The 72,089-nt window shown below is 42.0% G+C and overlaps 1 protein-coding gene across 1 annotated transcript; it reads left to right on the top strand.

The window, feature by feature from the left end:
• The first annotated feature begins 29,858 nt into the window (after nt 1–29,858).
• LOC140371950 (GRB2-associated-binding protein 1-like) lies at nt 29,859–52,707 on the top strand. The gene is made up of 13 exons (XM_072459188.1): nt 29,859–29,997; nt 37,794–37,922; nt 40,010–40,175; nt 41,298–41,478; nt 42,614–42,817; nt 45,135–45,526; nt 46,823–46,899; nt 47,042–47,151; nt 47,842–48,098; nt 49,398–49,497; nt 49,952–50,078; nt 50,167–50,301; nt 52,132–52,707. Exons 1-13 carry the CDS (start codon nt 29,923–29,925, stop codon nt 52,315–52,317), a joined length of 2,139 nt encoding a protein of 712 aa, XP_072315289.1. The 5' UTR covers nt 29,859–29,922; the 3' UTR covers nt 52,318–52,707.
• Nucleotides 52,708–72,089: the final 19,382 nt, after the last annotated feature.

Below are 72,089 nucleotides of genomic sequence, written 5' to 3'. Positions count from 1 at the left end.
ATGTACTTTTGTCAGTATTGATTAGTGTCTGCGTATGGATTTTTTTGCTGTAAACGTTCAGTCAGTCTCTATTTAAATCCACGCATTTCCTCACAGCAGGATATTATTCATACCTGACCTGCAGTTTGCCCTTATGTGATTGTACAATTGAAGTAGCTGCTCGTTGCTTTGACTGGGATCTGGTCTGGTCTGAGTGAATCCAGGGCCCGGTTTTGAGCGAGTCCAGAGTCCATACCACGCTCCGCAAATGCCACTCTGTTTCCATAATAAGAACTGGCTCAAGACTTCTGCATTTGTCTGATTTGACTCTGCAAGTCCAAAGTTTCACGACTATAAAGAAACTCTAGTAATACTCGAGTCGTCGTTTACTGACAAACGACATATGTGTTGATGGAGAGAAATTTGTGAATAAAGTGTTTTCTTTATTCTACTACAAAGTAACCGGCATTTTAAAATGCAAAAATACAAATAACAGAACAGCACATTCTACAACATAAACTATATTCACATGTATAATCTAAGATTGTTATGTAAAAATGAATACAAAATCTTTGAATTATACTATTTATTTGATTTAATGTTTTATCACGTTTTATGTTTTTAAATGTATATTATATAATTTAAAGTTGTTGTTTTTTAAGGTTAAGGTGTCAAAGTGTTGTTTGTAAAGCCTTATGCCTCATGCACAAATTCAGACCTTAAAATATAATGGATTTTTTTTAAACTATAACTAGATATTTGCTTGAACAGTAAAGTTGAATGAACGGTGAGCTTATCCTTTGTCTCCATCTGCTGGTGAGACTTTGAAAAACAGCTGCTTAAATAATGAAAACCAACTTTGTTCAGGAACGAAATTTCACATTAATTTTTGGGAGTGTCTACAGAGCCGCGGCGCGCGGCCGAAACTGCCATGTTATTTTGGGGCGGCCGCGCGCCGCGGCTCCTGAAACTGCTGCGCTATTTGACCGCCGTTTTAGACTGCGCCGGGTTAGGGTTAGGGTCAGGGTCAGGGTTAGGGTTAAGGTTAAGGTTAAGGTTGGGGTTAAGGTTAGGGTTGGGGTAAGCCATGAGGCTATAAGGGAACTGCCGCGGTCCCTGAAACTGCGCGGCCATTTGACCGCGCCGCGGCTCTGCAGCCACAGCCTTATTTTTTAGTGGGGAAAACATTATAGTGTGAAAGCTTGCACGTTACTAAACACCACTAAACTTGTAATATTATTGAGTGTGTATTTCTGAAACATATAAACCGTTAAATTACACAAACATTTCACTGAAGCAGAACGGTCCACAGTTCCGATGTCTGAACCTAAAAAGTCCTCACTGTATTCTGGAGGGGCATCCGTTACCTCATAGCTGCTTAGTATTTTAAATCTTCCAAAGGTATAAGTCTGCAAAAGTGTATGGAAAATGTACTCTCAGGACCTATAAGTGTGCACAAAAATAAGACATTTTATACGTACCATTCATTTTCATATAATCAAACATTAATAATATCACATAATTTTATATCTGTCCTTTCCATCAGGTTATTATGGGTTAAAGTCTTACATTTTGTCATTTCAGAAGACGAGATACACAAACAATGGCAACAGCAACGTGAAATTTATGCCTGAACACCAAATCTATTTTAGACTAGACACAAACTACTTAAACATTTTTATTTTTTTTTGGGGCCCACAGGCTTTATTTGGCAAGAAAGTGGGAATGAGACTTGGGAATGACATGCAACATCACACGTAAACCAGGGACACTCATTCCAGTCAAAGTGTATGCAGAATTTACACAATGCAACAACTTTTTTGACTCTCTAGAAGCTTTCATATATATTATGTCAAATTGATAACGCTAAATCTCCGCGGTCGTGTTTGAAACGCTAAAGATGAGATTACTAAAAGTCACCGTGCCCTCGAGTGTCGAAAAGTGGAGACAGGTTCAACGTGACCTGACATGAGGAGATGGAAATAAAACACATTTAAAGGCATTTGTTCTGAACCTTGAGCGATATAATGGGACGTGCTCACGCTCTGCAGGAGACTAGAGTAAAACACGAAGGATTAACTCTGCTGCCACAACAATATTCCTATCATTTGAATAATCTCTCTTTGTCCGTTCTTGCATGAATGTGAATGTCCTGCTGACGAGAAACAAAACAAGCAAAAGAGTGCGCTGGAATTAAAAGTACCTTATTTCCGGACTATAAGTCGCACCAGCCAAAAAATGCATAACTCCTTGCTCCGGAGTATAAGTATATAAGTATAAATATAAGCCGCACCCTGGCCAAAACTATGAAAAAAGGTGCATGGCGGACGCAGACATCCGCTTAGTTTAGATCAGGAATGTCCAAACTAGGGCCCGGGAGCCAAATGCGGCCTTCAAACCAATTTTTGTTGGCCCTCCAGCTTCCTGCTATGTCGGCCCAAACAACAAAAAGTAGTACTTTTTACTGTGAAATTGGGAAAATTCAGGCATATTGATGTTATACCAACCTAATATTAATGTTCTAGGTCTAATTAAAGGTGTGGAGGCTCATCGCAATTAGGTCAAATGCAAAATTTCAAATGATTCACTTTGTCATTCAACAAATTCGACATTGTCAAGTTGTTTGTGGCCCTCTGCCCCGATTAAGTTTCAAAATGCGACCCTTGGTGAAAAAAGTTTGGACACCCCTGGTTTAGATGATGACACATTTATTTATTATTTATTTATTTTTATCTTTTTATTTCAATTTCATTTATTTTTCAATTTTAATATATTATTATTATTATTATTTTTCTCTATTCCCTATTAAGAATATGAGAGGTTCTGTACATAAGAGTTTTGTTTATAAGAGTTTTTTTTCTATTAAAGGTGGTATGGACGATTTTTTTCAGCAATTTTTTATCATATTTCCTCGTGGCGTGGATAAATCGTTTGTCCTGCCACGTATCAATCATAAAACGCACCTATCGCCTCACCTGCAGCCGCGTCAGGCTCGTCCCCACGTTTCCGCGTGCCTAAGCGCATGGATCTATCATAATATAGTTCCCTCAGTGTACGGGCAAAATGAAGACGGAGAAAGACAGTTCGAGCTGACGCAGAAGTGGACAGAAATCTACGGGAGACGAGAGATGCGATGCGCTCCGTTGCGCTAATAAACAAACGCACGTGTGTGTTGTATCAGTCCGCACGGGGGAGTGCGCATGCGCACTTCCGCCTGCGTTCTCAACTCGCCGAAAAATCGTCCATACCACCTTTAAGAATGTTATCTGTTCCTTTCTTCTGTATCTACTTGTGTTGCAGCACCGAAATTTCCCCATGTATGGACAAATAAAGGCTTATCTTATCTAATCTTATCTTACATAGAAGTACTATTTGCTTCTAACTCATGTCCTTCGAGTCGGTCGCTGCCCTCTTTTTGCCCGGTGCAGGAACAGCAGCGGCAGCACCAGGCTGCTGGGAGCCTCAAACCACCAGGTGGCCAGTTTGAATAAACACATCGCGTCTGGGTGCAGAACGTCAGCTTTTTGCAACGCGATCCTGACGATGTACTCGCCCAGCCAGAGCAGGAGCGCCGAGAGGATTAAAAGGATGGTACTGAAGGCCTTCTGTTTGGATCGGCCCACCCCGCCCCCTTCACCGGGCCGGGGGTTCCTCAACGCGCACAGAACTTGAACGCCGCAGAAGAAGATGATGCAAGTGGCCGTCACCATCCACGCCAGAAGTGGAAACTGCATGTTCTGCGGCCCTTCGAGGATCCACGCGCACAGCCAAACGGCGCAAAGCCCCCAAACCATGGCGACGGAACCTTTTCTCAACCGAAACCCCCGCTCCCCCCTCAAACTCAGGTACACTACCGGGTAACCCACGGCCAGGTATCGCTCGACGCAGACGATCGATACCGGGTAAAGCGAAAGAGACGATGTTCAACCCGCACCAAACCAACGTAGCCACGGAGCGGAGGGAGCCGACGCTAAGCATGACACAACCGCAGTACCGGATCACCTCCAAGAAGAGCTCGTTGTACGTGAAGAAGTCTGTGTGGCTGACGGTCGAGCGCTTGTGGTCGCGCCATCTTCCGAGGGCTTCGTGCGAAACGAGGAAGCAGAGGGGGAAGAGGAGGAAGGACCAGACCACGGTGAAGGAAGACAGGATGTAGCTGCTGTCGCTGGAGACGAAGCAGTAGTGGCTCGTGTTGACGGGAGGATTCAGCGAGATGTTTTGGGAGAACATTGCTGTGAACAAAAACGACATTGAACATAATTGATGATTTAACCAAAAGGGCAGGTTGTAAAAGACTTTAGTTGCCTCCTCGGTTGCTTAGAGCGAGCGGATCCGGAGGAGGAACAGGACCAGAGGCAGTTTATACAGTTCTGGTGAAAACACAAGCGTTTACATTTGAACCAAAAATAGTTTATATTTCTAGTTTTAACACAGAAATACTGTTGTTAAAGTTTTGTTGTAAAATTAGACATGATATTTTGTAGAATATCAAATATATTGATTATCGCGTGCAAGGCAATATTGTGATAATATCGTATCGTGAACTACGTGATTCCCAGTTCTGTCGACAAGAAACTATGGCCTAGACCAAGGGTGGGCAAACTATATATATATATATATATATATATATATATATATATATATATATATATATATATATATATATATATAATTTTTTTTTGGCGTAAGGCTTTATTAGACTGTAGATGGAATGAGAAAGAAAGAAGGACATGCAGCAAATGTCGGAGTTGGGATTCGAATTCACGATACTGTGGCTGGCCGTTCATTTTACCTTTCACCTGTAATGCCCACCTTTCCCCAAGAGATGGCACTGTTTCCTCTAAACTGCGCGCCTGCGCAATTGCGCACTGCTCGCGCATAGTGCACTGCACATAGTGCACTGCTCGCACATAGTGCACTGCTCGCACATAGTGCACTGCACATAGTGCACTGCACATAGTGCACTGCTCGCACATAGTGCACTGCACATAGTGCACTGCACATAGTGCACTGCACATAGCGCACTGCTCCACACAGTGCACTGCTCGCACATAGTGCGCGCACACAAGAACATCTAAGAAAATAAAATTCACCACAAACGGCCACCGGGGGCAATCAAGCAGAAAGCGCCAGAGTTTGACACACTGTAGAAGACTCTTGTGGACAGTAGAAGACTCTTGTGGACAGTAGAAGCACTGTCCAGGGGACACGTCGTGTTCTCTATATTTTTAGTTTCAAAACGCTGTGTGTTTTGTTACAATCAGAATCATAATCACTGAGAAATTAGTCTTATTAGTCCCGCAGCACAGAGCGGACCGCGGCACGTTCAATAGACACTGGCGTGTCACTATTGTGTAAATGAGACTTTCTTGGCCAGACCTGACTCACGAGTCAAAAGACACATGTGCATCGTTATCTGGATCATTTTCTGTGTAAATATCTCATGTCACAGTAACACTCACTCGATGAGTAAGAGCTCAGGAGCAGATGATCCAGATGTGAAGACACAGGTAAATCAGCCACACAGAGTCTTCAAGGACAGAGGGGACACTAGAGACAGCTGTGATTTGTTCTAAAGCGGGTCTAAAGCAGGACTAAAGCGGACAATTTGTACATTGAGCCTTGCATTTGTTTGCTTTGTCACAAGTTACAGGTCAAATCTTGCGTGTAATTTATAGTAATTAGTTCACACAAACAAACCATATTTTCCTGGCCCGGCCCCCCGGTCAAATTTTAGAACCCGATGTGGCCCTCGAGTCAAAAACTTTGCCCACCCCTGGCCTAGACGCAGGGAGAACATGCAAACGCAATCAGTTGGAGGACATTAAACATGTAATCAAACCACATATAATGTCACAAATAATAGTGTTATGAAGACGACCACCTTTAGAGCTTTAAGGAATAACATTCTATATAGGCATGGTTTATATATATCAGATTTCTTTTTAAACACCAACCTCTCTTCTCCAGACTTCTTAAGAAGAGCTCCAAAAGTCTTTGTAATGGTCTTGACCTGTGCAATAGTTGGTAAAGACTGATGTGGGCGTGGCTAAATGTTTATGAAAATCTATATGTGGGACCAACTAAAAACCACAGTCAAATGATTGTCGTGCGAGTGCTCTGCAAATGGAGGTGTTTATGTCATGTTTAGGTCGACACGAGCCATAGAATAAAAAATGGACACAAGGCTATTATGACCGCCACGCCCGCTTTGGAAAACACAGCCAAATATTTGTGTGGCAAAGTCAACAATGCACTGCACATAAACTCATTTTTCATTTTATTAACTAAAATGTACATCTTTTCTCTTAAGAAACATTGAAAATGACTTATAACAAAGGCTTTTCAACATATTATCATACATTATAAACGACAGTCAAATCTGCATGAACAAACGCAAAGTATTTTATTGTGAAATCCAGGGACACAAACACATCCAGAAATCCAAAAGTCAATCAAACGTTGACAACAAAGTCTGAGGAATAAGCGTGGTGGTAATGCAACACTTGGATGCCAACCGCTATAAAACAACAACAACAACAATCAGACGTTTGTCGATAATTCACTGCAAACAAAGCTTTAAAAGTGTTTTCAAACCATTTCATTTCAAACCAGTAAGAATAGTGAAATTGTTAAAAATTGACGATTCCTGAAAGAAAACTATGGATTATATCGCAGCAGTACTCAAACAATGCACACTCCAGACATGGTTTGGAATTAGATTAACGAACCACGATATTACTATTAATTTGAGATTTAATTATTCATTTGTTTTTTATCAGCAAGAGTATTTGTAAGCATGGAAAACCCCCCATCTCTGTTTGAAACTGGGAGAACTTGGGCCCAGTTGAGACTAGCATAGCTTCCCACCACCAAATGAGCGAATGAATAATGCGCAGACTTGTAAAGCTTCTCACTGGGACTTTACTATCTTAATCTCTACTTTATTTAATGACTTGTGCCTTGTTTGTTTTGAAGCAGGGAAGTTTTCCATTGCGGTGCAGAAAAAGCAGCGGTAACACGAGGGTGCTCGGCAGACTCAACCAGATCACTGAAAAATACAACCCGCAGGATCTATCCCAATCATTATAGGGCATCGTCAAAAAGAAATTGATTGAACAGAGCAAATCTCCCCCAAACTTGAACAGGAGCGCTCCCGTGATGGCCGTGATCATGTACAGTGTCTTCTGCTTGGATTTGCTGCCCGCGGCGCCATCTCCTGGCCCTGGACGCATCAGCACGCAGACAATGCGAAGATTGCAAAACGTGACAGAGAAAACACTGAATGACAAAAAAATAAAAGACAAACGGAGAGATCTATAAAGTTCGGTTGTACTTATGAAGATTGAATAAATGGTGCAGTGCACCCAAAAATAAGCACAGCAAAGATTTCTGATGAGGACCCAAGTTTGTGATTTCAAACTGAGATAAGTGACAGGGTGAACTACAGCCACGTAGCGCTCGAGGCAAGTGATGATCTGAAACATTACAATGGAAGACCAATTGATCAAAATCATGTAGAGGCCAATTGTTGTAACCGTGCTATTGCTGAACAACTGATTCCCGGTTAAAAGACAAGACCCCAAGATGCCGATGAGCTGAATCGTCACAAAGTTGTAGGTGAAGAAGTCGGTGTGGCTGATGGTGGTTCTCCTCCTCCAGCGCTGCGCTCCCAGGTAGAGGATGTAGAGGCACAACGGCAGCACGAAGGGGACATTGACCAGGGTGAAGGAGAATGACAGGTGCTTAGTGGTGGGCAGGTTGAAGCAGATGTGAAAAATGTCAATGAAGGTGAAGTTGAAGCTCATTTCTGTGGTTTGGAAGAGCAATGGCAGGACAAAGATATCACTGTAGAAAAATGTATATATATATATATATATATATATATATATATATATATATATATATATATATATGTATATTAAAACATAACAGACTTAAAGAACTTTATCATCTGAAACTCATCTTTTTTTTGTCTCTTGACACCTTTGAAATAAAAACACATTACTTGCAACCTTTTGACAAGCTGTTGGAACCCCTCATTATAAAAATGTCACTGATTTGTTACTGATACTGAACCCTAAATTATTTCATTTTACGCTAAGAATCAGAATTGCTTTTTATTTTTTCCCAAAGTAAAATTCTTCTCCTTACATTCTACAATCTAAGTTTCTTACCTGTGGCTGGTTGTGTCTAGCTCCGCGCCGTACGGTAACTGCCCTCGGTTTAAGTTCACGGACAAACCTTTGTGCAAAGCTTTGGAATTTGCATCTGTCATTTATCAAACTGGAATGAATCGGGAGACATTGAGTTCATTATTGACTCGTGTATGACCATATCAGTCAAATTAGAGGTCAAACATGCAAAACGAGGAGGACAACACCTTAGCCCGGGATTGTGTTTTGTTTCCAGTGGCCTCGGAACCTGGGTCAGCTGTTCACATTTACAGAAGCCAGAGCTGCCATATACATCCAGTGAGCCAACCCACAGCGCTGATTGTCCACATTACAGCTTTAATCATAAATTAAATGTATAATTATAGTGACACAATACTTCCCCACAACAACGCTTTAGTCCCAGATATGTGCCACTATTAACTGGCTGAAGGTTGACATATCTACTGGTGGTGAGAAGGGATGGGAATTGAGAACTATTTATATTTCTTTTCATCTTTATTATTGAGAATTGTATCTTTTATCTTTGCACGCTCTTTTTTTGTGTCACTGCGTCTTTAAATAGTGTAAACATCTTCCACGAGGAGCGCTTTCTAGTTTACCGTTTGCCAACAAAAGGATCTGATCTGTTGGGACGCTTTTACACATGTGACGAAGAAGAACCAAAACTATGAGGCCGCGATCACTGCGGAGCGAAGATAAGGGGCAGACGGAAGCAAACGAGGGATTCGTAACAAGATGTTTGATCCGCAGGGAGGATAGGCCGACTTGTTTGATGTGGCCGCTGCCCGAGTGTATTTGTCCTGTTAATGCAGTTAAATAACATAGTAAAACAGCATTGTTTAAGACTCAACACATCCTTTTTAAACGATACACTGAGACATATCAACATTTTATTCATTTTTGTTCATCAGGGAACAATAAAAGAACAGTTGAGTAGCCATATCGACGAGTGGAAGTATTGATATTGTTAAGATTTGATCAATAACATCCCTTTTATCCCTTTTGTTCTTCGATCTTTCCAGCGCCTTCAACACCATCCAGCCGCTGCTCCTGAGGGACAAGCTGGAGACGGCTGGTGTGGAGTATGACCTGGCAGAGTGGATCCTGGACTACCTCACAGACCGACCCCAGTTTGTGAGAGCACGGGACTGTGTGTCTGATACTCGGACCTGCAGTGTGGGGGCGCCCCAGGGCACTGTCCTCCCGCCCTTTCTCTTCACCCTTTACACTGCAGACTTCAGACATGACACGGACAGCTGTGTCCTGCAGAAGTTTTCAATCACGGACGACGATGACGCGGAGTACAGAGGACTGGCGCAGGACTTTGTGGACTGGTGTCAGCGGAACCACCTCCTCATCAACGCGGGAAAGACCAAGGAGATGGTGGTGGACTTCCGCAGACGCCACCCCACTGCCCCCTCACCAGTGAACATCCAGGGACGGGACATTGAGAGAGTGGACTCATACAAGTACCTGATGTTCATCTGAACCACAAACTGGACTGGACTCATAACACAGACGCACTGTACAGGAAGAGCCAGAGTCGGCTCTACCTCCTGAGGAGACTCAGGTCTTTTGGAGTGACAGGGCCACTCCTGAAGACCTTCTACGACTCTGTGGTGGCATCAGCTCCTGTAGGTGTGGCTTGCTGGAGCAGCAGCATCACAGAGAGGGAGAGGAAGAGGCTGGACAGAGTCATCAAGAAGTCCAGCTCCGTCCTGGGCTGTGCTCTGGACTCGTGCAGGAGGTGGGGGACAGGAGGGTCCTGGCTAGATTCACATCTATGCTGGACCATGAGTGTCACCCCCTGCAGGACACTCTGTCCGCTCTGGAGAGCAGCTTCAGTGAGAGACTGATCCACCCTTGCTGTGTGAAGGAAAGGTTTCGCAGGTCTTTCCTTCCTGCTGCTGTCAGACTTTATAACAAACACTGTTAGTCCTGAACACTCGCAATACTGACCTAACCTAATACTGATGTGCAATTCCGTCATATGTGCAATCTATGTGCCGTCGTGACACATATTCATGTGCAATTACTTTCGTGATCACATGCAATGGTATTTATGTATTTATTTATTTATTTGTCTATGGGAGTTTTTGTTTATAGGAGATCTTCTACTGAAAGTGTTTTTCAGACTTCTTATAAGTGATCTGTTCTTCTGTATCTACCTCTGTATCTTCTTGCATTGCACCAATGAAATTTCCCCATGTGGGACAATAAAGGAATATCTTATCTTATCTTATCTTTAGGCATGTTAGCCAGTGTTGTAATTAGCCTCAACAGCAGACGACCGGCATGATTCAAATCGGCCGATGCTTAAAAAAAACTGGAAATATTCAAAACAGCAGTCGGGCCACAACACCTGTTCATTTGCACGGAGTGGAAAACCAAGTCAAATGATTGAAAAGATTTATTCAAGCCAAGAACCACAATGTTAATATTTCCATTTACAGAGACATACAATTACATAGATATCCTTGACAACACAAAGTCAATGCATGTGGTGGCACAAATAACACAATAAAAGTACATTTATAGTGGAACACAGCTTTAAAACAAAATAACTATCAGCATTATTATAAACCACTGTGTGACATGACTATCTATAATGCATTTGGCCGATTACAGGTGTTTTATTGCTCAAACTACCTCGATAAACATATATTCTTATCGTAGGTGGGGTTTGTTCTACGCAGATCTGCCCTGTAGCTTGACCTGGTGATGTACAACCATGACTATGTTCTAATCCGAAATACCAAACATGTCTTTTTTCAAGGACACATATTATGCAAAATGTAGTTGTTTTGAGCTTTTAACCATGTTCTAACATTGTTCCCTCATCAAAACTATACCTGGAGTAGCATTTAGCTCCATTCACACTAGTTTAGAAAGTCCTCTCCCCTCCAAGTGTCAAAAACACACCGTTCTGAATCTTTTCGGCAACTGGCGTTTTCTCTGAGAAGCTGTTTTTTAAGTCATTGCCAGACTCAGAGGAATTTCTCCCGTCTAATTGCAATCAGTGCAACTCAGACCCGAAAGTGAGAGGCCAGCTTCAAATGCATTGAACTTAAACTTTGCGCAATTCTCCCTGCAGCCAGTAGATGGACAAAACAAACTAAAGGGAAACAACAAAGATCCAAATGTAAAGATACATATTTTTTAGTTCTAAAACATCAGATGCCAAACCAAAGGTTCTCAAGAGCATGTTCAAAAACTGATAAAAATACAAACAATGCATCATATTTGTCCTTTAAGTAAATATAATAAGTAGTATACCGAATGTTACGGAGTATAAGTCGCACCAGCCAAAAAATGCATAATAGAGAAGAAAAAAACACATATAAGTCGCTCCGGAGTATAAGTCATAAGTATAAATATAAGTATGAGTCGCACCCTGGCCAAAACTATGAAAAAAGGTGTAACTTATAGTCCGGAGAATACGGTATCTCAAAAGAAGTCGGTGTTGACTCCCAAAGAGCTCAGGTCTAAATAGTTACGTCTCAAAAGGGCATTTTCCCGGCCCGATGCAGGAACAGCAGTGGTAACACGAGCGTGGTGGGAAGTTGCACCAAACACATCGATATCCGGAGCAGGCACAGAAAATCGGGCTCGACTACATTAATTTTTTCCAAAACATAGCAAAAGATTGCTGCTGACAGCCAAAACGTGAGAACGGACAGAATCGATAAGATTGTATAGAAGGCCCTTTGTTTTGACCTGCCGACTCCTTGTCCTTCACCTGGACCTGGAGTTTTCAAAGTGCGCAAGACTTCGATGCTACAGAAGGCTATGACACCAATCGCTGTCCCCAATAAAGTTAGAATTGGAATGTGTTGCCATTGCGGCGCTACGAAATGCATCAAAATCACCCACAGGGCAGATTAACCAAATAACCAAAACGATCAAATGTCTAGCGCGAATCCACTGCTGCGTTCTCAAGTTCAAATAAACTACGGGATGGACCACAGCTAAATAACGCTCGATGCAAGTAAAAACGTGGGGCGACATCACTCCAGGAGACGCAAAAGTTAAGATTTTGACCCCACACACAAAGAGATGATAGTCAGACTGGAGGTTAGCGCAGGAATAAACAACGTAACCAATGTAGAGAAGGAGTTCGAAGAAAATGCTGTGGTAGGTGAAGAAGTCGGTGTCGCTAGTGTAGCGCCTGTTTTGCCGCCATCTTTGAAAGCCGATGCGCAGGACGAGGAAGTAGAGAGGGAGGAGGAGAACCGTCCAGACCACGGTGTAGGAAAAGGTGATGTAGAGGCCTTTTGTGGAAAACACGCATGAGTTGTTGAGTAACGGCAGATCTGAACTGTTTCGGGACGTCATTGCTGTTTAAAGAAGTCACAGATATCAATAAATATTCAAAACGTCGTAAATGTAAATAGCATGTAAATAAAAACAATGCAAAAGGAACTGATTAAATAAAGTAGGCTTTGTGGTGGCCCAATCAAATGTCAAATACTGTGATCAGTAATTCTGTGAACTTTTGACCTCCAAAACATTAAAATTATCGCTTTTTTCTGCCTCTGTTGAATTCTATGACTTTTTATGCCACCTCTGTTGCACTCATTAAGTTATAGACATTTTAACACCAACATTTCAAGACATAAATAACTATTTCACGCATTCTAACTCTTAATTAAAAAAAAAAAAAGTTTTGTAACCAGCTTTATGGCAGTGGATAAAACCTCTGCCATACCTAACCTTTGATTAATACATCTGATGTTCCATTTGTTCTAATATTTACTATATGTCTTACCTGAGTCTGCTTGGTTGAGTCTAGGACAGTGCCGTTGGTGACTGTTCTGTGTTGAGTTTAAAGCCACACTTTGGCTGGGTCAGAATCAAACCCACACGGAAACTACATGACACATGATGTTTATTAATACCTTTTCCATGTAAAATACTATATGGTCCCTCTGAGGACACGCCCTCTGCCTACTATAGAGCATTTAACCCATCCTTCAATGCAGCTACTACAGTAAAAGTAGGGTCTCTGAGAACCCATCCAGACCTTGAAGTTCCAGAGTATCTAGATAGTTGATTTTGGCGCAGGAGTGGTCCATGGTAGACAAGGTTTCGTTTTGAATTGAGACGATTCGACAGCCGTCCGGAAGTTAAGGCAGAACTAATCTAACTCAGGGCTGTATAAAATTCTTTAGATTAAAAATTACTTCAGTGTGGCAGATTTCAAAAACTTTAATCAGATGATCGTTAAAACCTTTTCTAGCAGATAAGAGAGAGATCAGATACAACATTGTACCAAATATGGCTTTATTGGTTCTGGAAAACATCTTTGAAGCATGACCCATTAGTTGTCTTCTGAAGAGTAGAGGTAAAAAAACACAGAGGTTTGGAGTTTTATTAGAGTTTTAATGGTTTTATTTGGAGTTTTAACAAATTAAACTAAATGTGCCTTAATATGTGTGATCAACATGACTCAAAACAGATGCAGCTGAGAAGTGGAAATATTCAAAACTCCAGAGTGACCAAAACGCCTGCTCATTTGCAAAGCCGAGTCAAATGATTGTTTTGCTAAATCAACAGTTTATTAAAAGAAAAATCACAGGGGTGGTATTTACATAATAATATCAGTACAGTTTTAAAGGTTCATCAAGCCTAAGGAGAAAGATAAGTTAGGTTTACATTTGTAAGACTCTAACATTGTTCTGTCTAGGTTGCTAATTTGTTTGACTAAAGCACAGCAGTTTTTTATTGCGATGTAAGAACAGCAGCGGCAAAACCAGGGTGCTCGGCAGAGTGAACCAAATACTTGACATATACAGCGCACAAGATCTGTTCATGTCATAGTCATTTGAAACAATAGTCATCAAATAACTCAGTAAACCGAGCACATCCCCGGCAGACTTAACCAGAAGCGCTCCGGTGATGGCCGTGATCGTGCACAGCGCCCTCTGTTTGGACGCGTTCCCTTTGGCGCCATCTCCCGGTCCCGGGCGCAGCAGCGCGCGCAGAACGCAGAGGTTGCAAAACGACGTAACGACGAGGCTGAACAGAAAACCTAGGAAAGAATAAATCAAAAATACCGTCACGCTATCCACTCTCATCAAGCCGATCGACTGAACGACGCACTGCAGCCAAACGAACGAGCAGCTGAGGTTCCGGATGAGAGCCCAAGTTTGCGACTTCAAACTGAGATACGCGACGGGGTGAACCACGGCCACGTAGCGCTCAAGGCAAGTGAGGATCTGAAACACTAAGGTGGCCGAAGCGTTGATTAAAAACCCATATATACAAATGACTAAAATCAGCTGGATGTTTAGGATCCAGTTGATCGCTAGAGGAACGGATCCCAAGGAGGCGACGGTTTGGAGGACCACCATGTTGTAGGTGAAGACGTCGGTGTGGCTGATCTTGGCTCGGCTCCGCCACTGCCGCGCTCCGAGGTAGAGGATGTAGAGCAGCAGGGGAAGGACGAAGGGGACGTTGAGCAGCATGTAGGCGACGATGTGGTGGTAGGTGGAAGGTACGGTAAAACATCGCTGGACGTATGAGAAGATGGAAGCGGAGGAGGCGTTCCACATGTCGGGAGGGAGTCGAAAGTCTGCAAGAAACGCGTAGTTAAAGCTAAAAAGGACAGACGGAAAGCTATTGGATTCAGTTTGAACTCCAAAACTCAAACTAAACACACATCTTGAACACAGTAATGACCCAAAGAAAGGTATTATTAGCGTCAGCAATTATTGGCAGTGCAATGTCTTCTTCAGCTCAAGTCAGGATTTAGATTGACTGTAAATTGGAATATACACACACCAAAATAACCTAATGTTGATACTATATTAAAAGAAAATGACAAATTGATCATACATCTGCTAATTCCAAATGTCACCAACACATAAAAAATAACATAAAGTTTGAGTTTGGTGCCCCTTCTTTAGTATGATTATTTACAGTACTTAACTTCTGCCCTTTTCTATTTTATAACGACACAAAAATAATAACAGAATCATATAACTACCTGTGGCTGTGTTCAGATGCAGACAGTTCAGTGACTCCTCCGTGTTTGTCTGCCGGCAAACATTCATGCAGCGCCGCAGTGTCGTAAATTTGCATATTTTCACGTCAACATACACTCAACGTAGACATAAAAAAAAGTTGCCACAGGAAAAAGGGACACACGCTCTAGTATTTGATAGAGCCGTCTTTTAGCTTTGATCACAGCACACGTTGACTCTGGCATAGTATCAATGAGCTTCTGCAATATTACAAGATTCATTTAATTTCAGTGTCATTGTTCCTCACACAGATTTTCAGAGTGTCATTATTCCTCATATAGATTTTCAGAGTGTCATTATTCCTCACACAGATTTTCAGAGTGTCATTATTCCTCATATAGATTTTCAGAGTGTCATTATTCCTCACACAGATTTTCAGAGTGTCATTATTCCTCATATAGATTTTCAGAGTATCATTATTCCTCACACAGATTTTCAGAGTGTCATTATTCCTCACACAGATCTTCAGAGTGTCATTATTCCTCACACAGATCTTCAGAGTGTCATTATTCCTCACACAGATCTTCAGAGTGTCATTATTCCTCACACAGATCTTCAGAGTGTCATTATTCCTCACACAGATTTTCAGAGTGTCATTATTCCTTACACAGCTCTTCAGAGAGTCATTGTTCCTCATATAGATTTTCAGAGTGTCATTATTCCTCACACAGATTTTCAGAGTGTCATTATTCCTCACACAGATCTTCAGAGTGTCATTATTCCTCACACAGATCTTCAGAGTGTCATTATTCCTCACACAGATCTTCAGAGTGTCATTGTTCCTCACACAGATTTTCAGAGTGTTATTATTCCTCACACAGATCTTCAGAGTGTCATTATTCCTCACACAGATCTTCAGAGTGTCATTATTCCTCACACAGATTTTCAGTGTCATTGTTCCTCACACATATTTTCAGAGTGTCATTATTCCTTACACAGATCTTCAGAGAGTCATTGTTCCTCACACAGATTTTCAGAGTGTCATTATTCCTCATATAGATTTTCAGAGTGTCATTATTCCTCACACAGATTTTCAGAGTGTCATTATTCCTCATATAGATTTTCAGAGTGTCATTATTCCTCACACAGATTTTCAGTGTCATTATTCCTCACACATATCTTCAGAGTGTCATTATTCCTCACACAGATCTTCAGAGTGTCATTATTCCTCACACAGATCTTCAGAGTGTCATTATTCCTCACACAGATCTTCAGAGTGTCATTATTCCTCACACAGATTTTCAGTGTCATTGTTCCTCACACATATTTTCAGAGTGTCATTATTCCTTACACAGATCTTCAGAGAGTCATTGTTCCTCACACAGATCTTCAGTGTGTCATTGTTCCTCACACAGATTTTCAGAGTGTCATTGTTCCTCACACGGATTTTGAGAGTGTCATTATTCCTCACACAGATCTTCAGAGTGTCATTTTTCCTCACACAGATTTTCAGAGTGTCATTATTCCTCACACAGATTTTCAGAGTGACATTCCTTACACAGATCTTCAGAGTGTCATTATTCCTCACAGATTTTCAGTGTGTCATTATTCCTCACACAGATTTTCAGATTGTCATTGTTCCTCACACAGATTTTCAGAGTATCATTGTTCCTTACACATATCTTCAGTGTGTCATTGTTCCTCACACAGATTTTCAGAGTGTCATTGTTCCTCACACAGATTTTCAGAGTGTCATTATTCTTCACACAGATTTTCAGTGTCATTATTCCTCACACAGATTTTCAGAGTGTCATTATTCCTTACACAGATCTTCAGAGTGTCATTATTCCTCACAGATTTTCAGTGTGTCATTATTCCTCACACAGATTTTCAGATTGTCATTATTCCTCACACAGATTTTCAGAGTATCATAGTTCCTCACACAGATCTTCAGTGTGTCATTGTTCCTCACACAGATTTTCAGAGTGACATTATTCCTTACACAGATCTTCAGAGTGTCATTATTCCGCACAGATTTTCAGTGTGTCATTATTCCTCACACAGATTTACAGATTGTCATTATTCCTCACACAGATTTTCAGAGTATCATAGTTCCTCACACAGATCTTCAGTGTGTCATTGTTCCTCACACAGATTTTGAGTGTCATTATTCCTCCCACAGATTTTCAGAGTGTCATTATTCCTCACACAGATTTTCAGAGTGTCATTATTCCTCACACAGATTTTCAGAGTGTCATTATTCCTCACACAGATTTTCAGAGTGTCATCATCCCTCACACAGATTTTCAGAGTGTCATTATTCCTCACACTGATTTTCAGAGTGTCATTATTCCTCACACAGATTTTCAGAGTGTCATTGTTCCTCACACAGATTTTCAGAGTGTCATTATTCCTCACACAAATCTTCAGAGTGTCATTATTCCTCACACAGATTTTCAGAGTGTCATTGTTCCTCACACAGATTTTCAGAGTGTCATTGTTCCTCACACAGATTTTCAGAGTGTCATTATTCCTCACACAAATCTTCAGAGTGTCATTATTCCTCACACAGATTTTCAGAGTGTCATTATTCCTCACACAGATTTTCAGAGTGTCATTATTCCTCACACAGATTTTCAGAGTGTCATCATCCCTCACACAGATTTTCAGAGTGTCATTATTCCTCCCAGATATTCAGAGTGTCATTATTCCTCACACAGATTTTCAGAGTGTCATTATTCCTCACACAGATTTTCAGAGTGTCATTGTTCCTCACACAGATTTTCAGAGTGTCATTATTCCTCACACAAATCTTCAGAGTGTCATTATTCCTCACACAGATTTTCAGAGTGTCATTGTTCCTCACACAGATTTTCAGAGTGTCATTATTCCTCACACAGATTTTTAGAGTGTCATTATTCCTCACACAGATTTTCAGAGTGTCATTGTTCCTCACACAGATTTTCAGAGTGTCATTGTTCCTCACACAGATTTTCAGAGTGTCATTATTCCTTACACAAATCTTCAGAGTGTCATTATTCCTCACACAGATTTTCAGAGTGTCATTGTTCCTCACACAGATTTTCAGAGTGTCATTATTCCTCACACATATTTTCAGAGTGTCATTATTCCTCACACAGATTTTCAGAGTGTCATTGTTCCTCACACAGATTTTCAGAGTGTCATTATTCCTCACACAGATTTTCAGAGTGTCATTGTTCCTCACACAGATTTTCAGTGTCATTGTTCCTCACACAGATTTTCAGAGTGTCATTATTCCTTACACAAATCTTCAGAGTGTCATTATTCCTCACACAGATTTTCAGAGTGTCATTGTTCCTCACACAGATTTTCAGAGTGTCATTATTCCTCACACATATTTTCAGAGTGTCATTGTTCCTCACACAGATTTTCAGAGTGTCATTATTCCTCACACAGATTTTTAGAGTGTCATTATTCCTCACACAGATTTTCAGAGTGTCATTGTTCCTCACACAGATTTTCAGAGTGTCATTGTTCCTCACACAGATTTTCAGAGTGTCATTATTCCTTACACAAATCTTCAGAGTGTCATTATTCCTCACACAGATTTTCAGAGTGTCATTGTTCCTCACACAGATTTTCAGAGTGTCATTATTCCTCACACATATTTTCAGAGTGTCATTATTCCTCACACAGATTTTCAGAGTGTCATTGTTCCTCACACAGATTTTCAGAGTGTCATTATTCCTCACACAGATTTTCAGAGTGTCATTGTTCCTCACACAGATTTTCAGTGTCATTGTTCCTCACACAGATTTTCAGAGTGTCATTATTCCTTACACAAATCTTCAGAGTGTCATTATTCCTCACACAGATTTTCAGAGTGTCATTGTTCCTCACACAGATTTTCAGAGTGTCATTATTCCTCACACATATTTTCAGAGTGTCATTATTCCTCACACAGATTTTCAGAGTGTCATTGTTCCTCACACAGATTTTCAGAGTGTCATTGTTCCTCACACAGATCTTGTATTGATGATGTGAGAGAGTGTCCACTGCACAAAGCCTTCTCCAGCTCGTCCAGAACACTCTCACTTGGTTCAGATCTGCAGTAGATCAGTTTCTCTGCTCGATGCCAATGATTTGACCTTCTCAAACACACACACATCTTCACCATGACCACGGGATCCGTCTCTCTACATGTTTTAGAAATGAGAAGCCGCTCACTGCATCAGTCGGGTTTAAACACCTGAATGATCTTCACCTGCAGCAGTTCTCCACTAGGAGGCTCAGACCTACTGCATTGCTGTTGTTATTCGACGGGCAGTGTATGTTTAATGTAATTCCATCATAGGTCAACGTTTTTCAACCTGTTTTCGAGACTTTTTTCATTGTAAAGATCCCGCAGCATCTCCTAAAACATGACCAAATCAAAATCGTTTACCAAAAAAAGCTGACACGTGTTCCCTGGCACACTGGTAAATCAAGGACAAAGGTCAATCAGCTCAATCAACATTGCAGTGCTGCCAGATCCACATTTGTCCAGTGAAGTTGGGGCGGCTTTGAAGTAGCTGCCAATCAAAGAGCGCTACTTTCGCTCAGGACTGGCCCCCTTTCCTCCGAGGGCCATATTTGAATCCAGGCAAGTAGCGGAGGGCCGGCCCGCGATCATTGGTGTGGAAAAAATCTAAATAAAAAAAATTAAATATCAAATAAAATATCACTTTTCTGTCAAATATAGGCTATTGAATCTATTGTTTATTCATTTCACGTCATATTTATAAAGGATACAAGTGCAGACAGATGCCTGAGGGCAAAAAAATAATAATAATAAAATACTTTTTTTTTTTTTTTTTTAATATGACTTGGCATGTTTGGCGGGCCGGATTATAAAGACAAACGGGCCGTAGTTTGCCCACCCCTGCACAAAACAAAAAACAACATCTAGAACACAGTCTACAAACCTTTCGATCTAATACATTTGCGAAAAACGACAATCAGTGATAAAGAGTCGAGATGATGATAACGAGAGCGAAGCATCCTATTTCTTTCCACACAGTGGCAGTTTCCCCGCGCGATGCAGGAACAGCAGCGGCAGCACAAGCCCGCTGGGGAACTCGAACCAGTACACAGACTGCAGCAGCACGCAAGCCAAACGTTTATCCAATACATTTGCTTTGTCAAGAGTATAGCAAACAATTCCCCCCCGCGAGCCAAAAGAGGAGAACGGACAGAATCGTCAACATCGTGTAGAAGGCTCGTCGTTTCGATTGACTGATTCCTCGTTTTTCACCTGGACTCGGGTTCGTCAACGTGCAAAGGACTCGGCTACTGCAAAAGATGATTATACCGGCCACCAACCCCAAGATGGCAAAAACTGGAATGTATGCGTTTTCCAAAGGTATGCTACCCATTAAGATGAACAAGAATGCACAGAATACCCAAATAGCCCGGATCCACAGCCTCTTTTTCAAACTCATGTAGATTACGGGACGAACCACAGCTAGATAACGCTCGATACAGGTGAGAGCATGGAGAGACATTAAACCAGGGTAAGGAAACACAACTACAGCAAACCCATGAGATGATAGCTCGTCATCGGCTCGAAGGGTGGCGTAGGAAAAGATGACAAGACCGCAGTACAGAAGAAACTCGAAGACGAACGCGCGCTAGGTGAAGAAGTCGGTGTGGTTAGCCGTGTGGCGCTTGTCTTGTCGCCATCTTTGGAAACCGATCCGCAGGACGAGGAAGTAGAGAGGGATGAAGAGAAAGGTCCAGACCAGAGTGAAGGCGGGGATGGTGTAGAGGCCGGTGGAGCGGCACGACCCGGTGGAGGAGTTGAGTGGGACTGAGTCGTTTGGGAAGGCCATGGCTGTTGTAGGAAGTGACACACGTTAACATGGCATTGTTATTAAGAGTTATTAAAACAATGACTGTAAAAAAAATTTAAACGTTAAAAAATTAAATAAATACATTAAATACATTAAATTAAATACAATTAAATAAATAAAAATAAAACATACAATAAATAAATAAAAATAAAACATACAATAAATAAAATAAAATAAATGAATGAAAAGAATGAATATAATAGATAAAATAAAATAAAGAAATGAAAAGAAGGAATAGAATAAATACAATAAATGACTGCAATATGGATCTATTAAAGTCAGCTTTCTGGCAGGGGCATTGGACTGGGGGGTAAAGAATGATAATCCAGGGCCTAATTCTAACTCCTTGTGATTATACAGAATTGAGATAAGTCTTGACCAACATACTATTAAATTCAGGAATTTCTTCAAAAAGGTCATTTGCTAAATGCACTTTTTAGAACTTGTAACCATACTACCGTATTTTCTGCACTTTAAGTTGCACTGGAGTATCAGTCGCATAAGCAAAAAAATGCATAATAGAGAAATAAAAAACATATTTAAGTTGCACTGGAGTATGAAATGCGGTTGCAAGTGTGAAAATAACAAATAATATCACATATAAGTCGCTCCGGAGTATAAGTATAAGTATAAATATAAGTATAAGTCGCACACCGGCCAAAACTATGAAAAATGGTGTGACTTATAGTCCGGAAAATACGGTATAAGGTTGCTCTGTTAGCTTGCCAGTCACTTTGCTAAATTTGAGGCCCAAAAGCATGTTTAAAAGAGAATGAAAGCCACAATATTGCATTATCAATTAGTTTTGACAACAGCAGTCATTTATAGTCAAACTATGCTGAATATGTCTTTTTTTACGATACTGTGAGTTTCTTTATTAAGAAAATGATTTACGAAGATGCTTCTTGGCAGTCAAAACAAGCCAAGAGGGTAATTTAAATATTATTTTATTTTCTTACAAACTAACTCACTGTCACTCTGATTCGCATCCAGCCACATGACTGTGAGTGCGCCGTGAGATTAGTGTCTTTCCCGGGACAAGACAAAAGCTTGTGGCTCAAGAAATGTTTTGCGCCTTTCCTGCTCTAATTCTGCATCAAATAAAATGTTTAAAGTCAGCTGACTTACAATGAAGTGTTATAATCAGGTGTCTTCTACTAAAGTTATCTTGAGTTTTGTTTTTATTAAGGTATTTCATATTTCAAATGTCAAGTCTAGTCATTTTCTTTTCATAACAAAGAGTAAACATTTTTACTTTAGATAATTAAGACGTGAAATGTTGTAAGATAAGAAAGATACTGACCTTGTCTTGAATCGGTCTCTGATTATAAAGTCTCTAAACGTGCACATTTAGAGATCAGGGTTTTGTATGGACATGGCTGATTAATGATAACATACAAATGTGGCTCAGAGGAGGTACGCTCTTGCTAAAGTGGCTTAACCTCATCCAAATAAGCCGCAGCCTAAAAGGGAATCATTCAAAACATCAGTCCAACCTCAACACCTGTTCCATCTGCACTGAATGGAAAAGAAAAAAAAAACAGAACAAATTGTACGGCAAAGTCAAAAGTTTATTGTTAAGAATAAATGCAGCCTAAATAAACACGATAGGAAATACACAGAAAAACATATGAAATACACACACACACACACAAACACATTGCAATTGTCTCTGTTATTTTGATTTAAAGCAGGGCATTTTGTGATGTCGGTGCAAGAACAGCAGCGGTAGAACCAGACTGCTCGGCAGACTGAACCAAACCGAGGAGAAAAACAAGGCACAGGATCTGTTTACATCTAAATCCAATAGAGTGAAGCTTATGAGACATATTAAGTCTCCCAGAAACTTCACCAAGAGGGTTCCAGTGATGGCTGAGATCATGTAAAAAGACCTTTGCCTTGATTTGTTCCCTTTAGCGCCATCTCCAGGCCCTGGGTTTATCAGCACGCAGAGAATACGAAGATTCCAAAACATGACTAAAATCAGGCCAGAAGAAAAGCACAACACAGACAAACAGAAATACATTTCTCTGTTGATATGATCTAAAAAGGCGTATGATTCAATGACGCACATCAGCCAAACAAAAGCAGTGCTGACGTTCCGAATGAGGGCCCAAGTTTGCGATTTCAATCTGAGGTAAGTGACGGGGTGAACGACGGCCACGTAGCGATCGAGGCAAGTGAGGACCTGCAGGGATATAATGACGGCGGCGTTGATCAAATACAAACATATGGCCGTCCCCGTGAGATAGATGTTTCTGAAGAACATGTCGAGGGCTAAAAGACAGGCCCCCGCGATGCCGACGAGCGCGGTCAGGGCCATGTTGTAGGTGAAGAAGTCGGTGTGGCTGATCCTGGCCCTGCTCCTCCACTGCTGCGCTCCCAGGTGGAGGATGTAGAGGCACGACGGGACGACGACGGGGATGGTGACCAGGATGAAGGCGACGATGTGATGGTGGCTGGATTGCGATTTCGAACAAACGGCGAAGATGCTGTGCGGCTTCATCTCGGAGGCGTCTGCGGAGGTGAAGAGGACGGTTAAAACGGCGGCACGGGCTGACCCTCGCTCCCAGATCAGTTTCAGTGCTAGTGTCGAGTCTATTACTCGAATAGAAGTAAAACTGGTCCAAGAAAATACTCAAGGAGGAGTAAAAATAAAAGGTTAAAAGGAAATTTCGAGTAGAACTGACGGGATGTAACAATTCATTTATTATTTGAGATGAATGTAACAGAACAAACAAAACATCGAATAATGCAGAGATTCTTGTATTTTAAAAAAGGTTGCCAAATTGTGAGAACTAAATAAGGTTATAGATGCAAATGTTCAAATCTTTAATCATTATATGAGCTTTTGTCACTTGTAGACTACAGAAGAGGAACCAAAATCTTTCTCGACGAGTAATGTTCCTTAATTGGTAAAGATTTTACCAAGAAAACTACTCCAAAAAGTACAATTTCTTCAAAAAGATGTTGCTTAAGTCAATTTAACTGAGTACTATACCCATCTCTGGACGCAGCAGACTAGGTTGGTTTTAAACATGAGCTTAAATTACATCTTATTTATCTGTTTTCTAAAATCTAGATTTGTAGGAACGTTAAAAACTTCATTATTCAATAACAGCCTAACATATCAGGTTAATTATAAATCTCTTACTTTGAGGTTCATTGGGTTCCATGCTGGCCGACAGTCCCGGGGTGTAAACGACTATAAGCGTTCAAATCAAATGTCAACACTCGAACAACACTGGCAGCTTTGCATGACCACCAAATTAAAATCAGCTTAGGGAAATGAAGACGGATTTGTTTATCTTCATGGTTCACATCAGGGGTGGTCCTACTGTCTTCATCGAAATGGCATGGTTAACGTCAGTATTGACATGAATGTGCTCGATTTAAAGTCAAAGTCAACGTTTCTAGCCTTGGATGTCCGCAGTAACCGCACAGTTCTGACGCTACGACGGCCAACACCACGACTGGAGCCCGTGTAACTGCTCGGTCCCATGTCGTGCCCTCATCGTGAGCAGGCGGTCGCATCATAACCCCCTGTGCACTGACACAGACACAGAGACGAGCCCAAATTCTACCCGATTTCCAAGTCCTCGTTTGAAATCGGCGTTTTCATTTTTAATTATCAGACAGTGGAATCAACTCCCAGATGGTCTGAAATTGTCTGTAGATATTAATAACGTCACTCGAAACTTGAAAAAGCACATCCTGGATAATCAACGGTGCCGACATCAGCCAACCTAGTTTTTAGCTGTATTTTTTAGTCTGTCTGTATTAATTTCTGTAACTCTTAGAAATGAATTTGTTTTATAGTGTATTTTACTGAGCTAATGTTAATAATGAAATGTAACGTGTTGTAATTGTAATGAAATGTGTACTTTTATCATTGTAATGTATTCACCTGCCCAGGGACTGTAGATTGAAAGTAGCAAAGGAGCTAAATCTGCTGCAGATCGTCTTTTCTCTTGAAGTTGAATGTTTTTGTGCATGGTCCCTGATAAATAAAAACTAAACTAAAGTAAAAACTAAACTTATATGTGTGTCAAAGTCTGAAAAATGTAAGTCGAAGCAGGAGAAGAGGAATCGTGTCCGCCACAGAAAGCGGACAGATACATATTGCATGTTTAAAATTGTTTGGTGATAGTTTTGTATTCAGGGAGACAGTTTTTGTATCACTCTGGTCCAAGTTCTTTATATATTGAAGAAAAAAAAAACAATTGCTGGCCAACATTTATATTTCAGAATATAATTAGTTTTCTCTTACTTTGCTTAATTTGATTTCTCTGGACTGGTTCTAATGCCTATTCCTTGTTCACTTGCGCAATGTGAAAATTTGCAATACATTCACGGTTCACACACACATGACCCGGACATTCAAATTACAGTCTATTAATAAAATCTATTAAAATCACATCAAACCGAGACGAGAGTGATTGATGGGTTTTAATAGCCGACTACAATTTCACTCTGAATAGACGGATTACAGGTACTTACGAATACAGACTTAGTACAACCAGGAAATCAAACAAAACAACACTCGCCCTTTAATAGACATTTTTATTAAAGTGTATGAAGCAGAACTCACCAGGGGGAATCATCTCGAAACTATATAAATGTATTACTGATCTTCACAACAATTCAAATGCATACATCGACAGTAAAAGAAGGACATTGTGTTGTGACGGATGAAGAACGGGAACATATACTTACATCTCAATGGAGGACCACAAAATCCCATGTTTGGCAAGAATTTTGGCCGTTATCATGTGTTCTGGGAGCGTCCTACTGTTCAGAAGTATATGCCTGAGAGTAACAAAGTACTGCAGACTATTTTACGCGTTGGCATTCCACTTGACTTTAGATCCATGTACTCGGGCCTCAAAACTCCTGCCATGGACACAACGGGTGGATACTTTTGGAATGTATCTTTGGCGGCAGGAAAACAATCATGGACCGGACCGCGATTATGACTTGACAGACTTACGAAACTATATGGTACATAAGAAGTGTCGACGTTTTTTTTTGTTGTTTTATGTGGTTGATTTTTTAAAATGTTGCACACACAAAAATTGGAAAACAAATACATAAAAATAAAGTATTTGAGCGTTTGGCGGAAGATTAATGAAGATGAATGAGCTGGATACGAGAAGGCGGGGCTCTTTTTATAGGATATTCAAAATGAGACGCAATAAGAAATAGTTCCATATTGGGTTTTATATATAAATCGTTTAATCAAATCTGACTACAATTATAATTAAAACTAAACTTACGAAGTCACACATTATTAAATTCATTCATATATAAATATATATATATATATATTAAAAATCTCACACATTATTTCCTGGCCACCGCAAAATATACACGTGGTCCAGAACAGCACCGCACACATGGAACAGGGCCGGATTCTAAGACATTGTGGCAGTAACTGTACTTGTTGAGCTCTTATTGCAACATACTGGTTTAGCCCGATAGAGAAAAAGTAGCGGTAAAACGACACTGCTCGGCAAACTGAAAAACACCCCCGAAATCAGCGCGGCGCATCGCTCAGTTTTGCCGAACGCCTTCGAATTGAAAAATCCGACCACGGACAGATGCAGGATGATTCGGAAAAGCAGGGCGAACAGAATGAGCACAATGGTGTTGAACGCTCTCCGCTTCGATTGGCTGACGTGGACCCTCTCGCCGGGCGGCGGGCGGAGCAGAACGTACAGGATGGCGACGTTACAAAGCAAAACGATGGTGACGGACAACACCAGGTGGAACATCTGAATCTCATTGTCGCTGTTCATCTTCAAAAAGAATTTCAGAGCAAACAGGAACCAAACACAGCCAATCAGGATGTTCCTTAGTCTAGCCCCTCCCCTTTCTTTGAGACGCAGGTACACGATTGGGTGAACCACGGCAACGTAGCGATCGAGGCCACTTAAAATATGGAAATAGATTTGTCCGTACGAAGTGTTGGAATAGACTTGCATCGAAGAGAACATTATGCGTATTGCGTTCTGAAAAAAGCCATACAGATACACCGTGCAACTCAAAACGCCGACCATCTCCATAGTGACCATGTGGTACGTGAACATGTCCAAGTGATTGGTGGATTTTTGCCAACATCTGCGCTGAAGCCCGAGGAGCCAGACGCAAAGACAGAATGGGAGCAGAACGGCGATGTTGGTGACGGAGAAAGATGCGAAGATGATGTAGCTGAAGCTGTACAGGAAACAGGAAGCGGAGCCAGTCAAGGGCGGGGCTTGTGGCGAGACTGAGGAGGCGTTGGAGACGTTGACAAACATCACTGTGGAGACAAGAGCAGATACAGATACTGATTCTGTGCGTTTTTGTAAAAGAACACACCTTTGCATCATTTGTATTGTACTGTTCTTGGCTTTTAAACATGAACTTTGGACTTCAAATAATAAAAACCACACACCAGCCATCATTTGTGTTTGTATTTGCTCATTTAACAGCGTTTAATTAAAATAATACAAAGGTAAAGATGCTCGAACCAGATTATAGCTATAAAATATGATTTCCATCTGGCGCTTTTTGTTGGTGTTCTAATAAACTAAAGTTAGCCCCCGACATACGAATGTAAACATGCAGTTGTAATGAACACAATCCAATGCCAGAAATACTCAGAATGCTCCGGACTTTAAAACAGGAGAGTTCTAAATCTCTAACTATTCTCTGGCATCTGACGCAATCCTTCTTCTGGTTGGATTAGTGAACATAAAGCTGCCGACCCCGAGAGAAGTTAAGTTCTACGCAGACTAAAACCCTGTGATAATAAATACCTCCATGGAGACATGCGGGTGACGCCAACGAGCAGGAACAAGTGCTTTTTGTTTGCGATAAAATAACCTCTAACTGAACGAATGCGAGATAAACGTGTTTAATGTCGTTCCAAGCTAAACGTGAACGATCCCCAGACAGAAAAGCGACCTCACCTCTGAGCTCGTGTCAGCCTCTGTCTCGAGTGCCTGATGTGGCTGAGTTCTTCAGATCACTGCTTTTATAACGCTGTCAGGTATTTGTAAATGAACTCTTTGCATGAGTAAAAACCATCAAATATCAGATTCATTACAAGGCCCATGACATTTAACACTCATGACTTCAATAGGCAAATGTGATTTTCATAATACGGCTTCATTCGTCCGCTGTGGAGTGTAGTCAAGGAAACGATTGCGTATACAACCTTATTTAAGTATCTCTGCCATGCTACTCAATCTGGTCGTTTAGTCAAATTATCGTTTGCAAATTAACAGTAGCTTAAGTTACATTGAGAGAGTAATTTGATGAAGCGTGTTTTATCTCAGCGTTTGGGACACATGGAGTTAGGTTTGTCCTGTTTGGTTTGTATTTACATGATCAATGGACACATGGTAACAACATTTTCAAAAGCTAGTAATCCGAGCTATGTTTTAAATGTATGATCTCTTTGTTACGTTTGGAAAATGTACAGATAATGTGTAAGTGCAAGTAATGACCACTAGATGTCCCCACAGTTTCCAGCACATTCTTATCCACCTCATGCTCGATGGTGATTTAAATGGACATAAAATCCACATATTTGTTCTACTTTCAAAACTCAGATCTCTTCCTCTACTTCTAGTCTACACATACATGTATGAACTCTGTATATATGATGCATATTATTTACTTTATAAGGCCATTTATCCCTAAAAGTACACCCCAAGTGAACAATAAAAAGTACAAAAATAAATATTTCTATTGGAAGCTATCTTCTTCTTCTTCTTCTTCTTCTTCTTCTTCTTCTTCTTCTTCTTCTTCTTCTTCTTCTTCTTCTTCTTCTTCTTCTTCTTCTTCTTCTTCTTCTTCTTCTTCTCCTTCTTCTTCTTCTTCTTCTTCTTCACCTTCTTCTTCTTCACCACCTTCTTCTTCTTCACCTTCTTCTTCACCACCTTCTTCTTCTTCATCTTCTTCTTCTTCACCTTCTTCTTCTTCACCTTCTTCTTCTTCTTCACCACCTTCTTCTTATTCTTCTTCTTCTTCTTCTTTTTCTTCTTCTTCTTCTTCTTCTTCTTCTTCTTCTTCTTCTTCTTCTTCTTCACCACCTTCTTCTTCTTCTTCTTCACCTTCTTCTTCTTCTTCTTCACCACCTTCTTCTTCTTCACCTTCTTCTTCTTCACCTTCTTCTTCTTCTTCGTTTTATGGCAGTTGGTATAAAAGTTACCGCCACCGAGTTCAAAGCACGTGCTCCACGTTACACTGTCAAAAAACAAATATACATTTATAATACATGAATAAAGAAAAAGTGATAGAGAAGGAGACAGAGAAGGAAGAAAAAGAGCGAGAAAAGGAGAAGCAGAGAGAGAAGGAGGGAGCACGGTGCCGATGAGTGTTTTCCATAAAAAGCAGTGTTTCCTGGACGAGCCGGGGGGGGAGGTGGGAGGGCCGTGTGGGAGGGAGTCTTGAGGAATGTTGCATTGTGTTCAGCTGTTGAACTCACACACACGGAGAGAGAGGGAGGGAGAGAGAGAGAGGGAGAGAGAGAGGGAGGGAGACGGAGCAGGGGCCGCCGTGGATGACCGTATTCCCATCCGACTGTATTCCGGACTGGAAAACTGCACTTGAGCTGCCAGTTCTGGACACGCTTCGTACTTTCCCGCGATCCCGTGTTCGTACTTTGACTCGGACAAGTGACTCTCAGACGCGTTCACACTTTGGATGGGAAGTCTGACATTTTTGGGTTAAATTTTCCATTGCACAAGATCATTTATCCTCCACATTCCGACACTCGAGCGCCTGAAACGTTTGGGGGGGGGGGGGGGGGGGGGGGGGCAGAGTTTGACAGCTTGATGATTGCAAAATGTCTTTAAATGACAAAAAAAAAAAAACTAGAATCTGAGCGATCGAGCTTCTTCTGTGGCTGAGTGGACCGTATCGGACGTCCCGTTGGCGATGAGCGGAGCCGGAGAGGTCGTTTGTGAAGGCTGGCTACGGAAATCTCCCCCAGAGAAGAAACTACGGCGATATGTGAGTCGATCTTTTGGCACGTCTTTTCCCCAATGTGGTTACGAATGGCAAAATAAACTAAATTAAATTGCGATTACGACACACATGGAGCAATGACGGTTGGTTTGGTCCAACGGTTCAGCGCTTTATTTACATTGAGTCATTGTTTAGGCAATAGTCACCACCATAAAATACTGCACGCCAACTGTTTGCAACGGAATTGTAACACGTTGGGAAACTTTGACGCTGCAAATTTGTAGAACAATTGTGAATTTCGTTTTCTTTCTTATTTTTCTGGGAAAGATTTAGTATAATCAATGTTTTTTGTTTGGTGTTGACTTGCAACTCTTCAAGGGTTCAGCATCCGCTTGTCTCCGTTGCGATTTAAATGCTTTGCTCGTAATGTACCACAGCACGGTTTGTACTGTCCGTGAAGACGGGCGGCGTCTGTGGAGAGGCGAGTCCGCTCACCGTGGAGACGAGCAGTAAAAGTTGCATCGTGCACCTTTGACCCTGCTCCATTTGGTTCGCTAAAAGCACATTTATTTGACCAATCTCGGCATCTTTGGCTTTGCAACAGCTTTTTTCAGATGACTGAGGATGGGCTGGACCAGTCAAGCACAGCCAATCATAGCGCTGCTTTCGGCTCTTACTTCCTGGTTGACGAGAAATAAAATACGGTATAATTAGCGGCAGTCAGCACACAGTGGTCTCATTTTGTCCCAAAGTGTTGTCAGTTCATGTTTACAGAACTATTGGACTAAACGTTACAACTTTTCTTTTTTTCTTTTGCCAGTTTCTAGTTTCCAGAAGTAAGTTTTCCAAAAAGTAAAATATTAATATTAAAGGAAAATATAAAATGGTGTCTGTCCGTCATTAGCTTATTCGGTGCCATGATTGTGATTTGTGCATTGGTTTTGATGCTTTCAGGAAAAAAAGTTTTAAAAAAGAATTATAAAAAATATATATGGAATTGAGCTGCTTGCAACAATGAAAAGCTTTATTGTGTGTGTGTGTGTGTTTTTTTTTTAAAGTTATCTAAAGTTCATTGTCTCTCCAGCGATGCATCTTGTTTTTTTTCACTTTACCAAACCCACATTTGTCCCTGATCGTAGAGTTTCATCGTATCACAAACTGGAGAAAGTCCCAGTCGGAATAAGATCCCTCTGAATCCGACCCCATTGGCTGTTAGGGGGATGTACAGTAAGTGAAAGTATGAGGAATGGTCTCACTCAGGGCTCAGGTATGCCAGCTATGCGCTCCGGGTATTTACTGGAAAAAGACTCCTGGTGCTGCCAACGGACTCGCTGCTCCACTGGACTTAATGCTAACGGCTAAAGCGCTTACACCGAGCTCAGGATGCAATACAAACCGATGAGCAACGAACAAGTGCATCCTGGAGTGGGTGTAGAATGGTCGCACACTGATGCAAATGTCCCAACCCGTTCGTTTTAATGATGCAGCATTTTGACGCTTGTAGACGGCGCTAACACATTTTTGTCGATGTCCAACTTCCAGCTCTATTTTCTTGAGTTTACTAATGTTTGCCTTTTTTGTGGCGCTTGATAAAACAAAACTAAAACTCCATTGTCAAACTGTTGTGACCTGCTAGATTTTTCGTGCATCTTCGTTCACTATAATTATTGTTTTGGAGCGAATGCTAACGTGCTAATCTACGCAAAAACAATGCTACGCGTGGCGATGTCCCCATTGAAAAGGCGTTGGAGATCATGTGTGGAACAGTGCCAGCCTTTGGAATGTGGGCGGTCTGCTTACAAACACGGAAAGGGTCTACGGCTAAAGTTGGCAATGCAAGGGATTTTAAGCAAATTTCTATTTCAAGTCGATTCGCTGCTTCGTCTTCATGGAGGTTGTTGACCTGCCGTTATCTCGGGAAAGCAAGTAAAAGGATTGTTCTGTAGGCGACACGTTAAAATGCTGCCCGCAGAGCTAGCATTGCAGTAGCATTTAGCCCGCCGCAGCCTCCGTTAACATTCTTAGACATCTACACAAATCTGAGTCTGCATTTGACACGGTGTAACTTCCTAAATTGGGCCTCTGCTCGTGTAGTTGTTGGGTGATAAAGCAGCTCTTCTACATTGAAATGAATGGATCGCAGAGGTCCGTTAGTGGGCGTTCTAGATTCAGATCTCAAACGGCCGCTTTCGGTGACCGTCACGTCCAGTGTGTACAGTCAGTGAAGCAAACACGCACATGAAAGACAGAACCCGTATCCACATAATAACCTCTGTTCTCTGTCTTTAACGCCGGGCCATGCTGGCAGAGCACAGCTGTGTGTTCACTGTCAACACCTCCAGAGTCACACAAGAACTCGCCACTGGGAAAGGAAATATCTGGATTTTAACAATTGTTCATGATTACTAACTCTTGCCCAAACCGCAGTGACTCTTACTCTTATTCCCAGTGTCTCATCTCACACTTTTCCTCAACAGCTCTCTGAAATCACACTTTATGAATGATAAAGCAAAGTGAAAGTGGCATAAACAGCCAGCATTTTTTAATAGATTGAACTGAAATGACTTAATTCTGCTCATATTAACTATAAATTGGCTTTGTTGATGCGTGCAGCAGAAAACAATTAACTACAATAATACATAAGAAACTGATCTGTAAGATAGTTGTTCTGAGGTTGACCAATGGGTGTAAGTGCACTGACTGTAATAGACGTTGTTATTCATTTTTCAGGACATTATCAGCTCATTTGAAACACACATATTCACCCACTCTTGACTAAAAGTGCCAAAACTTTCACTTTGTCATGTTTATTGATCAATCGCTGACCTACTCTTGGTTCACCGTTGTCGTAATGGGTCGTCGGAGTAGACTGCTTACTCGAAGTGGACGCTAAACATTTGTTGACGATTGTAGGAAGTTGTTTGTTGGATTTGCCCATTTTGAGACAATGAGAGCGGGAATATTCAACTTCAACTCCTTTTATTGCACTGCGGAAGTAACCAAGAACCGAAGGACTTAAGCAGAAATATTTCAAGTTCCATTCCTAAAAAACTGGTCCTGAACCAGAAATGAAAAATTGCTGGTTCTCAAGCCGTAATGCAACTGAGTAGATAATTAATTCTTCAGAGAATTGAACAGTTTCCAGGTCCAAACCAACAGTAAAACATTGACATGAGTTAAAATTGTTGTTGTGGCCGTGGTAATCGTAGGAATAAAAGAAAACAGCTTCAGAAGTGGATAAAAATAGCCGTACGACCTAAATGATGTGACTTTGCAGCACTTTTTTGTTGATTTCCTCCATCTCTGCGAGTAGAGTTTCCTTATAATCAAAGTTGGTGGAAAGTTTAGTTGCAAAGCGGTTGAGAAAGTACGTCGTCAGGAGTTACGTAAGCTCTCCTAATCGCTGTCAGCTGCACGGAGCTGGAGCGCCGGGCCTCCCTCCAGATTTACTGCGATTATGTGCACACTAATGTGCAAATGCGCGGTGGGGAAATAGGCTATAAACCAGCTGCGTCATAGTACAATGTATAGAGAATGGCCTTCGAACTCCGAAATATATCTTTACGTGGAAACTAAAACAAAACAGTCCAATTTGAAATCTTTCAAGTTACATTTCCTATTCATTTTTCCCATTAACTTTTTTGTTAAATTCAAATATTGAGAGTTTGAAGGTAAAACAGATGGGAAATGTCCATGACGAGATCATTTTTAGTCCGAAAAACGTACAATTTGGCTACACGTCTTTTAAAATGTGCGGTTTACAAAGTTTCATGAATACATTATAAATGAAGTTACGTGTCTTCTGCTCATTCATTACTACATAGCAAATTAGCCTTCAGCAACCTTTCAAACTTTTATCTATTTGTTTATTTATTTGCACACTGAGCGGAAAAAGTTCTTCAGGGACCAATGGTACCCCTGACTATGTCTCTAGCTCAGTGGATCGGCTTTCTGCGCACCATCAGCTCTAAATCGGGTCTATAACAGGACTATTTCAGGTCTGAATTAGGCTAAACCAGTTTTGAAGTAGGAATACACCTATGTCCAAATGAAGAAAACACAAGAAGATTTGGTCTCATGTGTACCATAACCTTATCCGAACTTCTCTCCAAATGGGATTAAGTCGTTGCGAAATGAGCAAGCCTCAATGTGTGCTGAAAACGTGCAAGAATCAAGTGTCACTGATGCAACAAGTTGGTCGGGAAAGAGGCACATCGTCCAATAACAAGCTAGACAGAATTAGAATCTTCCTTTCTCAAGACGAACTGGTTTCAACAGAAGGGATTCACGAAGACACCGAAACAACTGTGTGATGAGTTAATTTTGGCGTTTCAGCAGAACAGAGGAAGTGTTATTTTAGACCCACAAAGCTATTTTCCTGTCGGGTTCAAAGGTCAAAAATGCACGACAACAAAATGGAAAGAAAAAAACAGGAAGTTTGACAGCGCAGGTGGGAAAACATGGCAGTTGTTTTTGCCAAAATTGAAGACGCAGTAAGTTAATTTATCAACGTGGGACTGACAATGGACGGAGACTCGAATAGTTCTGTTTTGCAGAAATAACAAACACGAGCAGAGGCAAAATAAGAAGTTCCCTATTTCCTATCTTAAAATCGTCTAAAGAAAATATAGCTTGTTTGAAAATAATATAATAATAATATCAAAAAATGCTATAATTAGAGGGATTCCTTTTAGAACTTCCTGCATTTTTCAACATGTTTTTCTTTTTCTTTACAATTTGCAACTTGACTGATGTAAAACTAAGTACTTTCCTTCCAAACAAGGTCATAATTTCAATGAGGCAACACAAAAACTTGTCAAAAACACTTTAAAGCTTTGAGGATGAGGCACGTTTGCAGATTTGGGATGCGGCCGATGACATTTGGGGGATTTCTGGTGGTGTCCCATTGAGGAAATAGAGCAGCGGAGCAGAGCACTTCCTCTTCCTGACTAAGTTTGGTCCAACCGGAAACATGCTTCAAAGTATTTATTTACTCTGTACAACTCCCAACAACTGAGGGTGGAAGTAACAAAAGCCTTTAACCCGACTTGTGTAGTGATCGCCCCTGGCCCACAGTTTGCATACTGTTGTTGTGTCCGTGGGCAACACACTTAACCTGCCTGCGTAAAGAAGTAAAGGTATCATATTAAAACATCTGCTTAAGTAAATTTGAAAGTAAAAAAATACTTTCAAATTAAAAGTTTAAAGTATTTCACACAATTTCTGAGAAGGGTTATAGCATGAAATGTGTTCATGTAAGAATTGTGCAGATTTTTGGTCAACAAAAGCTGGCAATTTTTATTTGACAATTATTTTTTGCTCTAAACCTGGACTTTCATTCAAAACCTTTTCGATATCACTGTGAATGGGCTAAATAATAGTCCATCAGCAATTTTAGACTTAAACCATACATCCATGTATTTCATTTTATTCATTTTATTCATTTTATTCATTTTATTCATTTTATTCATTTTATTCATTTTATTCATTTTTTATATAAGATGCAAATTTCTATCTGCAGTCCCTAAAATCCATGTACTTTATTCATTTTATTCATTTTTTATTTTTATATAAGATGCAAATTTCTATCTGCAGTCCCTAAAATCCATGTACTTTATTCATTTTATTCATTTTATTTATTTTATTTATTTTATTTATAGGGGTTCCATCTGCAGTCCCTTAAAATCTGATGATAAAAAATCTGAAAACCTGAATAAAAACGGTGTCGCTCACCAGCCCAAAGGTCAAAGGTCAAACCAACTCCAACCAGAGTGCTCTGTCATCGTGTCCTTAGGCAAGACACGTCACCCCCGGATGAATGGATGTTGAAAGCAGCGAGTGGGAGTGATGGAGCTGCAGAGGGAGCTGAATGGGCATGTGACAAGTTCTCATGTTTTTCTAATTATTACTTTGTTTGCTGTGATAGAACCCACGGTGAATATTTATAATAGTTTGACATCAGTCACGCTGTAAAGGAAAAACATGAGATTTTCCTTGTCTGTCGTCAATAATCGACATTCCATCAAAAATGCAGGGCCAATTTACTCTTAACTGACACCATTTTCTGACAGTTTAAACAATCATTCAGCAAAATAAAGCCGTTATATGGTATTATTATTTGCCAAATCATAAGTAGTGTATTTGTATGGATTTTGGCCCTTGTTTACTGTATGGTTGCTAGGTAACAGTTGAAGAATCACCTCTCCCTACGTCACGTCTGCCGCTCACGTCCAACCAGGAAGTACAATCATAAACGTCCTCAAAACTGTCAAAGTGGGGAAGTATTTACACAACGTTCATGTTCACGGCGTTTTAGTGAAATGTACAGTCAAACCTGTCACATGCACTGAATATCTTTAACAATGAGGAATCCGGCCCATGACTCCAAAAATATATAATTACCGTATTTTCCAGACTATAAGTTGCACGGGAATCTCACCAGCCAAAAAATGCATAATAGAGAAGAAATAAACATATATAAGTCGCACTGGAGTATGAAATGCGGTTGCAAGTGTGAAAATAACAAATAATATCACATATAAGTCGCTCCCGAGTATAAGTATATAAGTATAAATATAAGTATAAGTCGCACCCCGGCCAAAACTAGGAAAAAAGGTGCGACTTATAGTCCAGAAAATACGATACATAAACAATCTTGTTTACTAGCTTACTATTGGATTTTGCATGTTATATGTCACAAAATAAAATCTTATCAGTAGTTATTTTATTGTATCAACGCAATTTATTTAGTGCAACCTAAAATGTTGTTAGGTCTTGGCCCTCGGAAAAATCTAGGCCTCGAGAAAATTAAGTTAAATAGCCCTGGAGTATAATAATAATACTGATAATAATGATAATAATACAATCATAATACAATAATACACATATTTGCAGTTCTAAAATTCCCCACACTTTCACAGGTTCATCAGAAATTGCTAAATTGTCTTTAAACTACGTCAACCAATTGAAATACTCGCGGCTCTAAATGACGGTGGAGAAATGTAACCTGCTTCATTCATATTTAGCTACATTCTTAAAAAATAACTTTATTGACACAACTTGCACTTCTACTGCCAGGCCGTTTTACTCGTGAAGTTGAAAATATGTAACATCGTGATGACTTACTTACCCAGAATCCTCGGCGTGTCCTGACTCCTCCGTGTGACATTTTCACCGAGGTGCGACGGAGCGGCAACTGTTGCTCAACGAAGCGCTGTTTGTTTTAGTTACGTTTTGGCACCGGCCTCGGAACTACTCTTGGCCCGCTCGGAGGTCAGAGGTCACGAAAGGTCCAGAAGTTTCTAGAGCGTCCTTTGCCATTACATATTGAGATAATAACTTAATGGGATTAGAGCAGGTGTAAATTAAAGGTGTATTATGTAACTTTTGTGGTGAAGATCTACCTTTAAAGGGGACAAATTATACTAAATCGACTTTAACGAGCGTTCACCCTCGTTACAGTGGCGTTTCCTCTTCGTTAGTTTACTCAAGGCTGCGTTTTGACTGATTCATACATCTTTGAGGAATCGTGTATTGTCCTACAACGGCAGGAGTGCTCCGAAAATTCCTGTTTTCACCTACCCCCTATCCTCACTCATAAGTTTTATTACTAAGCCATTTTAGATTAATATTACAGTTTACAATGAAAATAAATACACAAATGATGAACTACTTATGTCATACTTCAATACTAAGGGCCTTTTAAAAGCAGAATACGTCTCCTTTAAAGACGCTGTATGTAGCCCGCCCCCTAAGGTTTTTAAAAGGCATTACAGTCAAAACGAAACAAAAATACACATCACGTGACAAGTTGTTTTCTTGGCTTTCCCTGTGTCTGTAAGGCGTGGAAGCGGCGCTGGTTCGTGTTGCGCAGCGGCCGTCTCAGCGGGGAACCGGATGTGCTCCAGTATTACAAGAACCCACAGTCCAGACGGCCAATCAGAAGCATCAACCTCAACCTCTGTGAGCAGGTAACTCTCTCTGCCAGACAAAACCGTGGGCTAAAGACTCAACCTCTGTGAGCAGGTAACTCTCTCTGTCAGACAAAACACTGGGCTAAAGACTCAACCTCTGTGAGCAGGTAACTCTCTCTGTCAGACAAAACCGTGGGCTAAAGACTCAACCTCTGTGAGCAGGTAACTCTCTCTGTCAGACAAAACCGTGGGCTAAAGACTCAACCTCTGTGAACAGGTAACTCTCTCTGTCAGACAAAACACTGGGCTAAAGACTCATCCTCTGTGAGCAGGTAACTCTCACTGTCAGACAAAACACTGGGCTAAAGACTCAACCTCTGTGAGCAGGTAACTCTCACTGTCAGACAAAACACTGGGCTAAAGACTCATCCTCTGTGAGCAGGTAACTCTCTCTGTCAGACAAAACACTGGGCTAAAGACTCATCCTCTGTGAGCAGGTAACTCTCTCTGTCAGACAAAACCGTGGGCTAAAGACTCAACCTCTGTGAGCAGGTAACTCTTCTCTGTCAGACAAAACCGTGGGCTAAAGACTCAACCTCTGTGAGCAGGTAACGCTCTCTGCCAGACAAAACACTGGGCTAAAGACTCAACCTCTGTGAGCAGGTAACTCTCTCTGTCAGACAAAACCGTGGGCTAAAGACTCAACCTCTGTGAGCAGGTAACTCTCTCTGCCAGACAAAACCGTGGGCTAAAGACTAATCCTCTGTGAGCAGGTAACTCTCTCTGTCAGACAAAACCGTGGGCTAAAGACTCAACCTCTGTGAGCAGGTAACTCTCTCTGTCAGACAAAACCGTGGGCTAAAGACTCAACCTCTGTGAGCAGGTAACTCTCTCTGCCAGACAAAACCGTGGGCTAAAGACTCAACCTCTGTGAGCAGGTAACTCTCTCTGTCAGACAAAACCGTGGGCTGAAGACTCAACCTCTGTGAGCAGGTAACTCTCTCTGCCAGACAAAACCGTGGGCTAAAGACTCAACCTCTGTGAGCAGATAACTCTCTCTGCCAGACAAAACCGTGGGCTAAAGACTCAACCTCTGTGAGCAGGTAACTCTCTCTGTCAGACAAAACCGTGGTCTAAAGACTCAACCTCTGTGAGCAGGTAACTCTCACTGTCAGACAAAACCGTGGGCTAAAGACTCAACCTCTGTGAGCAGGTAACTCTCTTTGTCAGACAAAACCGTGGGCTAAAGACTCAACCTCTGTGAGTAGGTATTTTTTTGAGATCTCAGGACACTCTTATATCACAGTCGCACCGAGTCAACACAGAGTCAGGGGAAAAGGCTTTCTTCAACTTTTTTTTCTGTATTTGGAACAAAGCACAAGTCTTTTTAAATTAGTCTCTCGTGTTATGCTTTTTTTTGAATGCCTTTTAATGAATTCAAAGCACTGGTTAAAAATTACCCAAAATGCCAGTACTCTTGCTTTGTATGATTTAATCTCATGTTGTAATCGTATTTTTACATTATGTGTTAATTTTATTGATTGTTTTATTGAATGTTTTATTGGCGTTGTATCTGGTTATTCTATATTTGTTTGTTTTATTTGTATTTCATACTTCACAGCGTGTGCATGAAAAAGAGTTTATCTCATCGGATTTCCCCTGTATACAATGAAAATGCAATAATTAAGGTTTCGTCCAGTGATATTACTTCAAATAATAAATCAATCAGATGTTACGTTCAGTCAGTCCCAGGGCTGCAACCATTCATCAGTTAATTGTGCCTAACCTAAATATACATAGAAAATAATCATAGTTGTATGTAGATCATCGCTCTTTGGACAATGCAGACTGGAAAACACATCCAAAAACACATTTTGCAACAAAGACAGTGACATCATTAAATCAAAATGTCAAAAAAGAATAAACTGTTTATGATTTTCCTCAAAATTACACTTCATTCGTACATAGTCTCTCTTATCAATATACTCCAAATAAATTTTATTCAAATTGAGCAATTTCTTGAACCACTATTTTGTACTTGTATTATTATTTTGAAGTAACTGTCCTCCAGCCCTATTTTCCCTGACCGCTGCTGCATCCGTTGTCTATGAAGACCTTAAAACACACCCTCCCTCTCCCGTCAGGTGGACGCCGGTCTGTCGTTCACTAAGAAGGAGCTGGAGAGCAGTTTTGTGTTCGACCTGCGCACAGAGGAGCGGGTGTGGTACCTGGTGGCCGAGTCGGAGCAGGACATGAACCGCTGGGTGTCGTTCATCTGCCTGCTCTGCGGCTTCAACCCCACAGACGACGGTAACTGTGCAGAAATGTGCTTAGCGACAGGTGTAAACGTGGCGTGGGACAATTTGGTTAGAAACGTGGGAAGAGAACAGACACAGAACAGCTCCATAACCAACAACAAAGACGCAACAATGTGCGTTTGATCATTTAAACAGAAAACACTATATATTCTTTTAGGAGAAGAGAGAAAATGGCCTTATCAAACACCACCAATTAAAGTCTTGCCCAGTGACACAACAATAATAACTATAACACAAAACTACACAGATATGAACAACCTTAAAGATTTACTTTGAGAATCTTTTGTAACAATTTGCACGTTTTGTGTTTGAATGATAGTCCAGAGTTATTCTGCTTCAAATGTATTCTTATTCAAATTTGGTAAGGTCTTTATTATTATTTTTTCATATATTTTTTTATACATGTATATATACTTTAAAAGTGACAAAAATGTGTCCTTTTATTTACTCTATTACTGTTTTGTTTTTACTCCATCTGTTTTATCGCAGACTAATTAATTTACTCTATTATACTCTATTAGTGTTCATCAAATAAGAGATATTCTGATTTATTAATTAGATGTTAAAGCTCAAAATTTACTGAGGTCTTTGTTGTATTCAATTTTATTATATTATATGTATTTTTTCATATCATTTTTTATACACTTACACATACTTTAAAATTGACTTAATTTTTGCCTTTTATTTACTGTTGTTTTTTAATCCTTCAGTTGTAATGCAGATTAATTGACCAATTGTGACTATTCATCAAATAATTGTAGTATTATTATTATTATTATTTTTTTACTGCCGCAAAACATACAGTCCACATGCATCCATCACTCGTTTCTATGTCTATCTAGTTTTACATCCGAGATAAACGGTTTCAAAGTCAAATGGAGTCTCGGTATCAAAGACAGTCTCAAGTGCCTTGATCTCAGTCTAGTATTCATGAATATTAGTTTCACCAACAACCAGTATTTCCCTGTGAATATTGTGCACTTTGACATGGTGTTATAAAATACTGTGACATTTTTCAAACAGAATTCGTTCCAAAGTTCTATCTACATTTGGTTGAAACTGTATTTCGACTAAAACAATCGCCAGCGCATCACCGCGTCTGCTTGTTCCGCAGCTCCTGACCGCCGCGCCTCTACGCCCTCTGCTGGACCCTCTGCGCTCGGGCTCCACAGCTCCGTCCCCGTCCCTCCACCGTACGACCCCGTGAGCGTCCCCGCAGTGACCCCGAACAGGGAGCTGCATCCTGGGAAGGAGGAGGATTATCTGTGGCTGTCCAACTGCCAGAGCCACAGCAGGTAAGCAGTGATGAACGTTTTAATTTGCTCTTTTTTTAAGTTTGCTTTTTTTTTAGGGAGTGTCTACAGAGCCGCGGCGCTATTTGACCGCGCCGTTTTAGACCACGCCGGGTTAAGGTCAGGGTTAAGGTTAGGGTTAAGGTTAGGGTCAGGGTCAGGGTTAGGGTTAGGGTTAAGGTTAGGGTTAAGGTTAGGGTCAGGGTTAAGGTTAGGGTTAAGGTTAGGGTCAGGGTTAAGGTTAGGGTTAAGGTTAGGGTCAGGGTTAGGGTTAAGGTTAGGGTTAGGGTTAGGGTCAGGGTTAGGGTTAGCCATGAGGCTATATGGCCGCGGTTCCTGAAACTGCTGGGCCATTTGACCGCGCCGCGGCTCTGCAGCCACGGCCTTTTTTTTTATTTACGTTGTAACATAAAGAGCATATGTTTTGTCAGTAATAAAACCACACAAAAAAAAAAGCGTGTGCAAGCTTATTTTTCACATTTGTCCATAAAGGAGTGAGAAGAAAAATCATATTTAATCCCATAATAAGGTATTAAACTTAGACTATTACCCTTAAGGTCGATAAGTAACTGTTATATCTTGGTAAATTAAACATTGTGATAATAATATACCAACAATTGTACGGAAACTGACAGATAACGAACACACTCACAATGACGGAAAAGCAATTACCATTTTTACGGACTATAAGTCGCACCTTTTTTCATAGTTTTGGCCGGGGTGTGACTTATACTTATATACTTATACCCCGGAGCGACTTAAATGTGATATTATTTGTTATTTTCACACTTGCAACCGCATTTCATACTCCAGTGCGACTTATATATGTTTTCTTCTCTAGGCTGGTGCGACTTATACTCCAGTGCGACTTATAGTCCGGAAAATACGGTATAATGTTGATTAAAACATGTCAAATTTGCATTGTAAGCATTACGAGGTTATAGATTTCCAGTTTTTTTCTCAATATTATTATTTTTTTTTTACATTTATTCTAAAATATTTAAATATGCATTGCATCATAATCACCATTTTTCTTCATATCTGGTTCACATTTCTGCCTCTAATGGCATTGTTACAAATCTAAAATCTTTCGTAATAGATATTTAATTCATTATACATTTTATTATGTGACTTGCAGACCTCCGGTGGGCTCGTCCTTGTCTCTGGACACAGATTACAGTGACCTCTTCCCTGGACCCTGCGCCACCTCGTCGTCCTCCTCCTGCTCTTCCTCGCCCTCGCTCATCCCCCCGCAGCCCCCCTCGGCCCACAGGACGGCCCCCTGGACCGTCCCGGGCCTGAGCCAGTCCCTGGACTCTGCGTCGGACCCTCACAAACCGGGGTAAACTACATCGACTTCACACCATTGCATCGATCTGAAAACATTGTGTCAGGCATCTTATGCAAAAAATACTTTATTATTCATCATTCAAGCTATGGGAACATCTTCAACGCCAATTCAAGTCAAATTTGTATATCTTTTTGGGAAAAGTCCTCACAAAAGCCTTCAAATCAGAAAGAAATTTTTTGCCTGAAGCTTGTATAAGATGTAAATTATATATATATATATATATATATATATATATATATATATATACATACATATATATTATCTACTTTTGTTCTACTTTTTTTCCAACTTAATATGTATTTTATTGTAGTTAGTAATTCCAATTTTACTCAAAGCAAAGTTGGATTTGATTTTGGATCTCGGGCTGCAACCATTTCTCGACTAATCCTGACTTTAATCCTTGACTTTAAAATATAATACCAGTCATATTTTGATCGTCGTAATTGTTTTCTGGACTCTTTAGTCTTTGAAATAAAAATACCTTTTTTTCTAACAAAGACAGTGGCACTATTAATAATAATAATAATAATAACTTTTATTTATATAGCGCTTTTCAGTGACCCAAAGACGCTGAACATAATAAAAAAAGGGGGGGTATTTACAGACAGGGGGGGACAACACGTACAATACACATTAATATACAGATAAAATGAACAAGACAGAAGAAGTAGAGAGAAAAAGATGGGGATGTAACAGGGGGTAGAAGAGTAGGCAATGGGGTAGAGGAGGCTAGGGGTAGGGGAGGTCATAGGCTTGGGTGAAGAGGTATGTTTTTAGGCGGGATTTGAATGTTGTGAGTGAGGGACAGGTTGGGGGAGGGAGTTCCAGAGTCGGGGTGCTGTTCGGGAGAATGCTCTGTCGCCAAAAGTTTTGAGTCGGGATGTTGGTGCAGTCAGGGTGAGAGAGGAGGAGGATCGGAGAGCTCGGGAGGGGCGGTGGGGGATGAGGAGGTCAGACAGGTAGGGGGGGGGCAAGGTGGTGAAGAGCTTTGAAGGTGAGGAGGAGTATTTTAAAGTTTATGCGCTGCTTGATGGGGAGCCAGTGGAGAGAGCGGAGAACGGGAGTGATGTGATCACGGGACCGGGTGTGGGTGAGGAGGCGGGCAGCGGAGTTTTGGACCATTTGGAGTCTATGGAGGGAATGGGAGGAGATGCCAGTGAGGAGGGAGTTGCAGTAGTCAAGGCGGGAGGAGATGAAGGCATGGATGAGGGATTCAGCAGCGGGGAGGGTGAGGCAGTGTCGGATTTTGGCGATGCGGCGGAGGTGGAAGTATGAGGTCTTGACGATGTGGCTGACATGGGGAGTGAAGGAGAGGGTGGGGTCCATGATGACACCGAGATTGCGTACCAGGGTAGAGGGGGTGATGGTCGAGGTGCTGAGTGAAAAGGGACCAGTTTTATTGAGAGTGGATTTGGTGCCAATGAGGAGGAGCTCTGTTTTGTCACTGTTCAGTTTGAGGAAGTTGAGAGTGAGCCATGATTTTATTGTAGAGATGCAGGTTTGGATGTGGCTGAGGGGAGGGTTTTGGGTGGATTTGGTGGTGAGGTATATCTGGGTGTCGTCAGCGTAGCAGTGAAAGTCCAGGTTGAGTTGGCGGAGGATGTGACCAAGGGGGAAGATGTAGCAGATGAAGAGGAGGGGGCCGAGGACTGAGCCCTGGGGGGCCCCTGCGTTACTGGGGAGAGGGTGGATGAGTGACCGGAGAGGGAAATGAACTCTTGCCTGTTGGTGAGGTAGGATGTGAGCCAGTCAAGTGCAGAGCCCTCAACACCCAGTTGGCGCAGCCTTTGTAGGAGGATGGAATGGTTTAGCAGCCTTTAGTGTCAAAGGCTGCGCTGAGGTCTAGTAGTAACAGGATGTTGAGGGCCCCGGAGTCTGCAGAGGTGAGGAGATCGTTGAGTACTTTGACCAGGGCTGTTTCAGTGCTGTGAAGTGGGCGGAAGCCAGATTGGAGGGGTTCATAGAGGTTGTTTGACTGGAGGTGGGTGTGAAGTTGGGCGGCGACGATGCGTTCCAGCGTTTTGTATTCAATCAAAACGTCAATAATACTTACACTCACTTCACTTCATATCAATAATACACTTTATTTGTAATATTTCTCGGTCTAGAAGCCTTCATTCACCATATTTCAACCTTCATTTGCGCGTGAGTCTAGACGTACAACGGAAATAATCGTTGACTAGTCGACTAATTGAAAAAGTATCTACTAAATTAATTAATAAATAAATCATCATAAGTAACGGCCCTGTTTTGCCTCTTTAATTGACTTTTCTGTTGCAGCACAACCTAAAAAATCTTTTTTTTTTAGGACCCTTGACAAGCGTTCCTCCAGACCCCGCTGCCACCCGTCCCCTCACCCTCGCAAACACTCCCTGGACTTGCACCTGCGCACGGCCCCCGATGACCCCCGCGCGCACGCCCCCCCTGCCAGCGTGTACCAGGTGCCCCGCTGCCCGCTCCGGCCGTCCTCCGCCCCCGGCGTCGACTCGCTCGCCCAGGCGGAGCTGCGGGCGGCGGCCCCACAACCGCCCCCCAGACCGCCCAAACCCCCGGCCGTCGCCGCCCAGGCCGAGGGCGTGGCGGGGGGGGCGAGGCCGGCCACGCTGCCCCGGTCTGGGACTGAACCGCGGGGACGGGACGGTGAGGCGGCGGGGCAGACCAGGAGCGGCACCGCGACTCTGCCGGGACGGGCAAACTCTGGTAAGACGAGAGGCGCTAAAACGAGGAAAAGAGGCGCAGTAATCTTCTATTAAGTACTGGCTCTGGGATGAGGTGCGAAACATGGATCATATGGGCAGTAAATTGTGAATATTGAGTTTGTCTCTTAAAAATGACCTGAACAAAGACAGAAAAGTCTGCTCGTTAGTGGTGGATTTTGATGGTTTAGTCGCGTTTTGTGCTCCAACCAAGACATTTTCAGGCTCATTTTAGCACATTCGTGATGCACTGTTAAGATATTGTCTGAATAAAAAATACTTGTCCATAAAGCCGACGTCAAATGCACCGTATTATTCAGACTCTACAGGGCCAAATGTAGATAGATGGAAGACGGATAGAGCTGTTTTTTTGGAGCTGAAAATAAGAGTGGGACGTTTAATCTGATCATTTTTTTCTCTTTGGTCCTGTTCTTGTTTCATTGTTGTCTTTTTTGTGTTCAAAAATATGTAAAAAATATATATACATAGAAAAAAAAAATAATAAAGGGGTGGTATGCAAAAAAAAAAAAAAATAATGAATTAAAAAAAATGAACTTGCAATGACGTGTATTTATCCGAAGGCCACAGCAAATAATAAGATTTGTGCATCCTATTGGAAAAAGAACGGAAATCAAATTAAACAAACTCAATTTAGTTTTTTAAGAAACGTAAATAGCAAATAAATGTAGAAAATAAGAGTAACAGCCCTCACGACAAAATAAACGCGTACGCTAATCTTTAAAGGTGCAACATGTAAATTTGAATTTCTATACATTTTTGTGGAGCCTGAAATTACAACAGCAGCTGCCTCGAACGGCGGCAATGAAAACAGATTCACAATATCCATAGCAACCATCTATTCGATATACGCTTCCGATATAGGGTACGTCTCCATGGAGATGTTGGCATTGTTTCGGAGCGTTTCACCATATGGCATGAATCTAATCTAATCTAATTCTTTCAACAACTGTTTTTGCGTGTGCTTTCTTCTTACTGTGAGCGGCGTCACCTCTCCACGGAGCTGACCCGTACCCCGCCCCGGTTGGCGCTCGTGCCCGTGAAGTGTCGGCTCGGGGAGTGTGAGCGCGGGGTCAAAAAACCGACGCGCTGGACACAACCTGAACAAAGCCGCTTTCTCCGGGGATTTCGGATTAAAGTTTACAGAACGACGAGGACCTTGGCCCCGATCTTAGCGTTATCCGTTGTTCGTTCGCTGTGTGATTTCGCTGAGCCGCGGCACGTTTCCTGATCACAGATAATCATGATTCTTGTGTGTGTGTGTGTGTGTGTGTTCTTGCAGAATCTTCTTCCACGCCGCGCTCCCTGTCCGATCGAGCCAGCATCTTTGAGTTCAGCGAGAGTTTCAACACATATTTTGTACGTTTTCTCTGCATTTCATCGTCGTCCTTTTTCGCTACATCCATAAAACTCCTCTTTGCTCGCGCTAACCTCAGAATCCTTCCACCCAAATATTCAATCACAATCTAAAGGTAAAGGAGTTGTGTGTGTTTTGTTTCAGCTCAACAAAGGTCTGGTGCCGTTGGGAAGCGTGTGCTCTGAAGACGATGAGGCGGATGAGAACTATGTTCCGATGAGCGCGGCCACCACAGAGCCACCTATAGCTACAAGGTATTATTACACTGAAATACTGCAATTTCAGTACAAATTAATACAGTGCAGCGGGCTAACAACCAGAGACCAGCAGGGGGCAGGCCTTTCCCCCTGAACAGTTAGTCATTGGAAGCACATAATAATGGACAAACAGATAATGCTTTAGGAAGTACAGTCCGTGCACCAGCAGAGGGCGACTCCCCGTGACAAATGACATGGTGATTTAGTGTTTCGGAAGTAAAACATGAAGAAAACATGAAGAAAACATGAAGAAGACATGGAGAAAACATTAAATGGATGGATCATTGTTTTAAATAATAGTAATATTTCTGGCTTTTTAAATCGCATCATAAAAAAACCAGCAGTGGATTTTAAAAAAATCCTATGTATATCACTGAAGAAGAGAAAAGACTCCAAGTGGGTCCAGGGCAGTGGGCGTGTGTCATAAAACAATTATAACATTAATAAATTCTCTGAAAAGCCCATTTTGCGTTTAATACATCTCCTTTAAAGGGGCTGTTTTGCCCCTTAACAATAAGTCTTTGTGTGTCTGTGGCTAACTGTAGCGCGTTTGAAACAGGAAGTGCGCTGTTACTATGCAAATGTTTGTTGGCGTTACTCTGCTGCAAAAAGTTCATGTTTTTAAGACTGTAAAAATCATGTCAGCGTTACGTGTTTCCACTGACGCATCTGGTCTTTCCCCCGCAGAGCCGCTCCGCCCCCTCCCTCTCTCCGCACGCGTGAGGCTAACTACGTTTCCATGACGCCGCTGCCGCCGGCTGTTCTGGCCCCACCCCTTCCGGCCGCCGCACCGTGCGACTCCTCGTCTCTGGGGCGCCAGGTCCCGCCCCCGGCCCACATGGGCTTCCGTGCCTCTCCGGCGACTCCGCCCCCTCGAGGAACTCCCGTCGCAACCCCCGGCAACGAGCCTCCCCCTGTTCACCGCGACCTCAAGCCTCGCAAAGGTGAGAAGAGATATATATATACGCTTTTGAATTCTAATTTATATGTGATAAAAGACGGATATTTCTGTGCATCGTGACAGTTTTCTGGACAGTATAACTATCAGTATGTCAGTATAAGAGTATGTCAGTATAAAAGTATGTCAGTATGTCAGTATAAAAGTATGTCAGTATAAAAGTATGTCAGTATAAAAGTATGTCAGTATAAAAGTATGTCAGTAAAAGAGTATGTCAGTATAAAAGTATGTCAGTATGTCAGTATAAAAGTATGTCAGTATAAAAGTATGTCAGTATAAAAGTATTTCAGTATAAGAGTATATCAGTATAAACGTACGTCAGTATGAATGTATGTCAGTATAGAAGTATGTCAGTATGTCAGTATAAACGTATATCAGTATAAAAGTATGTCAGTATAAATGTATGTCAGTATAAAAGTATGTCAGTATAAATGTATGTCAGTATAAAAGTATGTCAGTATGTCAGTATAAAAGTATGTCAGTATAAACGTATATCAGTATAAAAGTATGTCAGTATAAATGTATATTAGTATAAAAGTATGTCAGTATAAATGTATGTCAGTATAAAAGTATGTCAGTATAAAAGTATAAATATCAGTGTGTCAGTATAAAAGTATGTCAGTATATTTATCAGTATAAAAGTATAAATGTATGTCAGTTTAAAAGTATAAATATCAGTATGTCAGTAAAAGAGTATGTCAGTATAAACGTATGTCAGTATAAACGTATGTCAGTAGAAACGTATGTCAGTAGAAACGTATGTCAGTATAAACGTATGTCAGTATAAAAGTATGTCAGTACATAAGTATGTCAGTATAAAAGTATGAACGTATAAATATTAGTATAAAAGTATGTCAGTAAGTCAGTAAAATAAATAAAGTGCTTTGGTAACTGTTGTTGAAGTTGCTTTTTAAAGATAAAGTTTAAAGTTAAAGTTTGATTTTTAGATTTAAATTTTTAAATTTATAAAACGCACTTAATTACTTTTGAAAATGATCAAACAAACCTATTTAAAGCTGCACTTAGTCACTTTTCTGGCCCTTCCCTGTGGATTTGTTACAGCATTACGTGAAATGTTTCAAACCCCGGCATTAAACATATCACTCACAGTAAGAATGCTGTGTTTATGGTATTTTTGAGCAAAGAAAACAGATGTAATTGGAAAAAACACGAAACAGACACGTTTATTACGATACTGAGGAACATTCCAGCCAATTCAATCCCACATGTTCCGGAAAAGCTACCGAGTTACCAATTTATTCTGTTTGTTTGTGTGCGTTGCCAGGGAAACCAGCTCCTCTGGACATGACGTCTGTGCTGCAGCAGGACTGGCAGGAAGTCCCGCCTCCCGTGCGCTCGCCTGTCACTCGGACCTTCACGCGAGAGTAAGTCTGAGATGATACAACAGTTTGAAACAAAGGAATATCCGGAGAAGAGCGATAGTCCATCATGTTCAATATATGGATGTCTCTCCCCACTCTTCATCTCCATTTCGATTTCGGATTCTGTTCAACAAACAAACAAATGAAATAGGAAAATAAAACTTCGAAATCATTGCCCAATCTGTTTTGAAGGGTTTTATCAGCACTCTTCTATTTTTAAATGTACCTTTAAACAACTATATATATTTGTATTGGTTTGTATTGTGAAAAAAAAAATATATTGATAAAAAAAACAGCAAGAGTAAAATAATAAATAAAAAAAAAAAACAGCAAAAAGACAAAACAAAAAAGAAATAGAGCAGCCCACGAAGCAACACCAAAAAATAATATTTGACCTGTTTACTTTTACAAATAACTGGACATACTGAGCCCTCTCCCCGCTGTGTGTCTCCCTCAGCCCGTCCTGTCGCCGCGACGTCGTGCCCAGCAGCGCTAACAGCTCGTCTCCTTCCTCCGACTCCGATCCGGACGACAACTACGTCGCCATGACGACCTCCAATCTCAGCTTCAGCGCCGGAGAACCTGTAACACAAACTTTGACAAACGCTAAACCGTAAACATAATCCCTGTGCGTTTGTTCACACCCGACTTTTCTTTTGTGCTCGCGCCCAGTCGCTCAGGCTGATGCTGCACCGAGCTTCAGAGGGCGGAGTCAGCTGCAGCCCGTTACTACGGCGACACAAAGACAAACCGGTCGAGTACTTGGACCTGGACCTGCACACGGGACGAACAACGCCCACCAGACAGGTACGCAACAGGCCACGCCCACCAGACAGGTACGCAACAGGTCACGCCCACCAGACAGGTACGCAACAGGCCACGCCCACCAGGCAGGTACGCAACAGGCCACGCCCACCAGACAGGTATGCAACAGGCCACGCCCACCAGGCAGGTACGCAACAGGCCACGCCCACCAGGCAGGTACGCAACAGGCCACGCCCACCAGGCAGGTACGCAACAGGCCACGCTCACCAGGCAGGTACACAACAGGCCATGCTCACCAGGCAGGTACACAACAGGCCACGCCCACCAGGCAGGTACACAACAGGCCACGCTCACCAGACAGGTACACAACAGGCCACGCCCACCAGACAGGTACACAACAGGCCACCCGCACCAGGCAGGTACGCAACAGGCCATGCTCACCAGGCAGGTACACAACAGGCCCACGCCCACATTTTGTGCTATTACTTGGTGAAGTATTTACGCAGATATTCTGGCACTGAAATAAATAAAGAAGTAAAGCTGATGCTGGAGGTGTGGACTGATCCTGATTCATCCCAGAATGACTGACTTGACTGAAAATAAGAGGGTTTTATTTTTCCATGCCCAGGAGCTTGTTATTGTCTCATCAGATAGTGATGGGTCATCTGAAGCAGAGGCTTCGAGGCTCGCACCGTCTGGAGGAGGCCAAATGTTGTTGAAGCCAACGATTTGCCTCATAATCCGTGGCAGTGCCTGGGTCTGGGAAAGCTCAAAATGAATCATTTGTTTGGGTTGGAGATGTTAAAAAGTGTCTCAATTAAAATAAAATTTAATTTCCCTTACCACAACGTTGTGGTCAATAAAATATTGCAAGAGTTAAATACTAATATAAAAAGGGCTTCTACAGATGTCTGTGTGGTTGACTGGTGTTGCATCTTCATTTTTTTGACCACAAGATGGCGTAGTGGAGCAAATCAAACACCTTGCGAGGCATCGATTCATGTATCGGTACAATTGGCTAAAGCCTCAAATGGTTCATGGGGCTTCATTTGGCCATCACTTTGTACAGGCATCTGGGGTTAAAGGGGATAAGGATATTAAAAAAGGTGAATCTAATCATTCTAAAGACATTTTGCTGCTTCCAACAAACATGGCGGTGGTTTACTTCCCAAAAACATACATCATTTAAAAAAAAAAATTAAAAGATTTTTAGCTAAATTTAAAATATATTTATATTAACTGTGTTTTAGTCCAATGAGTCGTCCGGCTGGTCAGACGACTCATGCGTTTATGACATGGGTTTATTTTAGATTTCAAGGGCAGAAAACAGTGACGCGGCAGAAAAGTCCCTCATGCCAAATATAAAGCTTAGATCTGGACCTTTAGGAAGATGACCGTCACGTCTGTTACATGTCTGGACCAAGCACTCAGTGAACTGCAAACGGACTCAAATATAGTCATTATAACTCGCACCAGTGTTTGCAGAGTGTCAACAAACAGGGAGTTTTTTAGTTTTGATTGTTGTTGCTGTACCATGTGACCATCATTGAGTAGATGATTTATATTTGGTGTACTGGTAATATTTTCTGAATACAATTGGCTATTATTTTGGTTTGTGACACTGTACTATCTTACATGTATTACATTTGGAGCAAATTGAACTCCCTCATTTGGCCGTCACTTTGTACAGGTATCTGGGGTTCAAGGGGATAAGGATATTAAAATAATAATAATAATCATACTAAAGACCTTTTTGCTGCTTCCACCAAACACGGCGGTGGTTTTCTTCTCACACGTCTGATTCATGAAGTATGACACTTACTCTGATCTATTTACTTGACACTAACAGAACATATTCTCGTGTGTCCTCAGAAGCGTTCCCCGGCCATGGGGCGGGGCACAGGGGAGGAAACACCCGGACCTGACGATGAGCGCGCACGCTCGCCTCGTGCACGAGTGGAGTATGTGGTGGTGGACCCCAAAAGGACCAAGGCCCTGAGGAATACGAGAGAAGCATGGCATGATGGGAGGATGTCCACGGACAAGGAGAAGGCGTAGAAACCACTGCACTTTTGTTGAAAAGTATCGTAGGATTTGTTCTCAAACTGCAAATTAAAATCATTGTCGATCAGCCGTTAATCAATGAAATATTTATCTGAAATTCAAGCAATTGAATGGAAATACATTATGATAATTGAGTTGGCATTAAGAAATGATGAATTAAACATCTATCATTAGTAACGCATACTTCATCGCGTCTCCAACCACCATTTTACCCATAACAACCGTCTCGATTCAACTGTAGGAATAAAGAATGCAGTGATTTATGACAAAATTAGTCCTCCTGCAAATGCAAACAGTGAGATTTCAGAAAAAGCAGCTTAAAAATGTGAATTCAAATGTCCCCGTCTCACGTGCAAGTGAAGCTGCTGTGATAATGATGTTGAACACTGAATAAAGATATCTACTGTCATGATTATTCTGAGCAGTTTTTTTTTTTCATTGTGTGTTAAAGAGTTGAAGAGAGAAAAAAAGGCTGTGAATCAAAAGAATGTCAAAAAAAAAGAAAAAAAAAATCACATTTAAAATTCTTAAACTTCATTGACACAGAAAAATGCACAAAAAACAATGGATAAATGATAAATAAGACATAAATATACCGTATAATATAAAAATACAGATTGTAGAGGATCAGTGGTTCGGGATACTGACACTTCAATCACAATGAACGCTTGTTGCCATGGAGATGTTAAAGCTTTTCCTCAAACATCCCACAGAATGTGCCATTAGACTTACCGTAGCTGCCATACATGTATTCAATTACAGTTTAAGTCATAGCTAAATATAAATACTTTGGGTTTCAGACATTAAAATCCTTTCCTGATTTGAAAGATTTGCAAAAGCGCAATTCAAATTTAAACATTAAATGTTCTTCTCTCAACCTCTACTTTGACCGCCTAAAGACGCATTATGTATTTTCTGAATAATCTGTTTTCAGAGAGTAATTTGACGTAGTTGTGTGTTCATCACGTTCCTTTGAGGTTTCAGGGCAAAAAGTAGTGAGAAAATTGTGAAAAAATGTTCTTGTATGACAGTTTGAGACATTGTAGTTGACGTGGTATTTATCAAAGTGTGCAACAGTGGTGCTTAAATGAAAGACAAGACAGTTTTCTTTAAAAATGTGAACAGAATAATGGACCAGGGGTATGACAAGTGTTTTACTATTTTCAAAATTGTACTCTAATTTGTGTATTTGCACCTGTTGTACATGTATATACATTATAGTTTTACACTGATCGAGCTGAAAGAAAAAGTTGAAAAGTCTGTAGAAAATGACAGGAAGTGACATCACACCAGGGACACTCATTCCAGTCAAAGTTTATGCAGAATTTACACAAAACAAACAACTTTTTTGACCCTCTAAACATTCATTCAACCAAATAAAGTTGCTCTCATGTATTTTTACTTGTCGAATAAGTGACATTGGATGAGTTTTTTCCTCAGTGTTGGCTGGCTAGCTTCCAACTGTGATGTCATCGATTACAAACAGGAAGTGACATTATAACCCTACAAAATGTGCTATTCTGTCATAACGTTTTAATAATGTTAAGCTAAATACAAAATATATCTTAACTGCATTTTGGTTCAACGAGTCGTCCGACCTGTAGGGGGCACTTTAAGAAACCTTTTAGAAAATGACTTTTAGAAATGTCATGTCTGTCACTTGTCTGGACTTTGGACTCAGTGAACTGCAAACATAGTCATTATAACTGGCACCAGTGTTTGCAGAGCATCAACAAACAGGGGAGTTTTTCAGTTTTGGTTTTGATTTGAGTTGGCATGTGGGAGGAGTCTTTTAAAGCTTTACACAGCTGTTTCCTCAGACATTCAGTTCTCATTTTGTCACTGTTACTGTCACTGTCACTGTTACCTACGCTTACTTTTACCAGACAGTTGCTGTTTGCAGACGTTTAGCCACGTTCGGGATATTTTGCAGCGTCAGCATACAATTTGTAAGTACTATTTACACTTGTTTTTCATTGCTGAAACGTCACCGTCACTATATTATACAGTATTTAGCAGTTTTAACTAAACATTTTCACTAAATATACAGTTAAATATGGTTTATTTACTAGTAAAATAGGACATTACTGTAAATATTCGTGTTTAAAATGCAATAAAACCAGTTACAAATACAAAATGATCAGTGACATAAGTAGAACAATATATACGCACATCAAAACTGTGATCACTTTGTTGTCCCTTTAACTGTCCCTTTAATGTTGTGGTCTCACCGTGATGTTTTGATCATTGTGTTTTACAGTCGACGTAGAGTTACTTCAAAAGTACAAAGTAGTAGTGCAAGGAAATAAGGTTTGGGGAAAAGTAGATCTAATGTGTCACTTTTTCATGTCATTTGATGGACAAAAGCAATAAAGATGGTATTTTATAAAGATTGTTTACAAAATGTAGTCATGAATGAGCAAAATATTGTCACCTTAAAGCGTTTGTCACATGTAGACTTAACTAGACATAACTTTTAGTAAGTAAGATAAGTAAGACAGTGTAAAATATATTACTCAAGTAGGACTATACTCAGAGAATACAATTTATATAGAATAAAAATAATAATAATACCGTTACCAAGTAGTGACTTGAGAAAATGTAACTACTGCTTAAAATGTGAAAAAAATGAGATATTGGGTCAAAATGTGATTTGTCATGTCATTTAATTGTTTTTTTTTTGTGTGTGTTCTTTTTAATTGGCTTTAGGTCTTTTTTTTTTCTATTTATTTTCTTCAACATACAGCAAAAATAAATGATTAACATACAGAAACAAACTGAACTATATAAAGACAAATATAATATTATTATTATTATTATTATTAATAATAATAATAAAATAATGTGTATTTATACGTACATAAATTATAATCATAAAAAAATAATAATGTAAAAAATTAAATAAAAAATGACTTATCAACTGGCAACAACTTCTTGATAGTAGTAAATCATGTCACAAAGTTGAAGATATTCCACTTTGTCGCTTGCAGGTTTTTTGTTTCTTGTGGTTGGAAAAAGGAAACGGGTCAAAATAAAGTGTTCCATATGAAGCTCCACATCTGTGTCAAACAAAAGGTCCTGAGAGGAAAAAACAACCAAACGGATTTAACATATTTATAATGATGCAATTCTTAAGTTTGAATTGTACAAATGTGTGCGGTTGTATTGCAAAGCGGTCATTTGAATTCAGAACATACATGAGCTATTATTAGTTTTATATTTTACTGACATATATTTACTTACTTACTTATTCATTTGTTTATTTTATTAACGTGTAAGTCTAATTGAGATTCAGAGTCCATTTTACAAGAGAGATTTGGCCAGAGTAGCAGCTATTACATCACAATACAGGAAGTCACAAAATATGACTTTATACAAACATTAAGATTTCACTGCGAATGTATTCAGTTTTATAACATTAAATCATAACATAAAAGTACAATGTTTTTCTTTTCTACTAATACTTTCTTTAAATGGCTCTAAAGTCTATAAGATTTAAATTTTGCAGTTTTGTTAAAGGCGCATTCTGTAAATTCTACTTTGGACAGTTTCCCCCTGCTTGTTACCATGGACACATTGTTGTTGTTGTTGTTGAAAAGATGCATTTATTGAGAAAGAGAAAGAAAGAGGAAGTGTTTTTCCCAGGTGTTTTCCCTGGAATGTTCCACAGTATAAGATGGGAGAAACTTTATTTCACCCTGGAGAGACAAAGAGACCACAAGAATGGACTGTTTAGCAAGCTTTATTTGCGAGTTATTTGGCGCTCAGACCCCGGCGGAAGACGTTGCAATCATGGGCACTCCATGATCTATTTGTATTAGATGTCTCCCCCCAAAAACCCGGGGTCTGAGCAGCTGTGTGCCAAGGTTATTACGGATACTCAGAAAGAACAGGACAGCAGATACTTAGAATAGAGTGGACTGGTCAGGCCACGAGGCTGCCATTGATCACGTGGTGGCCCGAGAGGGACGGATGCATAGCGACGGGGAGAGTAGGGGGCGAAGCCCTGAAAACTATAAGCGTCCGAAATGGAGGCCTCTATTCACGGAGATGTGGTGAAGGACCGAGGACAGGAATATGGAGCGCCTGGAGTAGATAAGAAATGACGTAGACACGTGGAGAGCTAGAGGATGCGACTAAGGAACAGGTAATGAGGAAATATGAACCACCACCAGTATTTGTTGCGAGACGAGACTTACTCGAGATGCGAGGAGTGTTGAGCCACCAAGATTGGAGGCAGGTAGGGACGAACGTACGGGTATGGGCGAAAGGGACTGTCGCCCGAGTTGTTAGAGGGCTGTGGAGGATATGCCCTGAGTGGCCGCGGATGTGGCGGCTCCTATTCTAAACCGGTGCCCGGTGAGACGAGGGGGCGGATTGCATAGGATCGATGTTACCTTCGGGTATTTCCGAAACCAGGGGGCTGCAGTCACGGGCTGCCTCTGGAGTTAGGAACAGCGGGGAATGAGGTGCGCCGTGGTTTGACCCGATTGGGAATTTACCCGATGCCCTGAGCCACGTGTGCGTGCTGTGATGATGCAGGGGCTTTACCTTGAAAGTTAAATTATAATAGAATTCTGATTCGCCCCAAAAAACGAAGGAGGCGGCAGATGACAGAGAGTGGAGGTGCCGGCAGACGGCGGAGCGTGGACTGGAGAGCGCCGGCAGACGGCGGAGCGTGGACTGGAGAGCGCCGGCAGACGGCGGAGCGTGGACGGGATAGCGCCGGCAGAACATAGACCTGAAAGCGCCGGCGGAACGGCAGAACGGAAACCTGGAAGCGCCGGCAGAACGGAAACCTGGAAGCGCCGGCAGAACGGAAACCTGGAAGCGCCGGCAGAACGGAAACCTAGAAGCGCCGGCGGACGACAGAGCGTAGACCTGGAAAGAACGGCAGAACGGAAACCTGGAAGCGCCGGCAGAACGGAAACCTAGAAGCGCCGGCGGACGACAGAGCGTAGACCTGGAAAGAACGGCAGAATATAGAACTGAAAGCGCTGGCAGAACGGCAGAGCATGCACGCCGGGGCAGACGGCGGAGCGTGCACACAGTTGCGCGCACGCAGAGCGCCGGGCAGATGGCGGAGCATGCACGCAGTTGCGCGCAGTGCGCTGAGCAGACGGCGGAGCGTGCACACAGTTGCGCGCGCGCAGGGCGCCGGGCAGACGGCGAAGCGTGCACACAGTTGCGCCGGGCAGACGGCGGAGCGTGCACGCAGTGCGCCGGGCAAACGGCGGAGCGTGCACGCAGTGCGCCGGGGCAGGCGGCGGAGCGCGCGGGCAGTGCGCCGGGGTAGACGGGAGAACGTGGACTGACAGTGCCGGTAGACGGCAGAACGTGAACTGCGAGCGTCGGTAGACGGCAGAAGGTGAACTGCGAGCGCCGGTAGACGGCAGAAGGTGAACTGCGAGCGCCGGTAGACGGCAGAAGGTGAACTGCGAGCGCCGGTAGACGGCAGAAGGTGAACTGCGAGCGCCGGTAGACGGCAGAAGGTGGACTGAGCGCGCCGGTAGACGGCAGAAGGTGGACTGAGAGCGCCGGCAGAGCGTGGACTGAGAGCGCCGGCAGGCGGCAGAGCGTGGACTGAGAGCGCCGGCAGGCGGCAGAGCGTGGACTGAGAGCGCCGGCAGGCGGCAGAGCGTGGACTGAGAGCGCCGGCAGGCGGCAGAGCGTGGACTGAGAGCGCCGGCAGGCGGCAGAGCGTGGACTGAGAGCGCCGGCAGGCGGCAGAGCGTGGACTGAGAGCGCCGGCAGGCGGCAGAGCGTGGACTGAGAGCGCCGGCAGGCGGCAGAGCGTGGACTGAGAGCGCCGGAAGGCGGCAGAGAGTGGACAGGAGAGCGCCGGCAGGCGGCAGGGCGTTGACCTGAAAGCGCCGGCAGGCGGCAGAGCGTAGACCTGAAAGCGCCGGCAGGCGGCAGAGCGTGGACCTGAAAGCGCCGGCAGGCGGCAGAGCGTGGACCTGAAAGCGCCGGCAGGCGGCAGAGCGTAGACCTGAAAGCGCCGGCAGGCGGCAGAGCGTAGACCTGAAAGCGCCGGCAGGCGGCAGAGCGTAGACTTGGAAGCGCCGGCAGGCGGCAGAGCGTAGACCTGGAAGCGCCGGCAGGCGGCAGAGCGTAGACCTGAAAGCGCCGGCATGCGGCAGAGCTGGAAGCGCCGGCGGGCGGCAGAGCGTAGACCTGGAAGCGCCGGCAGGCGGCAGAGCGTAGGCCTGGAAGCGCAGAACGTGGGCTGAGAGTGCCGGTAGACGGCAGAACATGGGCTGAGAGTGCCGGTAGACGGCAGAACGTGCGGTAGGCCTTAGATTATAATAGAGTTTTAATACCCCCCAAACCACAGGAGGCGGAGCAACCGTGTGAAAGCGCCGGGAGTCGGAGACGGAATGATTTGTCATGGAAAAATTAAAAAACGTTCCACTCGTGGAGGAGGCGGGACCGGAAGTGAGGTGGGGCCGACGCGTCGCCAAACAGATGAGTCGAGAGGGGAGGGGGCGAAGCTAGCCAGGTCGCGCAGTGTGGAATGAACTCTGAAGTAAGATGGCCTTGGAGGAACAGATTTGGCCCATTAAAACGACCAGAGGGGCCCGGAGCGAGCAGATTCCGGGGAGAGGGACAGTAAAGGAACAGTCTGTGGGGCTGGACCGGTGCTGCAACTCCTGATACGCGCATGCGCGAGTAAGCCGGCTTGACAGGCAGTTTGAATTGAATCGCGGGCCTTTTTGTGCGGCGCTTGCGCTGATCGCTTTGCGACGGTGAGTGTAGCATGACTAGAATTCCCGTACTTTCGGCTATAGAAAAGGTGCTCCAGAATGGGAGCTGCCCTGAAATTTGGGAAGTTTGAACATAGCTGGCCGCACCGTCATGCGCCCACGGTGTAACGTGGGATATTTTAAACGTGAATATATATATTACATGATGCGACGTAACAGTTGTCTTTTGGACCGGGGGATTGTAGTGTGCCTGCAGACTGGGCACATGACCCATTTCTAGTGAATATGAGTCTGAGACATGCAGCGCATTTATTTTATTGTTTGATTATATATTTATTATTAATAAACCCACAGAGTGTTTGGGAAAGCTGAGGAGCGGATACACTTCTGATGAATGAGATTGGAGCGAGCTGAATAAAAGGAATGAGTGGCACGATATGTACAATGCATGGAGCTGCCTCGATCTGCTCCACAGAGGAGCAGCCTGCGTGAGGTGAGAGGGCGTGAGGCGAGAGGGCGGGACAAGGATGTTAGGAATGAAAAGACGAAAAGTTAGATTGTTGGAGACCCGTAGTTGAGAACCTTGAAATCTTGCTTAAGATTGTGATTCAAGCAATATTCTCGAGATGGAGACAATTTAAAAAATACTTAATTTCGACTAGGGAGATCGCTGGGCGTTCGGCCTGGGGGCCCCATATGGCCAGCGGCGGGCCTGGGACAGGCCCCCTGGAGTCGAGGACAGAGCGCTGCCGCGTGTTGGAGCCTGACGTGGACAGGAGCGTGTTCTGGAGCTGGACCCGGTGTCACGTGATCCGGTGGAGAGACGCTGTGGCGCGGGAGGAGCCACGTGAAGGAGACGTCCCGACGCTCGATGCGGAGGAGGGGCGCCGCGGCACAGCAGCGTGCGCGGAGCGGCTGATGATGATTTCCTGGTTCGTGCCGCGGGGCGCGCGGCAGGTGGATGGGAAGCGTTTCGAGCAGAAGTGAGGAGTCTTGTAATGAGAGAACGCGGCGAGACGCTCAGCTCTTCCACCGGGTCAGGTGGATGCGCTCTTCCGAAGCCGGAGGACCGCGGGAGGACCCGGGGCCCCCGTGAGAGGAACACGGTGGGTCATCTGATTTGAACTCTGACATAATATCAGTCGCAGTACGGTTTGAGCGGCCGAGCCATCTGCCTGAGCGCTTAAATGCCACCGCCTGGTGCTGATTGGGAGCAGGGAGGAGTCACTGGGAGCGTTGATTGTGGATGAGGAGCAGGTGCGAGGGCCATGGTACAGACGCCCCCTGACCTTTCACCCTACTTCTTTGGCCAGGAAAAACTGCATAACCTCTTTGGGATAAGCGCAGAAACCTGGGAGAGTCCATGGTGAAGGAGGGATCTGACTCTCACAGACGGACAGGCGGGCGCCCGCTTGAGTGCGATGATGGCGCTGGGGAGAGGGGTCCTTCCATGGAGGCCTTGATGTAGGAAGGAGTTAGATCTTCCAGGCTGAATTTACGCAGGCTTCATTTGTCCCACAATAGGGCAATTCCAGTGTAGATTAGGCACAGAAGTGTAATAATAAAAACAGATAACTTATAATCTTCATAATAATAACACTCTTATTTACAGCTGTTATATGGACAGAAAATATTGCACCAGGGACGATTGACATTATGTCACAGTATTGCACATGATTATGTCAGTATTGCACATTTGTATGACAGTATACACATGTTCAGGACTAACAGTGTTTGTTATAAAGTCTGACAGCAGCAGAAAGAAAGACTTGTGAAACCTTTCCTTCACACAGCGTGGATCAGTCACTGAAGCTGCTCTCCAGAGCGGACAGAGTGTCCTGCAGGGGGCGACACTCATGGTCCAGCATAGATGTGAATCTAGCCAGGACCCTCCTGTCCCCCACCTCCTGCACCGAGTCCAGAGCACAGCCCAGGACGGAGCTGGACTTCTTGATGACTCTGTCCAGCCTCTTCCTCTCCCTCTCTGTGATGCTGCTGCTCCAGCAGATCACACCGTACAGGAGGGCTGATGCCACCACAGAGTCGTAGAAGGTCTTCAGGAGTGGCCCTGTCACTCCAAAAGACCTGAGTCTCCTCAGGAGGTAGAGCCGACTCTGGCTCTTCCTGTACAGTGCGTCTGTGTTATGAGTCCAGTCCAGTTTGTGGTTCAGATGAACACCCAGGTACACATCATCGTCGTCCGTGATGAGTCCGATGATTTCAATCCTTTTCAGTTCTCTACAACAGTATGGCATATCTTACATTTATTCAATTAGAGGTATTTTTTATTTATGGACACAATACTTTGAAAAACATCGGGTTTAAGCCTTTTTTTCTCATTCAAGGAGACTAAAGTAACAAAAACTAAACTTTCTTTTTCAGCTGCCTCTCTTGTGACTTCCTCGGGCCATGTTCCTCGTGAGAACTTCCCCAAAAACAGATCTGCAGATTCTACACATCCGCAAGACCAAGAAGTGTGGGAGAAAGGTCGACAAGCGCAACAGAAAAGCAGCATGAAGAAACGCGAGTACAATAATGTTGACAATGAAATCCAAATACAACAAAAATGAAATAAATACAATAGAAATAGTGCAAAAGAAAATCAATGTGGTCTGACTGCTGCACGCTCTGTTACTTGCTCTATATAAGTGTTTGTGGTGATTCCTGACATTGAATCACCACAAACACTTATATAGAGCATGAAACTTCCAAACTAAATATTGGTGTACTGTTATGAGACTTTAGCCCAGGGGTGTCAAATTAATTTGGGTCGCGGGCCGAACATAACGTAAAACTTAAAACAAGAAAAAGTATACGAAATAAATAGCTTTATATAGCCTACGCTGTTTTTGAAGCAATTACTGGATCGATTAAAAAAAAAAATTACAAAACCTTAGTTCTCATAAACTGAAATGTATTAAGAAAAACAAGTGTAATTTCACCAACACTGTGCTTCAGTTTATGTGCATCACAACTTCAGAGTTAATCTATAGAGATAAACATTTAGTCTATTGTTAAATATTGTTAAATAGGTATTTGGAGCTGAAAATATTGTATTTGACTTTATCACAAAATAAACTTCTCAAGATCTAAAAAACCTTACAGATAATAGCTTGAATGTAGTTGTTGTGCACGCGTACAAAATACATACCGGAAATGCAACCTCAAAATAAAGAAATTTGCAATCTCCAAAGGCAGCCAAAACTGCGTGCTGCCGTGCCTGGTGCGTTCATGGCTCGCTGTTACTTCCGGTTAAATAAAGTTTTGTTCGAAACATGTGCTCTGTCTGCGATATTTAAAGTGTCCACTAGATGGCACCGTAAGAAAGCAAATGCAAAGAAATTAAAGCATATAAAATATGCACTTTTAAAACTTAAAACTTTATGCATAACAGAACACTCCCGTCTGGCATGATTACATGCCACTATACTTGGTCGAGTAAAAACCTTTGAACCATCTGATTTGGCAACTTTAACCTTTACTGTACGGACTTTGTCATCTTTAGAAGGAAACACTTGAGTTATGAGTCCAAGAGGCCATTGGTTTCTGGGTATTTGATTGTCCTTGAGCACAACCGTACTCCCTGGTGTTACATTTGATTGGTCAGATTGCCATTTACGGCGTGGCTGGAGTGTAGGTAAGAATTATTTCCTCCACTTGTCCCAGAAGGTGTTTGGCAGGTGCTGGACCTGCCGCCACTGATGCTTATAGAGGTCCGCCACTGAAAAGTTGCCCTCTGGCGCTTGAAGTTGGACCGATTTTTGAGTAAGCAAAGTTGCTGGAGTAAGAATAAATGGGTCGCTAGGGTCCACTGAAACGGGAACAATTAGCCTTTATGATAGCTGACACCTCTGACATAAAGGTGACCAGAACATCATGAGTTAGTTTAGTGTTTTTGAGCTGGAAAAACATTGTGTCCAATATTCTTTGTGCAAGACCAATCATCCGTTCCCACGATCCGCCAAAGTGTGAAGCTTGTGGTAGATTAAAAGTCCATGTACATCCCTGTTCTTTCAAGTAGGTTAGTACAGCTTTGTCCATGTTTGAAGGGATTTTAAGTTCTTTGCATGCACTGACAAAGTTTGTGCCTCTATCAGAACGAATGGTTTTGACAGGTCCTCTAGCAGCTAGAAACCGTCTGAGTGCATTAATGAAACTTGATGTATCAAGTGAACTGCTCTTATGCTTAAGCATGTGAAAATTATAGCCTTTCTATATCTTTATGTCCTCTAGTTCTTTTTGAAGACACAATCCATGGACCAAACACATCTATGCCCACATTTGTGAATGGGGGATCTGTAGAAAGACGGTCTGGAGGGAGGTTAGACATTTTCTGTGTGCCTAGCGGAGCACGTTGTCTTTTGCAAGTTGTGCAGTTAAAGATGATTGTACTAACCTTCCTTTTGCCTCCAACAACCCACCAACCTGCAGCACGAGCAGCTCCTTCTGTGGTTGTGGTAGTGTCTTATGAGAAGAGCTGCAACGTGATGGCGACCAGGAACAATGAGGGGGGTCTTTTCGCTTTGGTCCAGTTTTGAGTTAGCCAAGCGACCACCTACTGGCAAGAGTCCATTTTCATCCAAGAAGGAGTCTTTTAAGTTCTTTAAAGGGCTGATTTTGGGAAGTTTTTATTGGTTTTGTAAACACTTGATTTCGTCGGCGTACACATCCTGCTGCATTGCTCGAATTAGTGTAGTTGGAGATGTAATCGCTAACTTAGATTCGGGAGCAGGACCACGCCTCAACCTCTTACCTCCCCAGCAACCACACCTCCACTCTTTAACCACGCCTCTTATTACCCAGAAGGCCTATATATGCAAAGGCCAATCCCAGCATCTCTTGTTGTCTCTGCTCTCTCGACCCCACCCTCCCACCCCATGTCTCTATCATCGTCACCTTAACACATATCCATCCATGGAGGGGGGGTTCTGAATCGGCTGGGCTGATTACCCGAGACAGAGCCCCCATCCTGAGTCTCTACCCAGCCATCTCATCGATCTCTCTCTCTCTCTCTCTCTCTCTCTCTCTCTCTCTCTCTCTCTCTCTCTCTCTCTCTCTCTCTCTCTCTCTCTCTCTCTATCTCTATCTCTATCTCTATCTCTATCTCTATCTCTATCTCTATCTCTATCTCTATCTCTATCTCTATCTCTATCTCTATCTCTATCTCTATCTCTCTCTCTATCTCTCTCTCTCTCTATCTCTATCTCTATCTCTATCTCTATCTCATCTCATCTCATCTCATCGATCTCCCTCTCATCTCATCGATCTCTGTCTCTCTCATCTCATCGAGCTCCCTCATCGAGCTCCCTCATCGATCCCCCTCATCGATTTCCCTCATATCGATAACTCTCATATCGATTTCTCTCATATCGATAACTCTCATATCGATCTCTCTCAAATCGATCTCTCATTGATCTCTCATCGACCCATCATGACTTATCAATAAACATTCTTTCGTATTTCATTGTTGTGGCGTGGTCCTTGCTAGTGAACAACATCTTGTGCTTGATTAAACTACAGTGAGTCCTGTTTCGCAGTAGTGCCAGCCATTGCACTCTTTAGGTTTGAGTGGAGCTAAACTGAAATTGTGAATGATGTGCAGTAAACGAGCGAGTGCACGGGTAAGTGATTTCCAAGACGCTGTCAATTGTGTATATTCAGTCTATTTTATTTTATTTGTAAATTCTAAACTTTATGCCTGCCCTTTTTGATATGTTTTGCTATTATTAATATTATGCATTGTTGTGTGTTGCACCTTAACTCCAAAGCGTTAGTTCCTAGTTTGTGAATTCTGTTCACTAACAATGGCAATAAAGCCTTTTTTTTGTCCAAATAGTCCATTACAGGGTTTGACAACTTCCAAATTGAAACAGAATCTAATGTTGTGACATGTATTTAGATGAATATGTTCAATATTGCTTCAAAATGTAGTTTTTCATAATTTGATGATTTTATCCATTTTTATGGAACCTTCCATTTGAAAAATCTCACAATCGCAGAAACGTTGTCCTGTTGTGCTCATGCCACAAAATGTACTGAAATTTGTTAAACTATATTAGCTTTTTTGTGCTTTTTAGTATCCAAATACTTTAAATTTTAGTGTATGTCTAAATGACAGGACACAGACATATAGCTATAAGAAATATGAAGCTATATGAAATATAAAGCTATATGAAAAAGAATATGTAAGTAATACAACTTTCCACTAGATGGCGTCCTAGCCTCGTTTTAATCTCTGAATATTACAGTTGCCTTATACTTTTATTGACTAAATCTACACACACTGCTGCCCTCTGGTGGAAGATGTGGGAAAATCAATCCCAGGACAACCAGATTCCCAACAGATTCCCAGAACTCCCAAAAGGACCTGGAACAATACTTTATAATTAAAGTGTTTCTAATTTGATTTTGATTTTAAAACATATTTTCTGTCATTGAACCAATGCACTTTGTATTTTGTTATCTGCACAGGAAAAATTGCCCAATTTGGAGAAGACGTTTCTATTTCTATTTTATAATCAGTGTGAGCGGAATAACAACAGCAATAAATCGATTAAAATGATCCAAATTTGACTTGGGTTAATGCATTACATTTTCGTGTTCCTGTCAAAATAAAAGAACACAGACAAAATCTTCATTGCCAAATATCGTTTGTGCTGCTATTTTCATGTGTTAAACTGCATACAAATATTGAGAAAAAATATTTGCCTATATTTGAATAATGAAATCCAGTTTGAATCATTTGGGAAAGATTTGATTTAGTTATGATTTTTTTCTCTTTCCACAGGATGAAGAGAATTTTGACTCTGCTCGTCTTTCTCTCAGGTAAATATGAAAAACTACATTATTTTGTCAAGTTATGGATTAATCACAGAACTCTACATTTCTATTTTACACTTGGTCTTCTGTTTAAATATCCTAAATAATCTTTTAATTGCTTTTGATCTCTCCTTCTGCAGTTTCTTTTGCGAGAAATATGCCGCTGGAGAATGACATCTCCTTTGCCACAGCGCCCCCAGAGGCAGACCAAGGTAGTTCACAATCTTTTCAGTCATGTGACTTATTTGTTGTTGTTGCCATTTTGTGAAAGTGCTCGCTGCACAGTCTGGAGTGGTTTCTTTGTTCCTCCTGATGGCAGTAATCCATTTCTGGTGACAAACAGGGTCTTTTGGCAATATTTTGTTTTTAGATTTTTTTTAAGAAGAGAAACAAGCAGTTTCCATCCTCAAGACTGTGACGTCACTTGAATAACACGACTGTCACATTACTCCAGAAGAAGAGCTTTTAGATAATATGTCAGCTTCTTTAGTCAGATCATGACTTCAGTATAGACACAATCTACTCCTGTACAGACACGATCACAACCCCAGCTGCGATGCAAAGTGTTTATTGACATGCGAGAAACATGAACAACACAAATGAACAGAAATAGATGCCGTTTGGAACAGCATATCAAAGTGGAGCAGCGACCATGATGGACTGGATGAGAATCAATACGCTTTGGAGTGACTAACAGAAGACGCTAGGGTCGGGAAGTGGAAGGTTAAGGACTTGTCCCTGGGAGATGATCTGCATGGGGAAGTTGAGATGTCCAAGGCGGGACAAGACCTGCTGTTTGGAGCATGAGGACAAGTTCCTGAGAAGAGAGCTCCGGTTTAGCTCTGGGTTGGTACCTGGGAACTCCCAGAACATGGAAGGACCGGCAGCTCTGAAGGGGGTGTCCCGGTGCTCAGCGGTGGCTACACTGGAAGGGGCATCCTGGTGCAACACTGGAGGGGGCGGCATCCCACTGCCTGGCGAGGGCGACACTGTACGACGTCATGAACACAGGTGTATGTGACCTGGATGCTTAAATAGTGTCGCTGCAGGAAGGGGTGTGAAAGGGGTGTGGTCCTGCTCCCAAACTTAAGATGACAAACTTATCTTCATTTATTTGGTTGAGGTAGTGAATATGACCCTGTCTGGCAATAATTTTCAACCAGACAGGATTTCTCTGTATGGAAAAGATGTGAAAGATGACTTCGTAACGTTTTTAAAATGTGTTCTTTATTCTTCAAACTAGTTGTTAAATGTGAATGTCATACATTCCTGTTCATAACACAACGTTTTATTTATTTATTTATTTCAAGTGAATTCAAAGGAATTGTCGGCTGCCGGTGCCGGTGAACAGGACCAGGAAAAAGCCGAGTTCTTCAACACTGTCATGGTCGTCCTCATCACCGTGGGCCCTGCGCTCCTCATCTGTGCAGTTGTAATCCAGGCATTAAGAGCTCCCAAAGATAAAGGTACAATCGATTATCTTGTGTTTTGTTTCATTCACAGGTCTAAACCAGGACTAAATGAGGAAAGACCAAGCTGTAGAAGATATGACCAGGACTAAAACCTGACTTTAACTCAGGTTTAATCCACGACTAAACCAGGATGAGCCAGCTGCATAGGGTTTAACCAGGACTTAACCAAGACTAACCAAGGACTAAACCAGGCCTGACGTGCTGTAGATGTGACCAGAACGTAACATGACTGACCCACATCTAAGTACTCAGGCTGATATTTGGCCCTTGCACTTTCACACACCCAAAACACCAGCAGGGGGCGCATACACTAATCCAAACTGTAACGCATTTAAACACACAACTGACACACTAAGCTTTACTGCTGTCCATAAACATTTACTTATGCTCTGCTGTCACTACTTCAACTAACTTTTTGTGTTTTGTTATATCGACAGAGGAGGAGCCACGCCCAAAGGATCGCCCCGCTGTTCTAAAGTGTCCATGGATAAAGGGCACTGAGGGGTCAATACTGGTGAAGGGTCAGGGAGAAGTTTGAACCGTGAGCTCAAGACTGGTTGTCACACAAGGTGCTACCTTCAGGCTTCTGTAGTAGAATGCTCCCCCCCCAAACTACCACTGTCTCTATTTGAAAAATGTAATACTTTTCAATAAAACTGATGGCAGGAAAAGGCTCGGGAAATGACAAAAGTACAGTTTAATTTCTTTACAATTGAAACAGGTGAATATCAAAACAGTTCAAAGATACAATGGGCCCTGTATGTTCTTTTAATACATTAAAAGGAAGATTTACTCATATATAATGAGAGTGTTTTTATTCAGAGTTGATTTGATTGTTATTAAAGTGTAGAATGTGGTGATGTAATGAAAACAAGAGACATAACGTGCTTATTTTCAAGTTCTTAATATTAAACCATAACATCAGTAAATCATTATTTTACATTTTGTTCATTGTAAAATTCAACATTAATGTAAAACGGCTTAGTAATAGAAACAAATCCCTTTGACTTCCTGCTAAAAACTGCAGAACTGACAAGCCCCGCCTCCTAACATTTCACATTTACTAAAACATGTTTTTAGTTTTTTTAAAGTTCTGATGTGACATTTTAGCAGCTGCATGTGTCACTTAGTCTTTGTTTTTCAGATCATCCTGGCTAAGTACAGGGGTGTGGGCGGGGACAGGGGACAGGTGAAAACAGGAATTTTCTGAGCACTCCAGCCCCAGTTTTAGGACAAATTAAAATTGCTCGAACATGCAGGAATGAAAATATAACTTTGAGTAAACAAATGATCAGGAAAACACAGTTCTAACCAGGTTAAAAGTTCAGTTAAGTCGATTTAGCAGAATATGTCTCCTTTTAATAACATGAAATTGTGAAAATTACGCCTGTTGATTGAAATCAAATGTATTCAATCAACAGGCGTAATTTTCACAATTTCTACACCGATTTTTTGTGGTAGTGAATCCAGCAGTTCCTTTATGAGCGACAGTAACAAGAGTCATTGATAAAAGACGTGCAGCAGACACATAAATGTTACCATGGTGCTTAGTCTGACCTTCTGCGTTGTAGCTGAATTCTCAGGGCCAGTGACAGGAGGAGGAGTAGCAGTAGGAGAAGGAGTAGTAGTAGGAGGAGTAGTAGGAGGAGCTATAACAGTAGTAGGAGGAAAATAACAAAACAAGTTACAGACTGACGAAAAGTGCATCTTGAATTGTCAGTAAAACAGTCGGAGCCTGTTTAATGTAACTCAACATGTCTTTGAATAAAGGGAGTGTCTACAGAGCCGCCCGGCCGAACCTGCCATGTTATTCTGTGCCGTGGCTCCTTAAACTGCTGCGCTATTTGACCGCAACGTTTTAGACCGCGCCGGGTTAAGGTTAGGGTTAGGGTTAAGGTTAAGGTTAAGGTTAGGGTTAGGGTTAGGGTTAGGGTTAAGGTTAGGGTTAAGGTTAGGGTTAAGGTTAGGGTTAAGGTTAGGGTTAAGGTTAAGGTTAGGGTTAAGTTTAAGGTTAGGGTTAGGGTTAAGGTTAGGGTTAGGGTTAAGGTTAGGGTTAGGGTTAGGGTTAAGGTTAGGGTTAAGGTTAGGGTTAAGGTTAGGGTTAAGGTTAAGGTTAGGGTTAAGTTTAAGGTTAGGGTTAGGGTTAAGGTTAGGGTTAAGGTTAGGGTTACGGTTACGGTTAGGGTTAGCCATGAGGCTATATGGCAGTGCCACGGTTCCTGAAACTGCTGGGCCATTTCACCGCGCCGTGGCTCTGCAGCCACAGCCTTAAATAACAGACAAATAAGATAACGTTACTAACATTAGCCATGAAACTAAAATGTCCTATTTTTACTTGCCAACTATTAAATCTGACACTGGAAGAGAAACCAACAACAACGACAACAACAATAACAACAACAACAACAACAACCAGATCTAAATCTGGACTTTATCAGTGTCATGGAATCAGACATTACACCGATGCTATTCCTTAACACATAGAGAACACAATTCAACTTAGAATATGAAATGACACAGAAACATCAGACATTTGTATGGCAAGCTTGGGAGAAAACGCGGGGACTGATCACGCAGGCTGTGGTACCACAGCCTGCGTGATCCTCCTGCGTCTCACCCCGTTTTTTCCCATGCTGGTTGGTTTTATTAGATATTCTGGAATAGGCGGGTCACATTTCTCATTGGTCAGCCTCACATCAAGGCACTTGGTATTTTTCCGTAGAGATCAAGCCTTGGGTAAACATTACCCAAACTCCTCTGGGCTGTCACCCCCCTAGGGTAAACATCCTTTGGCCCATCTTTACAACCCCTTCACAAATGCAGTTTGTCACACACCCGTTCTTCTCTTAGACTAATGATGCAGATAAAATATCACTATTATGCAGATAAAATACATAACAGAAATATAATCATATATTCACATTTTATCACAATCAGCTAAACTAAAATGAGAATAAGATATGTCTAAATATTGATTAATTAGCCTCAATAAAACAATGATTAAACTGCAGAGGGCCGTGAGTACCAGAGTTTGAGAAACACTGGTTTAGAGTTTATTTTCTCTGTTAATAAATGTTTTAGCTCCAGAAATATCAGTTACAGAATAAATAACTTACCAACAACATCCACCATGAAACAGCGAAGGTTTGACTGATACTCCAACCCACTGTAAGATACATTATTAAAATTATCATTTTGTAACTTTATGACCATTGGTGTGTTTAGATTTAAAATGTAACTTGATACATGTGATGTGTAACTTTTAACTTATTTAAGAAAGTATAAGTTGATATAGTAGTTTTTGCATCTTTAGCTGGTCCACAGTACCTGGTATAAGCCACAAAGCAGACTGGATAACTTTGTCCAATAGATTCATCTGATGGTTTCCAGCTCCAGAGAAACTCGCTCTCATTTAAAGACCGCGAGCTTGATCCGGACGGCCCGCTAAACACCATGCGAATAATCCTTCACAAAAACATGTAAAATATTTAATAAAGAACTTTTATTTTTTTGAATATTTGTCTTGTATTATGTGCTATGCTAATTAAAGAAGTACAAACTTAAACTCAGCAACAGAACAATATCACTTATTATCACTCACGTGGACTGATTTGCTTCGGCTTTTACAGGAACTTCAGTCGTTGTATTTGCAGTAAAAAACAGATGAGCTCCATGTTCTGGAGTGGGACTGACAAACTTGGGCAGATACAACCCTTCTTCACAGGAGGGAGCTGCTGAATAAACTGTAGAGGCCATAAACAAATCAGATTTACAAAACTCTTCACTCTAAAACACATTTCTCTCACATTCACAACTGTGCGATCTCTGCTTCAGAAACATTTTGAAAGAAACAAATAAAGGAAAGTGGACCGGACCAGCCTCCTAATGAGGTCAGAGAGGAGTTTTAAAAGGACCAAAGTGGATCTTCTTATACCAGAGGCTTTAGCTCGTTCCATGTTTACTGTTTTATAACTGCATCTACAGACCGGGCTCGGGGTGAAAATAGTGTCCAGGACATGAAACATCTGACTGAGAAAACACAAAAACACAAAAATGCATATGGACAACTGTCTGTTTTATGAAACTAATGTTTGTGTTTGTTTTCCTCTTAATTGAGTGTCTGCATGATGTCACGCAGGCACTATATGTGTATAGGCACCGATTTCAACATGTTACACCTCATTACGATCGATTACTTTTGACATTTGAACAACTTGTACTTTTTGTATTAAGTATTAGTACTTTTTCCCCATTTTAAATGAATTTGGGCATTGAGTGTCTGCGGAATTCTTTAGACTTTATTCTTTAGAATTTTGTGACGGAGCCAGTCGAGCGAGAGAGCGAGAGAGCGAGAGAGAGAGAGAGAGAGAGAGAGAGCGAGAGAGAGAGAGAGAGAGAGCGAGAGAGAGAGAGAGAGAGAGAGAGAGAGAGAGAGAGAGAGAGAGAGAGAGAGAGAGAGAGAGAGAGAGAGAGAGAGAGAGAGAGAGAGAGAGAGAGAGAGAGGAATGGAAAATATAATAATAATAATACAAAATTTGTGACATCACTCACAAAACAAGAACATATAGCGCCTGCGTGACATCACGCGCAGACACTATATGTTCTTGTATTGTGGAGAGGGAGGGAGAGGGAGAGGGAGACTTTATTCTTTAGAATTTTGGGACGGAGCCAGTCGAGCGAGAGAGAGAGAGGGAGAGAGGGGGAGAGGGAGACACTCCAGCAGTGGCTTCAGCCATTGCAGATTTTCTAGTGTTGTAATTGCTACTGT

This window comes from Eucyclogobius newberryi, unplaced genomic scaffold (genome assembly GCF_026437365.1).
Source record: "Eucyclogobius newberryi isolate DKJ021-1_F unplaced genomic scaffold, fEucNew1.0.hap1 SCAF_22, whole genome shotgun sequence".
NCBI lineage: Eukaryota > Metazoa > Chordata > Actinopteri > Gobiiformes > Gobiidae > Eucyclogobius > Eucyclogobius newberryi.
This window is presented reverse-complemented; position numbering and strand designations above follow the sequence as displayed.

Bases quoted from the DNA above. Each gene is read 5' to 3' on its own strand.
- LOC140371950 (XM_072459188.1), top strand. From the start codon at position 29,923: ATGAGCGGAGCCGGAGAGGTCGTTTGTGAAGGCTGGCTACGGAAATCT. The intron at 40,176-41,297 runs GTAACTGTGCAG...CTTGTTCCGCAG, and splicing joins CTTCAACCCCACAGACGACG to CTCCTGACCGCCGCGCCTCT. The intron at 47,152-47,841 runs GTATTATTACAC...TTTCCCCCGCAG, and splicing joins GAGCCACCTATAGCTACAAG to AGCCGCTCCGCCCCCTCCCT.